The sequence below is a fragment of the Aegilops tauschii genome, chromosome 2 (assembly GCF_002575655.3).
Source record: "Aegilops tauschii subsp. strangulata cultivar AL8/78 chromosome 2, Aet v6.0, whole genome shotgun sequence".
Lineage (NCBI taxonomy): Eukaryota > Viridiplantae > Streptophyta > Magnoliopsida > Poales > Poaceae > Aegilops > Aegilops tauschii.
In genome coordinates, this window is record NC_053036.3 from 464,665,241 (window position 1) to 464,737,329 (window position 72,089).

Sequence of the window (72,089 nt, forward strand, 5' to 3'; positions counted from 1 at the left end):
AATCAATTCGTATGCAATTCCCTTTGTCAATCGGTATGTTACTTGCCCGAGATTCAATCGTCGGTATCCCAATACCTTGTTCAATCTCGTTACCGGCAACTCTCTTTACTCGTATCGCAATGCATGATCCCGTGACTAACGCCTTAGTCACATTGAGCTCATTATGATGATGCATTACCGAGTGGGCCCAGAGATACCTCTCCGTCACACAGAGTGACAAATCCCAGTCTCGATCTGTGCCAACCCAACAGACACTTTCGGAGATACCCGTAATGCACCTTTATAGTCACCCAGTTACGTTGTGACGTTTGGCACACCCAAAGCACTCCTACGGTATCCGGGAGTTGCACGATCTCATGGTCTAAGGAAAAGATACTTGACATTGGAAAAGCTCTAGCAAACGAAACTACACGATCTTTTATGCTATGCTTAGGATTGGGTCTTGTCCATCACATCATTCTCCTAATGATGTGATCCCGTTATCAATGACATCCAATGTCCATAGTCAGGAAACCATGACTATCTGTTGATCAACGAGCTAGTCAACTAGAGGCTTACTAGGGACACGTTGTGGTCTATGTATTCACACATGTATTACGATTTCCGGACAATACAATTATAGCATGAATAATAGACGATTATCATGAACAAAGAAATATAATAATAACCATTTATTATTTCCTCTAGGGCATATTTTCAACAGACAGTTGGCGCCCATCGTGGGGCTATCGCACGATGGTTTCAAGTTCTTAGAGGGCAGCTTCGAATGACTCAAGGGCTACGCTGTGGGCCGGATGACCAAGAGTCGTCGTGGCAAGCTCTACATCGACGATGCAGGCTGGGGCCCCGAGGCCGGCTCAGTCGAGTACGGGTACCGGGTCCCCTTTGGTGGCATACACGTCTTCATTGGCAAGATCGACGAACCGGGCCCTGAGCCGGACATCTACACCGACCTCGTCGAAATGGCTCAGCGTGCGAGATCTGCCCGGGTTAAGCCTGTCATGAAGCGTGCCTTCGTGGGAGTCATCCACGGAGGGGAATCTGAGGATAGATCAAAATCTGGTGGTGAAACCGTCGTTTATTCCGGCGACGAGTCATCAACCGGAGAGACCGAGTCGTTATATCAGTTGCATGATGGCCGGATTGGGGGCTATTCCGATGGAGACAGTATTCCGGACCCCTTTGATCTGCCAAACCAGGCTGCGATCTTCATGGCCGGTACGCAACCAGCGCTCCACTCTTCGATCGCAACAGCGATGATTTCCGGATCAGCAGCAGTGAACAGCGGCCGGGGCAGGAGGCCCTGTGCGGCCGCCGACTCAGGTTCTATCTGATTTATTTGACGCTTTGGCAACGCTGATGGCGGAGGTTAACCCGACGGATCAAGATGCACATAATGTGGAAATCGCGAAGGTGAAGGATCAGATCACCCAGGCCAAAGCCGACTTGGCAGCTGAGGATACCAGGATGGCTGCGGAACGGGCCGCATTGGATGCACAGGCTTACCGGCTTATGCTGGATCAGAGTGCGTCAAATGATGTCCTGAAGAGGAGGTACCAATCTCACCTGCCGCCGGTTTATGAGGCCAGGAACCTCTTTAACACCCCAGGAGTGGGGACCAGTAATCCGCCGATGGTAAACCGGGCGGAGGCACCTGGAGCGGGGGCACCGGTTCAGCCACGTTTGGTGGATCCGCCTCGCCAGAATCACGTTTCGCCACAGCATGTCCCAACACCACCGGGTCATTACTCTAACCCGATGGACAACATTGTCGCTGCCGCTTCACGGCTGGCGGCCCTTCCGATCGAAGGCGAGTCTCCGGTGGCAGTCGAGACGCGACGGGCTAGGGAGCTTCTTCAGACAACTTTGGTTCAGCAGCAGGCTTATTCATATAGTCCGGAGAGGATCCATTCTACTCCCCGCCCAAGCCGGAGCTATAGCAGACGTATGGATGAACCGGCCGTATCAAGCAATGCGCGGAACCGTGATCCGCCCCGTGGCCATAACCCGGCGGGTGGTGGTGGTGATGCTCAGGATGTGGTGGATCGCACTAGAGCTCGTCGAGAAGCCGAGTTAGCAGCACAGCATGAGGCCCACCAACTTACTCCGGTTCGTCCAACCACATCGGTGGAACCAGGGGTTACCTCTAGCTCTTTGGGAGTACCGTGTCTCGTCCCAGCTGCACAACGTGCGCCTGCCCAAGGATTTCAAAGGCCCACGAAAAGTGCCGAATTACACCGCCGATTTATCCCCCGAGTCATGGGTGGAAAGCTATGAGATGGCAATGGAGATGCTGGATGTGGACAATGCGGCGTGCGCTAAATACTTTACCATGATGTTGGAAGGAACGGCTCGAACTTGGTTGAAAAAGTTACCAGCTAACTCCATTGGGTCATGGGCCGAGCTGAGGGCCCGGTTTATCCAGAACTTCAAGGATATGTGCAAGCAGCCCATGTCAATTGTGGACCTAGCTGCCTGTGTCCAGGAGGAAGGAGAATCAACAACCCATTGGGTGCGCCGGGTTTCGGAGATTTTGCATTCATCGGACCGCATTAACGCTGACACAGTAGTTTTAACGTTGGAAGGCAATTGTTGGTTTGCGCCTCTGAAGCTGAAGTTGGGACGACTCAAACGCCACTGCAATGATATGGGGACTCTCATGGTTGCTCTGGTGAAATATGCCGACTCTGATGGTACCAAGGACCCCGAGTCTGACGATGACAAGACAGGGAAGGGAAAGAAGAGCGGACATACCAAGGGGCAGCAACACAACCCGACGGGCCATGGAAACAACGGTAAGCGTAAAGCGGATACTAGCTTGGATTTTGTGGCTAATACCAACGCGCAGGACAAAGGCCAACGGCGTAAGGGTAAACCGCCCCAGCGCGGTGGAGGACCAAGTCCTAATCCGGACCGCCTGTCTTATCTGTTGAACCAGCCTTGCCCAAAGCACGGGGAAAAGGAGAACCCGTCCACGCACCTCTGGAAAGATTGTTACATCATGCAAGAGTTCAAAAACTCGGATGTTTTTCGGTATGATCATGGACCGGGTGGCGGTTCAGCCCCCGGATCTCATGGGCCGGGTTACGGTGGAGGTAGTTCCGGTTCAGGCTTTCACGGCAACCAGAGTGGATAGGGTAATCAAGGCAATCAGGGCAACCAAGGTGGTTATAATAATCAGGGGAATCAGCAACAGCAGCAGCAGCAGTCGGGTTACCAGAGCAACCCGAAGCAGTTGAATAGCGGGCAGTATCATGTCTTCACCACTAGCCTGGACAAGCGCGATCAGAAGCTTCATAAAAGGGCAGTGAATTCCGTTGAACCGGCGGTTCCCCGATACTTACGCTGGTCTGAACAGCCTATTGTGTGGAGTCGAGAGGATCATCCGCCCCGGGTTGATAATCCGGGTCATCTGGCGTTGGTGGTGGCACCTCAGGTGGGAGGTTATAAGTTCACGAAAGTACTCATGGATGGGGGGAGTAGTATCAATATCCTTTATTATGAAACCTTCCGTCGCATGGGGTTAACAGATAAAAATCTTAAACCGTCCAACACGGTCTTTCATGGTGTGGTACCTGGTAAATTGGCATATCCCGTTGGTAAGATAGCTCTGGAGGTTGCTTTTGGCGACGACCATGATTCAAGATCAGAGAAGTTGACCTTTGAGGTGGTGAAAATCAAGAGCCCATATCATGCCCTGTTTGGACGACCGGCTTATGCTAAGTTTATGGCAAGGCCCTGTTATGTCTATCTGCAGCTCAAGATGCCGGGTCATAAGGGGACTATCACAGTGCACGGGAGTCGCAAGATCGCTTTGGAATGTGAAGAGGGCGATGCGGCATACGCTGAGACGGTTTGTGCAACTGAGGAATTGAAGCTCTATAAGGACAATGTTGATCCGGCAGATATGACTTCATTAAAGAAACCAACTACAGAGCATGATCCGGCCCTGAAGTTTAAATCGGCTGATGAGACTAAGCTTGTTGACTTCGTGCCCGGCGATTCGTCCAAGCAGTTTAGCATCAGCGCTAACTTGGATCTGAAATAGGAAAGCGCGCTCATCGAGTTCATCCGTGAGAATCGGGACATCTTTGCATGGAAGCCTTCTGACATGTCAGGTGTACCGAGAGAACTCGCTGAGCACACTCTCAATGTTGATCCCAAGTATAAACCGGTCAAGCAATTTCTTCGCCGGTTCAATGAAGAAAGATGCAAGGTTATTGGTGAAGAAGTAGCCAGGCTCTTGGCGGCTGGATTTATCGTTGAAGTATTTCATCCTGAGTGGCTGGCTAATCCGGTGCTGGTGCTCAAGAAGAACGGCACTTAGCGCATGTGTGTGGACTACACAGATCTCAACAAAGCCTGTCCAGCAGATCCTTTTGCCCTCCCTCGTATTGATCAAATCATTGATGCTACGGCGGGTTGCGAACGTTTGAGCTTTTTGGATGCGTATTCTGGCTACCATCAGATCAAAATGACAGTTAAGGACCAGGAGAAGACAGCCTTCATAACTCCTTTTGGAGCCTTCTGTTATGTGTCTATGCCCTTTGGGCTAAAGAGTGCCCAGGCGACCTATCAGCGGTGTGTGCAGAATTGTCTTCATGATCAGATCGGCCGCAATGTTCATGCATATGTAGATGATATTGTGGTGAAATCAAGGAAGAAGGATACATTGATTGATGACTTGAAGGAGACCTTTGATAACCTGCGGGTTTATAAAATGATGCTTAATCCGGCCAAGTGCATTTTTGGTGTACCGGCAGGCAAGCTCTTGGGCTTTTTGGTGTCTAACAGGGGCATTGAAGCTAATCCGGAAAAGATCAAAGCCATTACTTCTTTGGCCAAACCGAAGTGTATCAATGATGTTCAACGCCTGGCAGACCGGATTGCCGCGTTGAGCCGGTTTATCAGCCGCCTTGGCGAGAAGGCCATCCCTTTGTATCAGATGCTGAAGAAAACGGATAACTTCGTCTGGAGTAACACCGCTAATGAAGCATTTGAGGATTTAAAGTGGCAGCTGGCTAATCCGCCGGTTCTCGCTGGTCCGGTTGACAAAGAGCCATTGTTGCTATATGTGGCAGCTAATGCCCGGGCTGTTAGCGTGGCTATTGTGGTGGAGCGCAAGGAGGCCGGAAAGGAATATCCGGTTCAACGGTCGGTTTACTATATCAGTGAGGTACTTATTGAGTCCAAGCAGAGGTACCCGCATTGGCAGAAGTTGGTGTATGGAGTTTTCATGGCAAGCCGGAAGCTTAAGCAATATTTCCAAGGTCATCCCATCACGGTGGCCAGCTCTGCTCCTTTGGGGGATATAATCCAGAAAAGGGAAGCAACTGGCCGGATTGCTAAGTGGGCCATCGAGCTCGGGCCTCACGGGTTGAAATACATACCCCGAACGGCGATCAAATCTCAGGCACTTGTGGATTTCATCAATGATTGGACAGAACTACAAGCGCCAGAAGAGAAGCTGGATCATACTTATTGGACTATTCATTTCGATGGGTCCAGGCAATTGGAGGGCTCGGGGGTTGGAGTCGTATTAACTTGCCCACGAGGTGATAAGTTTTGTTATGTTCTCCGTTTAATGTTCCCTTGCACTAACAATGCAGCTGAATATGAGGCCTTACTCCATGGTCTTCGGATGGCTAAGGAGATGAACCTAAGCCGAGTTAAGTGCTTCGGTGACTCGGACCTGGTGGCTCAACAAGTGTCCGGCACTTGGGATTCCAAGGACCCACTCATGGCGACATATCATCGTGAGGTGGATATTGTTGCAGGTCACTTCAAAGGTTATCAGGTGGATCATGTGGACCGGCGGAAGAACGAAGCGGCGGACTCTTTAAGCCAGTTGGGTTCCCAACGTAAACCGGTTCCACCTAATGCCTTCCTGGATGGGTTGCATAATCCGTCCGTCAAGCTCCCTGGTGAAGAGGATTTGGCTATTCCTGATCCGGAAGCTCAGTTGGTGGCGGCTCTTCATGTTATTCCGCATTGGACGGTTCCATATTTGGCGTATATGAACCGGGGCGAGTTACCAGAGGATGAAACTTTGGCCAGGTAGATAATCCGGCGGTCCAAGTCCATGACTATTATCAATGGAGAGTTACATCATTGCAGCACGACAGGGGCGTTTCAACGCTGTGTGTCTCCTGAAGAAGGCCGTGAAATTTTGCGTGAGATCCACGAAGGAGATTGTGGTCACCACGCCGGTTCAAAGTCTTTGGTGGCCAAGGTGTTTCGTCAGGGTTTTTATTGGTTAACAGCTCATGCTGATGCCGAGGACTTGGTCAAAAGGTGCGATGGATGTCAAAAATTCTCACGACGTGCTCATGTACCGACTCAAGAATTGAGGATGATTCCAATCACTTGGCCGTTTGCAACTTGGGGGCTGGATATGGTTGGGCCCTTCAAGAGATCCAATGACAAGAAGACCCACCTTTTGGTGGCGGTTGATAAGTTCACGAAGTGGGTGGAGGCAGAGCCAGTCAGTAAGTGTGATGCAGCTACGGCGGTTCAATTCATCAAAAAGGTGATCTTCCGGTTTGGCTTTCCACACAACATTATAACAGACAATGGTACCAATCTGTCAAAGGGTGCCATGAAGGAGTTCTGTCAATGTGAGCACATCCGGCTTGACGTATCATCAGTGGCTCACCCCCAGTCCAATGGTCAAGCGGAGAGGGCCAATCAAGAGATCTTGAGAGGCATCAAACCCCGGCTTATGGTTCCTTTGCAACGGACGCCGGGTTGTTGGGTTGAGGAGTTACCTTCTGTGTTATGGAGCATCAATACCACACCCAACAGATCGACAAGGTACACACCGTTCTTCATGGTTTATGGAGCGGAAGCGGTTCTTCCTAGTGACATCCATCATGACTCACCTCGTGTAGCGGCATATGTTGAAGCTGACAACGAGAAGGCACGGCAGGAAGCTCTTGACTTGTTAGATGAGGAGCGTGACATGGCAGCAGCCCGTCGGCGATTTATCAGCAAGATCTGCGTCGTTATCACAGCCGCCGGGTTAGAACCAGAACCTTTCAAGAAGGCGATTTGGTGCTTCGACTCATCCAGGATCAGACGGATATGCACAAGCTATCCCCCCCCCTTTGGGGTCAGCAAGAATCTGCACAACGGGTCATACTACCTAATCGATGTTCGAGAGCACAAAGACTCATGTAAATCGGAGGAGGAGACCAACCGGCCGTGGAATATTGCTCATCTTCGGCCCTACTATACTTGAGCCATAGGCTATGCTTATGTACATATTATGACAATGTATATATTATGATCAATATAATAAATCGGAACCTCAGCTAAAGCGGGGTATCTGTTGTTTTTCTTACATCATGTGTGGTTACATGGAGCTTCTGTTTATAAAGCGGCGTCCAGTTTACCCCTTGATTCAGCTTCTCAAAGCTTTATATTACATCACTTGGGGGCTTGGTCGTATCCGAACCATAGCTACACCTCTTGATCGGCGCAATGCCACAACATCACTTGGGGGCTTGGTCATATCCGAACCATAGTCACACCTCTTGATCGGCTCAAAGCCAAATCAATCCGGGGCCAAAGAGAGTGTTATAAAACAACAACTCAAACATGGGCACCCACTGAGCACAGCTCAAAATGTTACTTGGGGATTCTTTGCTGTCGAAATGAACAAAGAATCTACACTTGTAATAGGCTATCAAGCCATGGCTAGGAAGCCTGGTGTATACACCTAAAACCCCGGGTTAACCTGCCTATTTAAGTAAGTCACTCCGCCCAGGTAAACCTGGTATGACCCTTCGAACTTTGATAAGTTACTCTAAAATAAAAGACACTGAACTTGTCAAGTTAAAACGATGATTGGTTAAGGATTGAGGACCATCTTAAAAGGCTTTGTGAAATGGTTTAACTCAGTGGCCTGGCAGCCCATGAAAAGCCTCGAATTTGGGGCATGGCAGCCCGTGAAAAGCCTCGACTACAAGGGTTTTTATTCGCTTTTTGCTAAATTTTCTCTCTTTTGACAAGATTTGTGATGTTTTTAAACCGGTGTTCATCAACCTGGTTAGGCTGTCAACTCCAAGTTGTCAGTACATGATCAAATTATAATCCGGAGACTATCAGCCTGGTCTGGTTTCGACTAAAAGTCACCGGTATTGAATAAACCGGTGTTTATCACAACCCGGAACGGTTTTATTGTAAACCGACATCATATAACAGGAGTTACTGATGCTCCGGATTAGGGTTGTTACCCTCATTACAATAGTTGGTCAGCCAACATTATGACCTAAGGTCACAGGTATGAATTATTTTTCATATTTGATCATCTTTTTTCAGCTTCGGTTATACACCTTAGCTATATATCTGGGCATCATGACCCGTCCGGCGGTACACCGCCAGGACACTATCTACTTCTTGTGTGCATGAATAGCTTGAGTAAATCGCTATGAGTTATGAGAATAATATGTCTTCAAGCATGGCGGATCAAACAAATGTCAGGCACACATAAATATGCACGAAGGCATATCAGATCAAGTGTTTTAACTAGCCTATTACAAGGCGTTTCAGTGCCCAAAAGGATAATTGTTGCACAATAAGTATTGCAGCATGTAGAAGACTAAACTGGCCTCCGGATTATGATTCGTCACCAGCTTGGCCTGACGGCTGCGGATCATCTTGCACCGGTTCAACTCCCTCCTCTCTACCCAGTGGCTGGAAGTCAACAGTTGCCCAGTCGATCCCAGTTAGGGCTTGGAATACAGCTTCATCGCTTATAAGCGTGGACGGTTCAATATCAGGGGCATAAGTGTGCTTACAGATTGGTGGGATAAGATTTTGCGCTTCCGGAATTGGTGCAGCAACCCGTCTGTTCTTGTCATCATAACTCGTCTGATAGTATGAGAGATTCGCCTCTTCAGCCAGTTGACAAGCCATTGGACGTACTTCCCGGTTTATGGCTCGGAGATCATCATTGCCGAATTCTGATTCGTCTTCTTTCAAGCTGGGATAGCCTTTGGCCGCTTCCACTGGATCCAAGTCCGGTACCCATGCTTTTGCCCGGGTTAGGGCGGTCAGAGCGCCTGCTCTTGCAGCAGACTTTTTAAGTTCTTCTACCCAGGCGGGAAGCATAGATAACCTTTCTAAGGTTTCCTTGATTAAAGTGGGGGGAGGCTTATTGTGTGAAGCGGTGTAGATGATCCGCTGCGCACCGGTATACAACTGCTCTATCAGAGTATAGGCAGCCTTCAGCTTCTTTTGAACATCAGAGCCCAGATGGCTAATGCGAGTTCCTGCATCATTGTAAACATCAGTAAACCGGCAACACATGGGAAGATATGTTGAAAGCATAAGGAAAAGATGTTTACCGAACACAGCAACAGTCATGGCATGAATCTGCCGCTTTACACCAGTCAGTTCATCTACCACCGGTTTAAGAGCTGCTTCTGCGTCTTCGGCCCTTTTTCGCAAAGCGGATTTTTCTGTCTCCCAATCCCCCCGCTCCTTGTTGAAGCTCTCTTTCAGTTTCTCCATAGCGTCTAAAACGCTAGTCAACTCTTCCTTGGCTTTGGAGGTTTCGGCTTGCTGAGACTTGATGTTCTCTTGCAAATCAGCGGTTTGAGCTTCCTTCTTGCTCAGCTCAGCCTATAAAGAGACAGATATATAATGAGTTGACAGTACATGTTTGAAGTACCAAGCACATAACAAGTTCTGCCCTTGATACTTGGGGGCTAATGCATATTTGCTCCTTATCAGAAATTTCTACAAGTCCCAAGCACAATACAAGTATTAATCTTGGCACTTGGGGGCTAATGTGTGTTTGCTCATAACTGCTGATATGGGAATTCTTCTACAGTCCCGGTTCATCTTTATAAAAATTAAACCGTCACTTGGGGGCTACACCAGTGAAAAAAATGCAGTGTTGCAAATATAAAGATTGTTACTAAGTCCCGGTTTAGATTGATATCATAAACCGTCACTTGGGGGCTACTGGAGTTGATATTTGAAAATGGGCATAAGAGACATAGTTGTATGGTTACCTCATATCGCTCTTTCATCAGATTTACTAAACCGGCTTCATGATCACGACTGGTGTACAGACAATTCAAGAAGCCGGAGTGAATGTCTTGGGCGCTGAGATGAGTGTAGCTGGACAAATCGGTGCTCCATTTGCCTTTGCCCATAGCAGAAAGCTCGTCCTTGGCGCTATGTTTGGACAAAGCGACTGGGTTGCCAGGAGCGGTGTGGCCCACGCCGGTGACTATAACATCATCCTCTTTATCTTCAGCAGCTTTCACGGGAGTTGGCGGATTGTCAGTGTCCTTAGCTGGGCTGGCCGGTTTATCATCGGGTCGGGCCGGGCTGGACGGATTTTCAGCATGGCTTGTGGTGTCAATTTCTACTTGTTCAGTAAACAAGTCCTGGTCTTGAAGCGGCGGATCATTGAGCATGGCATTAGCATCGGTCTCTTCAAGATCTGGAGTCTTTTCCGGTTCAACAGCCACGTTATCATCAGCCGGTTTATTCAACTGAGCCTTCTTGCTGGGTCTGGGCTTGGCGCTGAGAAACATAAAAATGAGGATCAGTACAGTCTATAAAAATAACACATCAGGGATAAAAACAAGTGTATAGCTCACCCAAGAACTGTTTTGAGGGGTGGAAGCTTTGTGGCTGATGACTCTCCAGAAGATGAGTGGGAAGTACCCTGATAATTTGAATCAGATGGGTTAAGAGGCTGGCGGAAACAACCCGCTTTGGGGCATGAAGTGTCAAGGGTATAAGAGACCTCTAATCGGCGTTTCCGAACCGGAGTATTCGGTAAACCGGCGGAGGTAACTACCTGGCCGCTGTGCCAGGTTGTGCGGCGAGCCTCGTGCTGCTGCATCTTCAAAAGAAAGTTGGGGTCCAAGTAAGCAAGGGGGTGAGAAAATTTTACTTTCCAGTTTGCTCGACGGATTTTTGATGTTGGCAGAGGATCTGAATCGAAGGAAAGAATGATTACCTCTACATCATCAGCGTAACTGCCTTCAGCGTCGTCCTGATAATAATCATTGTCAATGAGGTGTACGAAAATGAACCAAGAGAGTCAAGTTCTACCTCTGATTCCGGGTTACCCACATCGTCATCAGCATTTGGCTCGGAGGATGCAGTGGTCCTTTTCTTGGCAGGTTTTCTAACAACCTTGGTCTTTGGGTGAACTGGCTTGGCCGGTTTGTCTTGCGGTTTTACTGGTTTGTCTTGTGGCTTTTTATTCCAGAACGGATCATCACCCTGTCAAAATCACACAAACTCTCAGGAAATATGTTGAAAAGAGGTAACTTACAGTAAGGAAGTTAGATAATTCTTACAAATGGCGGTTTGTTAAAGGTACGGAAAGGACTTAGTCCGGTTTGGCTGCAGACGGCCTCCGGTTCATTCAACATTTTCTTGACAGCCTCAGTAATTTCAGCTTCTGTCAGTTGAATATTAATGTGCCGTTGAGGGTCGGTCAAACTCCCTGTATATTCACACATCAAGCCGGGGCGCCGGCTTAAGGGTAGGATGCTCCAGCCGATCCAGCAACGAGCAAAATCAACACCTGTTAAACCGTTAGCCATAAAGGCTCTAAGCTTCGACAGCTGTGGGGCATAGTTGGCCCTTTCCTTTGTTGTTAACCTTTGAGGAAAAGGATGTGTATTGCTAAGGCGTTCAGGGCGGTAACCCGGCAGGGGGTTTTCATCAGTTGGAGATGTATCCTTGCAATAAAACCAGGCCTGGTTCCATTCTTTGGGGTGACTATGGAGCTTGGGATGAGGGAAAGTGACTTCCTTCCTTTTCTGAACCGCCATTCCGCCCAATTCAGTATTGGGTCCATCTGTGAACTCTGTGCGACGGTTTAAGTGAAAGAAATTCCTAAACAGTTCAACTGTGGGTTCCTCTTGCAGATAAGCTTCACACAAGACTTGGAAGTGGCAGATGTTGGTCACAGAATTTGGACCGATGTCTTGAGGGCGAAGTTGAAAATTAGCCAGTACATCTCGGAAGAATTTTGAACCGGGAGGGCTAAAGCCTCGGCCCAGATGGTCAATAAAAATGACTACCTCTTCGTCCTTGGGTGTAGGAGGATTTTCCGGGCCAGGGGCCCTCCAGTGGATGACATCTTTCTTCGCCAAAGCGCCCGTTATGACGCATCTGTTTAACTGAACTTCCGTGACCCGGGAAGGAACCCAGTTGCATTCATAGACTTGCTTGGCCATTTGTAACGCCCCGAGACCGACGCTCCAGACGCCTTCCATGTTTTTCGTTGTCGTCATGTGTTTTATTTTGCTTATTGCATTTCATCATGGAATCATCCGCATTGCATCGGCATTCGTTACCGTCTTTGTTTTTAAAACTTGCATTCGTTCGTAGTTGCCCCGTTCCCCCCTTGTCTTCGTTGACCGTTCCGAGACCAACCGTGTTTTCGGTTCCCTCTTGTCAGCCGGCGATCCCCTCCCGCGCGTCCGAAAGTTGTCCCGTACCCGACCCGGTTTGTTGTTACCGATGGGTCCGGATAATCCCCTAACATCTATAAAACATCTCCGTTTTCTTATTTGGACTCCCTAGCTATTTATTCGCGACCGTCCGATTACGATCGGAGGGACTAGGTAGCCCCTAGCCTAATCCCACTGCTATATAAACTAGGCAACCCTAGAATCTAGGGAGATGTCCCATCGATCCCTCTCGGCCGCCGCCACTATCTTCCTCGGGATCCAGATCCACCCACTCTCCCTCGATTTCCCCAGCGAGCCAACCACCACACGGCGGCCGCCGGATTCCCCCGCGTCCTCGAGCACCTCATCCCCGCCGTTGCTAGCCGCCGGAACCAGCAGGCAGTCCTCGCCACCCCTGCTCCCTTCCCCTTTCTCTTTCCTTCGGTGAAACTCTCAGCTCTCCCTCTCCATCTCTGTGAACCAGGAACGCAGCACCGAATCCTCCCCATGGCGCCGTCGCACGGGTCTAGGCGTTCCCTGCCTCTCTGCGTCGCCGGAGTCGCCAAGTTCCTGGTGCCGTCGCTGCTCCTTGCGTCAGCCCCGCCATGGACAGCCATGGGAGCTCCTCCAAGCCCCGGATCAGGCCGACCTCACCTTGCCCGCACCTCCCCATCGGTTCCCTCGTCGCCTCCCCATGCCTGAGAGCGCACGCCGGCCATCTTCCCCGCAAGAGTGCCCCGCCTTGGCCTGCCGTGACCCGACTCCTGCCTCCTCTGCTTGACCCTGCGCCGAACGACAAGCCGCAGCCGTCGTCCCAAGGTCCAGGCCAACCCCGCGACCTCTCCTCCTCCTGTTTTCCCCCCCTCTCTCTCTCTCTCTCACGATGGCCCCCTCTCCTTCCCAGGAATGAGCAGGAGCTCGCCCAAGCTCCATGGCGCCGCCGCGTCGTCCTACTTCGTCCGGTGACCTCCGAGCAGCGCCACCCGCCGGATCTGCTCGAGCTCGCCTCGCCCCTGCGCCTCCAGTCCCACACCGCCGCTCCTGCTTCATTTCGGCGAGACTCCGCCCGGATCCGTTCGCCTCCACGCCGTCTGCGTCGCCAAGCCCGGCCGCAGCCGTCGACCCCTGCATCCCCTGCTTCACGAACGAGGAGACCAGCGCTGCACCCTCGTTGACCTGTTCCAGCGCCAGCGTGGACGAGAACCACGTTGCCCGCGTCTTGCCGCACCAAGGTCCGGCCTAACTCTCCACCGACTGGGCCATGAGGCCTGGTGAGCTTCAGATCCAGCGCCTCACCCTGTGCTTTGTTGGGCCAGCTAGATTCGGCCCGTGATGTGTTTTTTCCTTGCCTGTGAATTTAGACATTATCCAGAGACTGCCAGTTTTGCAGAAAAACCCTCTTTGTTCATGCATCAATAATTCACAAACCATGCATCAGAATTAAATAAATTATATATGAAAAGTGCTTAGAATTTCATCTAGTTTCATAATATGCAACTTTCATCCATGTTAAAAATGTTTAACTTGCTGTTTGCATTAATTTTCTTAAATGCCATGTTAAAATGGTTTATTTCATAACTAAATAACCGTAGCTCCATTTTAAATAAACTTTATATGTAAATGGGGTTGGAAAATGAATAGATTAACATGTTGCACTTTATCTTCCTGTTTAACAACAATAAAATATGGTTTTAGGCAGAATAGTACCAAATCTAAAATTTGGACATGAGGATTTTCCGGAATTCTTGTTTGTTGTTCCAGCCTCATTTAAACTTGCCTAGATAGGTAGTTTTTATATGCTTCACCTCTTGCCATGTTAATAAATATTCAATATTGTTGGGTACATAAACTAGAGAGAACTAAATATTTGATGTGGTGTTTCGTCAATATGCAACTCGTTGCATATTGAGCTCCACTTAATTTGTAGTATTGCTTGTGCACTTTGCCATGCCATGCCTCCCTAATCCGGACATTCATCATACTTGATTGTGCATCATGCCATGATTATGCTTGGTTGTTTACCATGTTGTTTGCTTCTTTCCTGTGTTGCTTCTTCTTGATAGTTCCGGTTACGTTGCGATTGTGAGGATCCGTTCGACTACGTTGGTTCGTCTACTTCATGGACCCGTTCTTCTTCCTTGCGGGATCTCAGGCAAGATGACCATACCCTCGAAATCACTTCTATCTTTGCTTGCTAGTTGTTTGCTCTATTGCTACGCCGCGCTACCTACCACTTGCTATATCGTGCCTCCCATATTGCATGTCAAGCCTCTAACCCACCTTTCCTAGCAAACCGTTGTTTGGCTATGTTACCGCTTTTGCTCAGCCCCTCTTATAGCGTTGATAGTTGCAGGTGAAGATGAAGTTTGTTCCATGTTGAACATGGATATGTTGGGATATCACAATATCTCTTATTTTAATTAATGCATCTATATACTTGGTAAAGGGTGGAAGGCTCGGCCTTATGCCTGGTGTTTTGTTCCACTCTTGCCGCCCTAGTTTCCGTCATACCGGTGTTATGTTCCTTGATTTTGCGTTCCTTACGCGGTTGGGGATTTATGGGACCCCCTTGACAGTTCGCTTTGAATAAAACTCCTCCAGCAAGGCCCAACCTTGGTTTTACATTTGCCTAACAACCTATACCTTTCCCTTGGGTTTTCGCGAGCCCGAGGGTCATCTTTATTTTAACTCCCCCCCCCCCCCCCCGGGGCCAGTGCTCCTCCGAGTGCTGGTCTGAACCGAGTAGACTGCGGGGCCACCTTGGGGAAACTTGAGGCTTGGTTTTACTCATAGGATGTCTCATCCGGTGTGAACCTGAGAACGAGATATGTGCAGCTCCTATCAGGATTTGTCGGCACAGTCGGGTGGTCTTGCTGGTCTTGTTTTACCATTGTCGAAAACTCTTGTAACCGGGATTTCGAGCCTGATCGGGTCTTCCTGGGATAAGGAATATCCTTCGTTGACCGTGAGAGCTTGTGATGGGCTAAGTTGGGACACCCCTGCAGGGTATAAACTTTCGACAGCCGTGCCCGCGGTTATGTGGCAGATGGGAATTTGTTAATGTTCGGTTGTAGAGAACTTGACACTTGACTTAATTAAAATGCATCAACCGCGTGTGTAGCCATGATGGTCTCTTTTCGGCGGAGTCCGGGAAGTGAACACGGTTCTTGTGTTATGTTTGAACGTAAGTAGTTTCAGGATCACTTCTTGATCACTTCTAGCTTCTCGACCATTGTGTTGCTTCTCTTCTCGCTCTTATTTGCGTATGTTAGCCACCATACATGCTTAGTGCTTGCTGCAGCTCCACCTCATTACCCCTTTCCTACCCATAAGCTTAAATAGTCTTGATCTCGCGGGTGTGAGATTGCTGTGTCCTCGTGACTCACAGATTCTACCAAAATAGTTGCAGGTGCCGACGATGCTAGTGCAGGTGACACAACCGAACTCAAGTGGTAGTTCGACGAGGACCTTGGCCGTTACTACGTTTTGTTTCCTGATGATCAGCAGTGGAGCCCAGTTGGGACGATCGGGGATCTAGCATTTGGGGTTGTCTTCTTTTATTTTGGTTCCGTAGACATAAACCGGCGTTGATATGTAAACTTGTGTTGTAAGATAGAAAGAGTAGAGACCGGGCCGGACACGTTTATGAGCCGGCCTCGGGATTCTATAAACCGACGGGCGTCAACCCATGTATATAAGGGGACGACCCGGCGGCGGTTTGAGGACAACAGACAATAACTCGAGACTCAGGCAAAGTGTATTCGCTCCCTGGTCATCGAAACCCTAGCAATTCCACAACAACTGGATTAGGCTTTTACCTTCACCGCAAGGGGCCGAACCAGTATAAACTCTCTGCATCCCTTGTCCGCTTTAACCCCTTTAAGCTAACCCGCGCGATGGCTCCACGACTAAGTCCTTTCCTTAGGACATCTGCCGTGACAAAACCGCGACATGTTTAGTTAACTAAGTCAATGACCAGTGGGACCCACACGCCAGTTTGACCCAGTCAACGTCCTGTTGACTGCTGGCGTCATAATGACGTCAGCATGCACTATTCTGGATAATGTTGGATTAAATTAATTAAATAAATTCTAAAAGTGTTTTAATCTTTAAAAATTAATATAAAATAAACCGTAGCTCGGTTGGAAATACTTTCTACATGAAAGTTGCTCAGAACGACGAGACGAATCCGGGTGCGCAGCCCGTTCATCTGCCAGACATCCCTAGCATAGCAAACACGCAACTTTCCCCCTCCGGTTCATCTGTCCGAAAACGCGGAACACCGGGGATACTTTCCCGGATGTTTCCCCCTTCGTCGGTATCACCTCCTACCGCGTTAGGGCATACCTAGCACCGCGTATTGCCTCCTTATGTTTTGTGATGCTTTGTTTGCTCCGTATTTACTGTTTCATCCCCCTCTCCTTCCCCGGTAGACCCCGAGACCGGCGCTGATGCCACCGAGTATGACTACGTCACCGACGACCCTTCTTCCTGTACAACAAAGCAACCAGGCAAGCCCCCCCTGATCACCAGATATCGCCTATTCTTCTCTATACTGCTTGCATTAGAGTAGTGTAGCATGTTACTGCTTTTGGTTAATCCTATTCTGCTGCATAGCCTGTCATTGTTGCTACAGTTGTTACCCTTACCTGCAATCCTAAATGCTTATCATAGGATGCTAGTATTCCTTCAGTGGCCCTACACTCTTGTCCGTCTGCCATGCTATACTACTGGGTCGTGATCACTTCGGGAGGTGATCACGGGCATATGCTATATACTTTATACTGTTACATTACTTATGATACTGTTCGGAGATGGGGGCTGAAGGGGCGGGTGGCTCCATCCCGGTAGAGGTGGGCCTGGGTTCCCGACGGCCCCCGACTGTTACTTTGTGGCGGAGCGACAGAGCAGGTTGAGACCACCTATGAGAGAGGTGGGCCTGGCCCTGGTCGGCGTTCGCAGATACTTCAAATTAACACGCTTAACGAGATCTTGGTATTTGATCTGAGTCTGGCCACTGGCCCATACGCACTAACCAACTACGCGGGAACAGTTATGGGCACTCGGCATCGTGGTATCAGCCGAAGCCTTCGTGACGTCAGCAACTGAGCAGCGCGCGCCGGATTGGACTGGAACGCCTGCTAGGCTAGGTCTACTTCCGGCCGCCCACGCAACATGCAGGTGTGCAATGGGCGATGGGCCCAGACCCCTACGATATAGGATTTAGAACGGCGTGCTGACCTCTCTATTGTGCCTAGGTGGGGCTGTGACGTGTTGATCTTCCGAGGCCGGGCATGACCCAGGAAAGTGTGTCCGGCTAAATGGGATCGAGCGTGTTGGGTTATGTGGTGCACCCCTGCAGGGAAGTTTATCTATTCGAATAGCCGTGATCTTCGGTAACAGGACGACTTGGAGTTGTACCTTGACCTTATGACAACTAGAACCGGATACTTAATAAAACACACCCTTCCAAGTGTCAGATACAACCCGGTGGTCGCTCTCTAACAGGGCGACGAGGAGAGGATCGCCGGGTAGGAGTATGCTATATGATGCTACTTGGTGAACTTACCATCTACTCTCTTCTACATGCTACAAGATGGAGGCTGCCAGAAGCGTAGTCTTCGACAGGACTAGCTATCCCCCTCTTATTCTGGCATTCCGCAGTACAGTCCACCGATATTGGCCCTTTACACAGATACCCATGCATATGTAGTGTAGATCCTTGCTTGTGAGTACTTTGGATGAGTACTCACGGTTGCTTTTCTCCCTCTTTCCATTCTACCTGGTTGTCGCAACCAGATGCTGGAGCCCAGGAGCCAGACGCCACTGTCGACGATGACTCCTACTACACCTGAGGTGCCTACTACTATGTGTAGGCCGCTGACGACGACCAGGAGTAGTTTAGGAGGATCCCAGGCAGGAGGCCTGCGCCTCTTTCGATCTGTATCCTAGTTTGTGCTAGCCATCTTATGGCAACTTGTTTAACTTATGTCTGTACTCAGATATTGTTGCTTCCGCTGACTCGTCTATGATCGAGCACTTGTATTCGAGCCCATGAGGCCCCTGGCTTGTATTATGATGCTTGTATGACTTATTTATGTTTTAGAGTTGTGTTGTGATATCTTCCCGAGAGTCCCTGATCTTGATCGTACACGTTTGCGTGCATGATTAGTGTACGATTGAATCGGGGGCGTCACATCATGTGTGTCTCTCTCAAAAGGTGTGTACAGCAAGGATGGTTGTGCCAAACTAACAAATAAAGACTCAAATAATACAAGACGCTCCAAGCAAAACACATATCATGTGGTGAATAAAATATAGCTCCAAGTAAAGTTGCCGATGGAAGTAGACGAAAGAGGGGATGCCTTCCGGGGCATCCCCAAGCTTTGTCTTTTAGGTGTCCTTAGATTATCTTGGGGTGCCATGGGCATCCCCAAGCTTAGGCTCTTGCCACTCCTTATTCCATAATCCATCAAATCTTTCCCCCAAAACTTGAAAACTTCACAACACAAAACTTAACAGAAAATCTCGTGAGCTCCGTTAGCGAAAGAAAACAAAACACCACTTCAAGGTACTGTAATGAACTCATTCTTTATTTATATTGGTGTTAAACCTACTGTATTCCAACTTCTCTATGGTTTATAAACTATTTTACTAGCCATAGATTCATCAAAATAAGCAAACAACACACGAAAAACGGAATCTGTCAAAAACAGAACAGTATGTAGTAATATGTAACTAACGCAGACTTCTGGAACTCCAAAAATTCAGCCAAAATAGGACGTCCTAGAAAATTTGTTTATTGATCAGCAGCAATTGGAATTAATATTTTATCACGTTGTGGTGATTTTTAACAATTATTTTCATGTACAGAAAGTTTCTGGAATTTTCAGCAAGATCAAATAACTATCATCCAAGAAGATCCTATAGGTTAAACTTGGCACAAACACTAATTAAAACATAAAAACACATCTAACCATAGTCTAGATCAAATATTTATTCCTAAACAGAAGCAAAAAACAAAAAAAAACTAAAATAAAATTGAGTTGCCTCCCCACAAGCGCTATCGTTTAACGCCCCTAGCTAGGCATTGATAATTTTGATGATGCTCACATCAAAGGCAAGAATTAAAGCACAAAGAGAGCATCGTAAAACACGTGACAAACACATCTAAATCTAACATACTTCCTATGCATAGGCATATTATAAGCAAATTTTTTTTGCAAGGCAAGCAAAAACTAGCATATGCAAGGAAGAAGAAAGGAACAATAGCAATCTCAACATAACGAGAGGTAATTTTGTAACGTGAAAATTTCTACAATCATATTTTTCTCTCTCATAATAATTACATGTGGGATCATAAGCAAATTCAACAAACTAACTATCACATAAAATATTTTCAACATGATCCACATGCATGCAAAGTTGACACTCTTCCAAAATAGTGAGATTAACATTAACTAAAGTCATGACCTCTCCAAACCCACTTTTATAAAAAAAACATAAGATTGAATATTCCCCAAATATGTGGGATCTAAAGTTGACACTCTTCCAAACCCACTTTCAATAATATTGCAAACACCATTATCAATCTCATATTCATCATGGGGCTTAAATAAATTTTCAAGATCAAAAGAAGAATCACCCCAATCATGATCATTGCAACAAATAGTAGTCATAGCAAAACTAGCATCCCCAAGCTTAGAGTTTTGCATATTATTAGCACAATTGACATTCATAGAATTTATAATAACATCATTGCAATCATGCTTTTCATCGAAGGGACTATCAAGTATGGGTGCAATAGCAACGATCTCATGTTTAACATAAGGAACTATAGCAAATTCATCTTCATAAATATTGGCATCATGGCCACAAGAATAGCAAGCATCATGTTCATCAAGGGATATTTCAATCAAATCATCATAATCATAATTATCTATAGATTCATGCATATCATTATTTTCTTCCTCCATAGACTCCTGCAAAATATCAGCCTCTTCTTGGACAGCGGAGGAGTCCTCAAAATATGATTTAACATAGGCATTGGAAGTATAATTATCATAACAATATTTAAGTATGGAAAATTTTTCAGATTTGTAAAGAGTAGCATCATACGTTTCAATCAAAGAAGCAATTTCATAAGCACCCTTAAAAGCAACAAATTCTTCAATTTGTTGAACATCATAGTAATTATAAACACCCTTAGCATACGAAGATACGATTCTATTATCACTAAACTCACATTGGTAGGGAAGGTGTTTTTTAGGGTTCTTAGAGCAACAAGTAAAATCATAAATTTCACAAAGATTCCAAGCATAGCAAAGCAAACTATTTATGTGATACCATAAGAGCTTCCCCTTTTCAGACAAACGATGATGCACAAAATGAGCATGCTCATCTAAAGATTTCCCATCAACTAGGCTAGTTGGGCTTTCAGCACGAGCACATAAGGATCGAAGATGATCCAAGTAGAACACTTTAAGTGGATCCATATCAATAGACTTTTAGCAAGCAAAGATGCAAGCAAATAGAAGGCACATGGTAACACAAGCAAACAAGAAGCAAGCGGAAAAGAGGCGAACGGAAAAGAGAGGGTGAATAAAACGGCAAGGGTGAAGTGGGGGAGAGGAAAACGAGAGGCAAATGGCAAATAATGTAATGCGGGAGATAAGGGTTTGTGATGGGTACTTGGTATGTTGACTTTTGCGTAGACTCCCTGGCAACGGCGCCAGAAATGGCTCGTTGTCAGGAGTTCAAATCTTGACTTGACTTTGCGTAAGCCTCCCCGGCAACGGCGCCAGAAATCCTTCTTGCTACCTCTTGAGCAATGCGTTGGTTTTCCCTTGAAGAGGAAAGGGTGATGCAGTAAAGCAGCGTAAGCATTTCCCTCAGTTTTTGAGAACCAAGGTATCAATCCAGTAGGAGGCCACGCACGAGTCCCTCGCACCTACACAAACAAATAAAATCCTCGCAACCAACGCAATAAAGGGGTTGTCAATCCCTTCACGGTCACTTACGAAAGTGAGATCTGATAGATATGATAAGATAATATTTTTGGTATTTTTATGATAAATATGCAAAGTAAAGAAAGCAAAATAAAAACGGTGCTAGAAATAACTTGTTGACGGAAGATTAAATATGATGGAAAATAGACCCGGGGGCCATAGGTTTCACTAGTGGCTTCTCTCGAGAGCATAAGTATTACGGTGGGTAAACAAATTACTGTTGAGCAATTGACAGAATTGAGCATAGTTATGAGAATATCTAGGTATGATCATGTATATAGGCATCACGTCCGCGACAAGTAGACCGACTCCTGGCTGCATCTACTACTATTACTCCACACATCGACCGCTATCCAGCATGCATCTAGAGTATTAAGTTCTAAAGAACAGAGTAACGCTTTAAGTAAGATGACATGATGTAGAGGGATAAACTCATGCAATATGATATAAACCCCATCTTGTTATCCTCGATGGCAACAATACCATACATGCCTTGCTGCCCCTATTGTCACTGGGAAAGGACACCACAAGATTTAACCCAAAGCTAAGCACTTCTCCCATTGCAAGAAAGATCAATCTAGTAGGCCAAACCAAACTGATAATTCGAAGAGACTTGCAAAGATAACCAATCATACATAAAAGAATTCAGAGAAGATTCAAATATTGTTCATAGATAAACTTGATCATAAACCCACAATTCATCGGTCTCAACAAACACACCGCAAAAGAAGATTACATCAAATAGATCTCCACGAGAGAGGGGGAGAACATTGTATTGAGATCCAAAAAGAGAGAAGAAGCCATCTAGCTAATAACTATGGACCCGAAGGTCTGAGGTAAACTACTCACACATCATCGGAGAGGCTATGGTGTTGATGTAGAAGCCCTCCGTGATCAATGCCCCCTTCGGCGGAGCACCGGAAAAGGCCCCAAGATGGGATCTCACGGGTACAGAAGGTTGCGGCGGTGGAATTAGGTTTTTGGCTCCGTATCTGGTAGTTTGGGGGTACGTAGGTATATATAGGAGGAAGAAGTACGTCGGTTGAGCAACATGGGCCCCACGAGGGTGGAGGGCGCGCCCAGAGGGGGTAGGCGCGCCCCCTACCTCGTGCCTTCCTGGTAGCTTTCTTGACGTAGGGTCCAAATCCCCTGGATCACGTTCGTTCCGAAAATCACATTCTCGAAGGTTTCATTCCGTTTGGACTCCGTTTGATATTCTTTTTCTGCGAAACTCTGAAATAGGCAAAAAACATCAATTCTGGGCTGGGCCTCCGGTTAATAGGTTAGTCTCAAAAATAATATAAAAGTGTATAATAAAGCCCATTAATGTCCAAAACAGAATATAATATAGCATGGAACAATAAAAAATGATAGATACGTTGGAGACGTATCACATACCGATGACAAAGGGAACAACGTATGTTGTTATGCGGTTTGACCAATAAAGATCTTCGTAGAATATGTAGGAGCCAATATGAGCATCCAGGTTCCGCTATTGGTTATCGACCGGAGACGTGTCTCGGTCATGTCTACATAGTTCTCGAACCCGTAGGGTCTGCACGCTTAAAGTTAGATGACGATCGGTATTATGAGTTTTGTGTTTTGATGTACCGAAGGTAGTTTGGAGTCCCGGATATGATAACGAACATGACGAGGAGTCTCGAAATGGTCGAGACGTAAAGATCGATATATTGGACGACTATGTTCGGACACCGGAATGGTTTTGGGGAGTTTCGGACATATACCGGAGTACCGGGGGTTATCGGAACCCCCCGGGGAGTTTAATGCGCCAAGATGGGCCTTAGTGGAGAAGAGGAGGGGCGGCTAGGGCTGGCCGCGCGCCCCTCCCCCTCTAGTCCAATTGGACAAGGAGGGGGGCGCCCCCTTTCCTTCCCCCTCTCTCCTTCCTTCCTTTCCCCCTCCTACTCCAACTAGGAAAAGAGGGAGTCCTACTCCCTGGCGCACCCTCCTCCTGGCCGGCCGCCTCCTCCCCCTGGTCCTTTATATACGGGGGCAGGGGGCACCTCTAGACACAAGTTGATCTGTTGATCTATTCCAGCCGTGTGCGGTGCCCCCTCCACCATATTCCACCTCGGTCATATCGTAGCGGTGTTTAGGCGAAGCCCTGCGTCGGTAGCAACATCATCACCACCATCACGCCAGCATGCTGACGGAACTCTCCCGTGAAGCTCTGCTGGATCGGAGTTCGCGGGACGTCATCGAGTTGAACGTGTGCTGAACTCGGAGGTGCCGTACGTTCGGTACTTGGATCGGTCGGATCGTGAAGACGTACGACTACATCAACCGCGTTGTGCTAACGCTTCCGCTTTCGGTCTACGAGGGTACGTGGACGATACTCTTCCCTCTCGTTGCTATGCATCACCATGATCCTGTGTGTGCGTAGGAATTTTTTTGAAATTAATACGTTCCCCAATAACCCCCTCCGCCCCATAATGTAGATGTTTTTGACACTACATTAGTGTCAAAAATATGGGGTGGAGGGTGTATTATTTTAATTTTATTTTTCGAACTAAGCCTAGTTGGAATGGTTAGGTTTTTGTGGTGGAACCATCCCACCGAAGTTCAAGTCCTGTACTTGACATGGGTGCTCGCATATCCAGTATTTATTTTAGCCTCTCAAACGCTATTATTTCAGTGATATGATGTGCCGGTCTATAGTTGAACGGATAACTGACTTAGAGAGGTGAGAGGAGCCACAAGGGCTCCACCAACACCACGAAGATGATAACCACCTGTGATGGACTTTGAGGCGGCCTCCAAACCTTCACAAACTCACAGGGTAAATCACAGACTTGATTCCTCACCGAGAACTCATACCACCTGGGAATCTGCAACATCCAAGAGCAACAACAACAAAGAGGAAAGTTCAGAATTTGCTCAAATCACTAATTACTTTGGTCAAAAGAGATCGGATGAGTGGATCTATGCTTGGTTGAAATCTCTGTCAACACTCTCGGGAATTCATCAAGAAATGTTCAATTTGGTGTGGGGGAATGAAGAAAGCTTCTTCTCAAATTTGGTCAAGTGTATTCGAAAGTGGTCAGCCAAGTTTTTTTATAGTGGAGAGCAAACTAGTCGCTTTCCTACAGAGAACTTGCAGCCAGACAATCCGGTTTTTGTTCTATGAAAAGAATGAGCAGCAGAACCAGAGGCCCGCCAGTAGTGCAGATGTTAGGGGTCGGACATTTTGGCCAGACTTGGGCCGGGAAGGTCCCAAACAGTCCGACGACTGTCCCGCTTCCTTCAGGGGGGGGGGGGCTGGAATACCCAAAGCTTGTCATGGGGCTGGCCTCTACCAATGCATACCCTAGGATTGGTCGCGCTCAAGGGGGTCGACGACCATTTCATACTTGTAGTTGTTAGACGAGCTAGGGGAGGTTAGTTGCATCTTTTTCTATTTTGATTTTCCGATCATTCATGTTCTATATTTCAAAAGTTCATATAATAGTCGATGATGTAATCCTGAGTGAGTTTTCTGATAATTTCTGAAAATTAACTAACCTTTGGATTCTCATAAAGTTCATCCTAATTTTAAAGATGTTTTTTAATAATTTAGACAGTAAAGTTGTGTAAATGTTAATTCTAAATTTATACAAGTTCATCATAATATTTTTGAAAGTTCATTTGTGCTATTTGAAAGCTATATTGTCCTCGGTGCCAAGCTTTCACCAAAACTATTGGATTTTTCCTTTCCCCTATTGTTATTTCCTTTGCATCTGAGGTGAAAGGGAATAGGGCATTGTGGTTATTGCACGTCTCGTGTCTCGATGGCCTTTTAATACCTTTGGAAGTAAACTCTATAGAATCTCGTGGTGGGTACCCGCCATTAGCCGCGCTCCTAGAACAAAACACAGGAAAAACAACAAGGAACACCACACTCATGTGTAGAGCAAACTAGCCCATCAAATGGAACCCTTACTACACCAAGTTTAGATGGTCTGGGTGTGTATTTGTCTCGCTGTTTGTGATTTTCCCAGCTTGGATGACAATTATTTGTAGATCTAGGGGCTCTTTTATTCAAATGATTTTATAGAATTTAATTGGCATTAGAGGCGTTAAGATCAAGACTTGAAGGTGGTGTTGTACATGTGCTCGAGAATGTTAGACTCGTGTTAAGATTTTGAATAAATCTAATTTTGCTTAGGCAATGGTAGTGTCTACAAAGTGGACAAAACACAAGGAAACTAAGAGTCTATAAGGAAAAAAATACTCGTGATGAAGGGAACAAGGACTAATAACATTATGTAGCAATCATAGTTGCAGGTTCATCCGATGAGAAGCTAGGTGTGGTGATATCTTTCAATCAATGCTAATAAGTATGAGAATGAGGACTTGGCGGCCAGCTCATGCAAGTGAGCAACAAGGGAATACCCAAGTCCAAACATGCACATGCCTTCATGTGAAGACGACATATTCGCTAAGGTGATGTTTGATGGAACAACGATGCTACACTTACGGACGGCCAGTGCACGGAAAACATGTATGCGCGGAGGGGGAGCGAGCTGATTGGTGCTCAATTTTTCACTTTGCGTCAACTGCGGCTCACATCGCTCTCATTCTGCCACATCAGTGCGTAGCCAGCTTCATTTTCGCTGATAGAATGAGTGTCTAGTATGTGTATGAGACTACAATTGGACTTGGAATATGCGTAAGGTGGGGTGATGGAGTCGAACGCGGGTGAAATCAAAACTAATAGATGAAAGACACAACGGCTAACCAAAAATAGACTATACAAACTAGTAGGCTAAACATGAGAATAAGGAAGAAGACACTTTCGACGCCCATGGCTGAGGCATGAGGACTTCACAAGCTTTGTATTTGTCGTTGTACCATGTTGATTTAGTGCACAAGGCATCTGTAATCATATATGTAGCTGTAGATGTTGATCGATGAACTTCATTAACAAATATATTTCCTCATGTATATAAAACTTCATTTAAGGCTTCTTTCAATCGCATGATTCCTAAAACACATGAATTGAACATATAAAGCCTGCTAGGCTACCCGCCCACCGGAGGCCTTTGCGTCGCGCGATCGTTTTCAATCGAACGATTTCACAGAGACAGGATTTTTTACGGTGCTGTCAAAGTCCTGGCCGTTGGTCCTTATTGACTCCTTTATTTTGCTTTTTCGTGCCTGACAGGTGGGCCTCAAATGTCCCCAGGCCCAGTGTCTCATGTGTGTCCTGTGTGCGTCCTGGGTAAGAGAAGGAGAGAAGTGAGGGTGCACGGTGAAAACCTAGCCACCAATCCCTCGCATCCCTGAACAACCAATCCGTCCGCTCCCCTCTTCCCCTGCCCTCCTCTGCGACGCCGCCTCCTCCCCTTCCCTCCTCTGCGTCGCCTCCTCCTCCCCTTCTCCCCTGCTCTCCACTGCACCGCCTCCTCCTCCCCTTCACTTTTCTCTCCCGGGGCGGCAACAACCTACAGGCAAAAGGCGACGGCGATGTCGCTCAATTTGATCTGCAGGAGAGAGAGAAGGAAGGAGAGGAGGGAGAAAGGAAGAGGAAAGAGAAAAGGGAGGTGCGGCGACGGATGGGTGAGGGTCACCGGAAGGAGCGCCGCCGGCTCGTCGCCTTTCACACCGAGGTGGAGCAAATATGTCTCTGTACAGCCCTCATGCTCGCAGGTTCCTCCTTCATTCCTGCCTCCCCTCTTTTGATTTTTGATTAGTAAAGCTGTAACTGCTTGTCCCTCACGTTTCCTCCCTTTGGCTCATGGATGAAGCTGTCGGCTGCAGGGGCCTTGCGAGAAGTGGAAGGTAGAGGTCGTACGCCAGCCGGAGCAACAGGAGCAAGGATCTGGCGTCATCTGCCTCCCGGTTGCACAACACCACTGCATCTCCTTCCTGTTGTTGTTGGCGGCATCCGCCTCTCAGTTGCATGCTGCCACTGCATCTCCTTCCTGTTTTATTTTTAGATTTTACATGTTCAGCTATAGGTTGGCTTGATCTCTTGTGTCAGGGAGGTGCGAGGTTAGGCATTTAGGCAATGGCAGCCACAGTTTCAGTGAAGGATGTCCATGCCATGTGCAATGAGGGATAGGCCATCAGCACAACCGTATGCGTGTTTTAGTTTTCCTTATTTTCCTAATTTTAGTTCTCTACGGTCTTCTATTTTTATTTTTATTGTTCTTATTTTGTATAGGTCCTTTGGGTCCTGATGAAAGTCACTGTCGGTGGCAGGGAATTCGTTGCCGGATGCGTCCTATATGTGGTGATGATCTCCTACTTTCTTTTCTTGATTTGTGTTTTGTTCTTCCTTTCTGTCCAACTTAGTAATCGTGCTCTTGCTTTTCCTTTCGTCTCCGTTGTAGATGGGTGTGTTCCCATCCAGTCGTTGGTGGGCTTGATGTGCCCGTCGATTCGACGATCCGCGGGCCGAGCTCAGCTTCTCAGTGGCGGACTGATGTTCTATGGTAGTGGCAGTCATTGTATGTGGTGGTGCGGTTGCTGATGTACAGGAGGCGTCCATGGTGTCAGTTCTCCATCGTCCATGCTTATCTTCTGTATGCTCTAGCAGCCAGGTGACTACATATTACCTTTTCAATTCAGCTAAGGGTGGTTCCCATCATAAGCATTAGCAGACATTCAGTGTGCATCTCATTGTTCTCTGAGGAACTTGAATTCAACTGAGTTCGTGTGCTTCTTAGTTTTTGGTAATAGAGGTATAGGAACAAGAGAAGAGAGACACACCCTTACCGTGATTCATGACACCTAAATACTGCCCGATATACTATTGTTACTATGGCCAACACTTAGATTTTGTTACATATATGGTTCGGGAACACATAGTGATTCTAATTATCGAGTAAAGTCATGTATATAGACTGATTAGTGTGATATGTTTATGATTTTCTTGAGGGCATCTAAGCTGAAAAGAGGTGGGTGTGGTGGTGGCTTAAGCAAAATTTATGCAATTTCACTTTAACTTCAAAACTGTTGTTGGTGAGACTACCATGTCAGAAATTGATGTACTTACAATACGTTCAGTTAGATTAGAAAATGTCATCTCATTTAAAATAATAACATCTCATTTCTTCCCCTTGATTCAGTTTGGAAGTCTACTGTACGTTCAGATTCTGAAGTAGTTACGCGAGAGTATAAGAGGTTTGTAGCCACTGTTGCTGGTAGACTGACTATTTTATATGGGCTGAGGCTGCAACCGAGGGTAGTTCTACTCTATGCTGGGCAGCAGTAACTTAGGTCCTGCACTTTTGTGAAATTGATACACAGACTAAACATACACATTGGATTTTTCTCACAGTTTGTGCTCACACCAAATCAACCTTTTCAAAGCATTATCCCGGTGTTGCTTCTTCCTCTCTGCTAGTTTTTAGATTGCTGTTTTTTCTTGGTGACCTTCCTTGATCTGTGCTAATTTGTGCGAGAGAGTTTTGGAAAACATGCATTCTTCTGCTTTACTAAAACATGGATCTCCATTAGGCATGGGCTGATCTGCCTCCTCTGTTTTATGATTTTTCTCCTCTCGACCCATAGAATGAGGATTGAGATGCATGTTACATAACTATGATTACTTCGTGTGGTGGAAAAGTTAACTAGGATTTTTCTGCTCTGCAATTTAACTCTTGTGTGTTTGGTTAAGCTAGCAAAGGTTGATGTTTTGATTTCTAATGGAATACAAATGTTCTAATCTCTGTAGGTGGCTCAAGAAATAGAAGACGCTCATGTTCATGTACGCTTAGATTTTGCATGGAGCTGAAGAAATGATCTGAACTTTATGTTCTGCTGCTGACAAATGACGAATGCCGAATATATGTATCCAGTTGGTCCCTCATCGGCGGGAGGACGGGCGAGGAGGTCGAGGCCCACTGGGGTTCACGAGGAGGCGCACGGGCGGCAATCACTACAACCATCATGTGCTACTGCAGGCTTTCCTAGCCTCGTCACATGATCAACACGGCGAGCATCGGCAAAGGGCAGTGCCAAACCAAGTACGCGAGGAGCGCCCGGGCCGTCCTTCACCCTCCAACAATGGCGACAACGACTGTGCGTCATGGGACGAACATGGAGCTCACCCTCTCTACGCCGTGCATCACATCTACTTAATTTGGAGGGTTACACCGGGTGTTTATATACTTCGGTCGATGGTTTCCGTGCCTTGAGGAACAATCCTATTATTGTACTATGCGTACTGACTATATATGTATGACGCATAAATCCTCACAAGTTGGAACCCATCACTGCTCATGCTCGACCGTGACTCCACGCGCAAGGTCCGCCTAGCCACGCGTAGGTCACGCCGCCGGCTGTCGAGCCTCCTGTTCCACCCTGCAGTGTGTTCGAACAGCCGAAGCTGAGTATGCGAAGATTCATCCCCGGCCCATCCTTGTTCAACGCATGGAAGCAATGACTGCTGCTGGCTTTGAAGCTGGTTGAGGTGCGTGTCTGATCCGTTGATCCTTTGTGATTGTAGTTCGTTCTTCATAGACCATGCATTTTCCCCTTTCTTCACTGAACCGTTTTCTCCTGGTATTCTCGCTGTCCAACAACAGTGATTCTTTGACCATGCGCTGATGTGCAGGCTATACTTTTTTTTGCAGGTTGCTGCTTGCCGTTGGTTGGAGCCTTGTAGGTAGAGGCCTTGCGGTGGTCCAAGATTCTTACATAGGTTTGTCTTCTACATCGGACCATAGGTTGATTGCCAACAATTTATGCATTGCATCAGAACTGACCCTTGTGTCCGGCGTGCAGTGTTGTGCCTGGTTTCTTCTTGAAGGATTTGCTGCGAAAGCTGGGAATGTTAAGAGGAATCTGCTTTGAGAGGTGTCGTAGTCTGAGAGGTACGCATCAGCGGTTCCTTTTTTTCTACGCGTCCGTATATCTTTGGTTCTATCTTCCTAATGATGCTTGTTTACAGGAAACGATTTCTTCTAGGCCAGTGGTGTTCCTTTGCGCTATAGCCAGTGCGCTATCTCCTAGGTAGTTGTTTTCTTCCACTACCTACATGTACTCCTTAGGGCTCCTTTGATTGGAAGGATTTTCATAGGAATGGAGGAGGATTTGAATCCTTAGGATTTTTTTCTATGTTGGTTGTTTGATTCAGGGATACCTATTTTATCTTTCATTTGCCCTTCTGCTCTCCTATTACCACTATCTTTCCCGAGTGTGTGCCCTTGCTTTATGACATCTTTCACTCAGGGAGCAGTTTACTTCATTGGCTTATTCCTTGCTTCTGAGCTGGTCATTGTTTGTAGCTAGAGTCAGTGGAATAATGAAACCATTTTAGATTTGAATTTACTCTGCATTTAAAGTGATGTTGAACTCTGGGTGATGAGATCGATCGTTGAGCCTGAGGAGGTCTGAATTCATTTTTTTCAATTCTAATTTAGTCCAGCCTTTTAAACAATCATTGTTACTTCACAATAAATTTGATTATTTTTACTTTTTTGTCCTTGTTGTAGTGTTTAGGTCTTTGAAAATTCACTACTATTTGTTTCTGAAGATAAGATTTACACATCTTCGAAGTTGCACTTCCATGGTACTTTGCTTTTGGTTTTAACCATAAGTGCATCAGCATCAGCCAGGAGCTAGGCCTACCTCTCATTTATGTTTTGTCATGTAAATGCCCCTCTTTCACTCTTATTACATTTATCTTGCTGTGAGTCATGAGATTCTTTTCGGGTGATATCAGTCTATATGTTTACCAAATCAATTTTCCAATCTATTTTTCCCTGCCTAGGCTTCAACTTGCCCAATACATTATAGAAAGCAATATTAGATAGGGATAAATGTAAAGGCTTGTGCCGCTGCCTGTGGGTCTAGGTGCCTGCGTGTCTATGTTGCTATGGAGGCTCATCGCTTGCTCTATGTCTAAAACAATCGCATGTGTTACTGTTTCTTCCTCCCTGCCCCTTCTCTTACCAGCCAAGCTCATCAGTCCTTCCCGCCTCGCCCTCCTTTCACTCCCTCGCTTCGCCTCTCGCTCGCTCTGTCTGCAACTCGTCTACGAATATATGTGTCTGGATTTAGTTGATACTCCTATTGTGTTTCAGACGTGGTGTTCTTTCTTGCATAAATTAGCAGATGCTTGCTTCTGTTAATTAGAGCTCTTGCATTAGGAGTACCACGCTGTGCTTGCATGCAATTCTCTTGGTTTAGACAGCAGCAGAGCCCAGTCAACAATTAGTAGAAGTGGTTATGAGATGAGGCAAAGGAGAGCAGAGAGGGCCAGCCGTCGTATATGCAATGCATGGAAGTGGCTAATGATTCCATTCAAGTAACGAATGAATAGTAGTTGCTAATTCTATTATAGTGATTACAAGCATAGTTGACCTATCGTCTGTGTGGTGTGGTTGTTATACACACTCTTTACATTTGTGTTTTCCCCTTCTAGCTTTCATATGCGTGCTTCCAATGTACATACGTCTGAGTTCATCTCCGCCCTAAATGCCTGTGGCTTTCCCTCTTTTGGTGCGGTTTAGAAATAGAGAGTTGAGTGATAGGAAAAAACAGACAGAAGAGTGAAAATTATGTGGCTGCATTGCGGATGAATTTTACAATCTGAAGCTATTGCTTATGGATACCAGTATTACATTGGCATTGGTTTTTAGATCTGCTTGTTCTTACCTCTTTGCCTATATGCTCTATAGGGGAGCTTTTATTCTCTGTTTGAACTGTGATTTCTGAATTTGGTTTCTTACTGAAGAAATAACTAAAGCTTTGCTTTCTTCGAAAAAGAAGCTTTGCTGCTGCACACTATTTTCTTGCCTTTCCTTGAAGATGATTATATTGATTAGTTGCCGGCTTTATCTCTCTACGTTTTTTGCCTCTGTTTCCAGGTTATTTCATATAAAGCCATGAACCTAGCATGAACTCGAAATATAAACCATTGTATATGAAGATGCTATCTGAGTACGTATTTGCATGTTCGTAGATCTACTACATATGCTTTATTATGTATAAATATGCCATGTAAGTATCTACCTTTAGGTCATTATTGCTTGCACATATAATGGTTGCAATATCTGGTTTGATTTTGTTTTTATGTGTGAACAGAACCTATCATGGAGGAGGTTGACATCACAGACAAGTTCATGCTTGAGGTCATTTTCATTAAGCTGCAGCTCGCGCAACCACTATTTTTACTACTGCAAAGTGGACAGAGTTTTGCAGTAACAATCAAGTTCCGTCCCAGCACGCGGCATCAGCAACATGATGCTGAAGCAATGGCATTATCCGGATATTCATCTAATTCCATAGAAGTTGCAACGGATGTTGCAGCGGCTCGAGTTATCAGATACATGGAGGCTGTGTGTGCCAAGGTGCTCAAGGACTATAGTTACAACAAATTGAAACAAACAAAGGAAAGAGAATTGCATCTAATTGGTTTGTTAATAGACAAAGAAAAGTAGATCAAAGAGCAGAATTGGAAGATCAGAGAGCTTAGCAAAGGCTTTGCAGACAATATGTATCAAGTTAAAACACTTTTGCTGGGATTCATCACATAGCTAAAGACGGTGATACTCAACCAGTTCTACAAACGGCAATGGCACCACAAGGCTGCTGTTGATGTGCAGAATGAACTTGCTCATCTGCAGTATGCAGTTGATTGACTAATGACTCTATCCAGCTGATTCGAAACACATTGGTTTATCCCTTTTAAATAGAGTCTACTTCCATAGCCTATGTACCTTTGGAAGATGCTTACCGGCTATAACAACTTTATTTAAATGACCAGCGATACCGCCTGCATCTTACCGTGCTAACTAATTAGCCTGTGAAGTTTTGTGTATAGGTTCACCCAAAGAACATGTTTACTTTTGGCAGTACTCTCTGGTCATCATGTTTACTCTACTAAGCTACCTAAATAGCCTATGAAGCTTTGTGTGTATAGCTTCACCCTAAGAACCCGTTTGCTTTTGGCACTACTCTCTGGTCATATATAAATTTTGAATGCATGATACTATGTTGTATCCATGTGATATATCTATGCCGACTGAGTCTACTCAAGCTTTCTGCTTCTGTGAGATAAGAAATCCATTTATATTGCTCTATATCTGAATATCCACTATTTGTAATACAATCCACATTGCATCATCTTGCCATCTACATCTCCTATTTACTCAGTACTAATAACATTCCTTCTAACTCCTCCTTGCGCCATTGGCGCAACCAGGTCATCTAGTAGAAAAACCAGATGAATGGAGTGGCATGCCAATCTTGAATACACTAGGGGATTAGTACAGCCTTTTGGTTGTGCGCGGGAAGAGCTTAGGATTCTTTGCATGAAGTTTGAGTGGACGAAAGTTTTTCTATATAAACTAAGGAAAATTTTCTATAGAATTGTAATCCGACGAGTCAAACAACCTATGCAGCAGAATGTCCCAAGGATTAGAATCCTCGGAATTTCTTTGAGAAATTACTTGAATCAAAGAGGCCCTTAAGGTGTGGATTAGATCATCACAATTTCGTTTACGATGTTTGACCAGAACAAATCAGTCAAACTTATCTTCAAAAAGAGTCAAACTTACATTTTTGCCATCGTCGTTAAGCCACGTCACCTTTCAGACAGTTAGACAGCTGAGCACGAACTAATCAGTTCAGACACGAGACATGCCCTTACCTGCATACTTACATGTGTATAGTTCGGACCGAACTTGCAAAACCACACGAATTTCAGAAGACAGAACACAAAAAAGAAGCCCGCAAAGAAACTAGACTCTCCCGTCCATCCCATCAAAAAGACCCGACCACATCCCTTTGACCTGCGGCAGCTGCGCCACGAACGCTTGCCATGGCGGGTAGCCCACGCCGCTGCCCCGGACGCGCCCGTCCATCCTCAGCGATAGGTACCTGCGCACAAGCAATTCGATCATCAACAATCCAACAACCCGAACAGCTGAAATGTTCAGACGAATCTGCATTGCTACCCACACAGGGGAATCAGGCGTCACATTCGCCATCTTCTTCTGCTCAGCCAACCATCTGCAAGAAGCAACAGCACCAATCAGCACGATGAGATTCGCCATTGTGTCAATCCTTCGTGTGCGAGCAAGGAGCAAGAGAGTAAATTCTTCGTGGTCTCGTACTTTGCCCACTCGGAGGTGTACACCGGCGTGAGCTGCCAGAGCCTCCTGCTCTTCCTGGCGACCTCCTCGTCCTCCGCCTCCGCCTCCCCCTCCCCGTCGCCCTCCTCGCCGAACTCCAGCGCCGGCGCGTTGCCGTCCGTGGGGAAGGGCAGCACCAGCACGCCCCTCTCCATGAGGTCCCTGAGGAACGGCCTGCTCCGGCGGAACGACTCGGCGACGAACTCGGCGGGGCCGGCGACGATGACGAGCCGCGCGCTGCCCCGCAGCTCGCTCAGCGGCACCACCCGGCCGCCGTCGCCGACGCGGAGCTTGAGCCTCGACAGGTTCTCCTCCCGCGTCAGCCTGGCCACCTGCGCGTCGCTGGCCTTGCGGTCGCGCGAGTAGAGGAACGCGAAGACGGCCACCGCCGCCACGTCGATGCCCAGGCCCTTGAGCGTCTCCGGGACCCCCGCCGCCCTCGCGGGGTTCCCCAGCGCCGGGAGGAGCTGCGTGAGCGCGATGAGGCTACCCAGGCCCGCGCTGGCCATGAAGGCCAGGTAGAAGAACATGCGCACCGACCGGAAGGGGGACAGCACCTCGCTCCTTATCTTGGCCATGGAGCTGCTGCTGCCGCCGCTGAGAGAATCGAACGAGGCCATCAACGACGGGCCCAGAGCCGAGAGCCGCTCGGCCCCCAATTGCAGAGGAAGAAGAAAGACGACGGGGCGGCTACCTTACCTCGTTGCCCGGGGCGCCAGAAGGGGGAGGAGGGGAGGGCTTGTTCGCGGCAGAGTATCGGGCGCCGCGGCGTGCTCTGCTGCTGCAGGATAAGGCGACCGACGGCTTCCGAGAAATCGGCGGCAGAAAGAGGAGCGGGGCGGGCAGGGAGACGGTGGCGGGACAGGAGGGGATCGGCCGCGCGGCCATCGTCATGGAGCTGCAGGTTCGCTCGCTCGCGCTGCCAGCCTGACCGGAGACTGTCGCTGCGACGGAGGGTAGGATTTCCCTTTCTTCTCCTCTGCTGTTTTAACCGCCACTCGATTTGTGGCGGCAATCGCAACAGCAAGGTGGGAAGGGAAGGAGAGGAGAGGCCCACGCTTGGCCTTGTAGGCAAGGCTGCTGCCACTTCGCTCGAGTTTGCCTGGCTTTCTGAATGCCAAGTTGCTCTGTATATTCTCTCGAAAGAACAAGTTGGTGGTTGTGTATTTTGGCAGTACCAGTGTCCATATAAATTCCAAAATGCTTACTGCCATTTGAGCTCCTGAGAGGCAGAAGAAATGTCCCAGATGGTATTGGCAAGACTGCATGCAGCACGGTTATGGTTACACTGTCAACCACTGTCACGAGTCCTAGCACACAGGCTGAACAGATTCCAACAACTTGGTGCTATTTGAGTTCCTCAGATAGAAAGCTTGTCCTAATGGAATTGGCAAGAACAAGGCTTCAACAAAAGATCATGGTTACACTCTGTCAAAACATGGAAGTTAATGCAGTTACCTGTATGCAGATTTCTACTAGCACACAAGCTGAACAAATTCCACGCATTTTATTTGAGTTCCCGAGACGGACCTAATTGTCCAAATGAAATTGAAAAGGACACTCCTATAGAAATACTAGTATGGTTACAATGTCTCAAAGCTGCAAGCTTAACTCAGTAAGCTGCAGGCAACACACGCCGATGTTCGCACTCTGATCTCCGAGTTGCAGAGACTACGCCGTATTGTAAGAAAACTTGAGCTTCTTCAACTGCTCCTCCAGCAACGGGTGGCACTTCTCGAACGACAGTGTCCTCAGGGAGACTGGCAAGCCCGTACGTGGCAACGACCGAATCTTCGGACAGTTGAATATACGCATGAACTGGAGAGTGGACAAAGTGTACAAATCTTCAGGGAGTGCAACAAGGTTCCCACAGTCCTGAAACAACAGCTCTTGCACCGACGGGAAACACCAACACAGCTTCTTGTTGCGAGGACCATGAACAACCACGGAGTCAGTGGACTGGTAGAGTACAAGGGTCTTAAGAGCAGGCGCTGCGCTTCTCATCATCAGGCTAAGGAGAGAGGTGCTACTGATGGTCAGGCACTCGAGCTTTTGCAACCCCTGGCCTTCACCGACGTCGAGAAACATCGAGGGGTCAAGGTCTGTCAACCTAGGACAGTTCACAATGTGCAGGTTGATGAGTGATGAAAGGTGGTGCAATCCACCCAAGGATTGCAGGCTGCTGCAGTTATCGACATACATCCCTCGGAGTGATCGCATCTGTGAAACTATTTCTGCTGGAAGGGACAGTAAGTTAGGACAGTTGTATATAATCAAGCTTTCGAGTGAAGGCAGGCTGTGCAAGCAGGATGGAAGCGATGCATCGACATGGCCGCATGATCTCATAAGCAACTCCTCCATTGACGGCGGCAGGGTCAGTTTCCTTGTGGGTGGAAGCTCTGGACAATTTTGAATTTCCAATACGCGAAGAGAAGCAAAGCCCTGAAATCTTTCCACAGGGAGCAATGCTAGTTTTGAGCAGTTCATAACAGTTATTTCGGTGATTCCCTGCAAACTCTGTGCCTGTAGACACTCATCGAGACTCCTCAGGTTTTTGCATCGTATGATGTGCAACCTCCTGAGGGAAGAAGGGAGGCTGGTGATTTCAGTTAGGAAATGGCAGTTGGAGAGACTGAGCTCACACAAACAGCAAAGAGTTCCAGCCTGCAACCAAGATGGTGTTTGGATGCCACTGTAGTGCTTCAATTTCAAGCTCTCAAGGTTGGGATGAGGCTCAAGTGATTCAACAATAATGCTTTCTTCTGAACATTTAGCATCGCTAAATTCTGGATTACCAACTTCACTTGAAGACCATTCAAGAATCAACCGTTGTAGGTGTGCTTTTGCGTTCATCTTGGCTTTCAAGGCATCATCCTTCAGAACATTCTCAAGATTCCTAAGATGTAAAGTTTCAGTCAGCTGTGTCATGTCCTTCAGTTCGGCGATTCTGTGCCCTTGTCCTTCCGGAATTTCAAATACTAAAGAGTTCTCGAGTGATGTCAAATTGCTTATATTTCTCATCACCAAAGAAATCGGTTCATTCGTGTAACATTTCCTCAGATTGGCTAATCTAGTCAAGCCCTTGGGATGGCTCTTCAGAGGGACGTTCAACACATTCAGAATTTGCAGATTGCTTAGTTGGCAAATGGAGTCAGGCAACCATTGGATCTTTGTGTAAGAGATATCAATATACCGGAGAAGTTTTAGATTGCCAATATTCCTAGGGAGCTCTTTGATCGCACACTCCCGTAGCACCAGCACGCGGATATTACTCAGTTTATCAAACAAAATACCAAGTGAGCAACTCAAATCTTGCCCAGACATACCGAAAATCAAAAGCGACCGCAGCTTTGTGTATCTTCCTAATTCAAGAAACTTGCTCAGTTCAAGATATTTTGTGCACACTGACAGATGGCGAATGGTTGAAGGGATTTTCGGAAGGCATCTTGCATCAGTCAGACAAAAACATTCATCTATAGAGAGTGACTGTGCGAGATCAGACATCAGGTCATGCATGACGAAACATGAGTCACTGAATATGTGTTGCTGAAAAAAGGACCTGCTGAGCAATTCTTTCAAGCATATGCTCCCAAAGTCGCCTTGAGGTGAGATGAAGCCTTCTGCAATCCACATGTCAATCAGAGTCTCCTTCCCGAAGATATGCCCCTTCGGAAATATCGCGCAGAATGTGAAGCATTGCTTGAGGTGTGCCGGGAGGTACTGGTAACTCAGTCGAAGAGCCGGGAGAATCCCTCCGGCACCTTGCTCAAGCTCCCATAGTCCACTTGCCATGACTATGCTCCAATGCTTTGTGCTCATGTCAGAGCTCAGTGCCCCGCCGACAGTCTTGGCAGCAAGAGGGGAGCCCTTGAGCCTGTGGGCAATCTTCTTGCCAATGGCCACCAATTCAGGATGGCCGGCAGGGTCCTCATCGCCGAATGCATACTGCTTGAACAGTTCCCAATAAGCCTCCTCCGGTAACCCATTCAGACAGAACAGTTCAGCCGCTCCGGCGGCATCCGCAACCTTGCAAGAGCGACCGGTCACCAAGATGGCACTTCCAGGATGCCCAAACTTCAGTGGTGCCACGAGTGTCTGAAACTCCAGACTGTCCTCACACCAGGCATTGTCAAGGACAAGAAGGAACCTCCTGGACCTGACCAAATCCCTGAGAACCACCTGAAGTGAGTCCAAATTGCCAAGGCCGGTTTGCGCCGCCGCGCCTTTGGTCGCCGACTCTATGATCACCTTGGTCACCAGCGTCACGTCCGGCGATTCCGGCAGGCAAACCCACATCCGCAGGTCGAAGTGGTCCAGCACCCTCTGGTCGTTGTACACAACCTGCGCCAGAGTGGTCTTCCCCACGCCGCCCATGCCAAGGATCGCCAACACGGCCACGCCGTCACGGCTCTTCCGTCGTTTCGCGCCGCCGCCGCCGCCGGAATCGTGGGCACGGACTGGATTCAGAAGCAGACGGACCACATCCTCGCGCTCCCGGTCTCTGCCGAGAACCAGAGGCCTCCCGGCGAACGAGCTCGTCTCCCGGAACGCGCGCCGCGGCGTCGCCTTGCCGGCCGCGTCCAGCACGGCGACAGCCCGCTCCAGGTCGGTGGACGCGTACTCGAGCCGAGACCTGACGCCTCGGGCTCTATCCGCCGCGCCGGTGACCAACCCGCGCAGGAAACCGCGCACGGATGGGAAGAGGCTCTGGCTCGCCTGCTTGTCGTCCGTGGCGAGCTCGTCCGCGAGGTCCTCGGCGTCGCCGGCGGCGTCCTTGAGCCGGGCGAGGAGATCGGCGACGCCGGGGTTGGCGAACCGCCACTGCTCCGCTCGCTCGACGAGCGCGTGCACGCGGGACAGCACGGAGCGCAGCCTGCCCACTTCGTCGCCGAGGCCTGCGTGGGCGCCCCACGCGCCGGCGGTGGCCGACAAGCCGGTGGTCAGGAGCCAATCCATGGAGGTAGATGGACCGAGGTAAAAAGAGGTGGAAATGGGTGAAGATTTTTTTTCTAGACAAGGTAGTTAGTCACTAAACCAAAATGAGATTGGGTGTGGCTTAACCAAGTACGAGTACAAGTCAAGACATAACGAAAAAGAAAAACCAACGCCCCGCTTGGATGATCGTTTCCGCTCCGTATGTGGCTGGTTTAAAATACACGCCTTGATAAGATCGACAGGGGAGAATACAGAGTCCCCTTTCCCCTTTCCCCTCCCTCCCGAGCCGCTTGCGCGGGCGGCTCCGAAGGCGCCAACCCTAGCCCCGCGAGCGCCCCCACTCCTCGTTCTCCTCGGGCCGCCGCCGCCGCTGGCGGCGGCGGCGGTGGCGGTGGCGGCGCCTGGCCATCAAAGGCGGCGGGCGAAGTCTGCGAGCCCCAACGGGCCTCCCACGCGCGGGGGAGCGGCGTCATGCGGGCGGCGCGGTGGGTTCTCTCCGGCGAGGTGGCGGGTGACGAGGCGCGCGTGGTGTGGTGGTGCACGACCGCGAGTGGAGATGCTGGAGCGCGGCGGCTCGCCTGCGTGCGCTTGCTGGTGGCTGTCAATGGAGGCGGCGCGTCCGGTCATGGAGGCGACGGATCTCGGCCTGGAGGGCTGCGCAAGCAGTGGTCGGGGGATGTTGCGGTGGACGGGGCGCTCGTCTTGCCCTTGCCGACGCCGGAGTGGTGCTGCAGGTGTTGCCACGGGAGGGGAGGAGACGGCGCGGTTTGGATCTGGGCTGGTGTGCCCAGGCCAGCAAGCAGCAGGGAGCTCCGTGCGGTCCGTGGACGAAGCGTGGCTGTCCACCAGAGTGGCGTGACCAGCCATTGCTTGCGGCGCCGGCTGCTCCTGGCCGTGGTGGAGCTGGATGGTGGTCTGGAGTTGTTCTTCCCCGGCCGTGCGGGAGTTGGAAGATGGTGTGAGTGCCCTCGGCCGTGCAGGGCTTCGGTGTTCTGCGATGTTACGTGCATGATGGCGAGGTGCTGCGGCGGCGGCGGTGTGATCCATTACAGCCAACTGGCCTCAATTCATCGTGATGGGTGGAGGTGGGCGATGTTACAGATGAAAATCATGCCCGTCTTCGGTCGGTGTTGGCGACGACGGCGCCTGCGGGTGTCGTTTCCCTCCTTGGAGGCGTCGCTACGGTGTGTCGGCATCTCCCCCTTCTCGTTTGGATTGTTGTCTCTGTTGGGGATCGTTGCAGAATTTTAAAATTTTCTACGCATCACCAAGATCCATCTACGGAGTTTACTAGCAACGAGAAGGAAGGAGTGCATCTACATACCCTTGTAGATCGCGAGCGGAAGCGTTCAAGTGAACGGGGTTGATGGAGTCGTACTCGTCGTGATCCAAATCACCGATGACCGAGCGCTGAACGGACGGCACCTCCGCGTTCAACACACGTACGGAGCAGCGACGTCTCCTCCTTCTTGATCCAGCAAAGGGGAAGGAGAGGTTGATGGAGATCCAGCAGCACGACGGCGTGGTGGTGGAAGTAGCGGTGATCCCGGCAGGGCTTCGCCAAGCGCAAGCGGGAGGGAGAGGTGTCACGGGAGGGAGAGGGAGGCGCCAGGGGCTGTGGTGCGGCTGCCCTCCCTCCCCCCACTATTTATAGGGGCCCTGGGGGGGCGCCGGCCCCCTGGAGATCCCATCTGAGAGGGGGGGAGGGGCGGCCAAGGGGTGGCTTGCCCCCCAAGCCAAGTGGGGCGCCCCCACCCCCAGGGTTTCCAACCCTAGGCGCAGGGGAGGCCCATGGGGGGCGCACCAGCCCACCAGTGGCTGGTTCCCCTCCCCACTTCAGCCCATGGGGCCCTCCGGGATAGGTGGCTCCACCCGGTGGTCCCGGTACAATACCGATAACCCCCGAAACTTTCCCGGTGGCCGAAACTGGACTTTCTATATATAATTCTTCACCTCCGGACCATTCCGGAACTCCTCGTGATGTCCGGGATCTCATCCGGGACTCCGAACAAATTTCGGTTTCCGCATACTAATATCTCTACAACCCTAGCGTCACCGAACCTTAAGTGTGTAGACCCTACGGGTTCGGGAGACATGCAGACATGACCGAGACGCCTCTCCGGTCAATAACCAACAGCGGGATCTGGATACCCATGTTGGCTCCCACATGTTCCACGATGATCTCATCGAATGAACCACGATGTCGAGGATTCAATCAATCCCGTATACAATTCCCTTTGTCAATCGGTACGTTACTTGCCCGAGATTCGATCGTCGGTATCCCAATACATCGTTCAATCTCGTTACCGGCAAGTCACTTTACTCGTACCGTAATGCATGATCCCGTGACCAGACACTTGGTCACATTGAGCTCATTATGATGATGCATTACCGAGTGGGCCCAGAGATACCTCTCCGTCATACGGAGTGACAAATCCCAGTCTCGATCCATGCCAACCCAACAGACACTTTCGAAGATACCCGTAGTGCACCTTTATAGTCACCCAGTTACGTTGTGACGTTTGGTACACCCAAAGCACTTCTACGGTATCCGGGAGTTGCACGATCTCATGGTCTAAGGAAATGATACTTGACATTGGAAAAGCTCTAGCAAACGAACTACACGATCTTTTGTGCTATGCTTAGGATTGGGTCTTGTCCATCACATCATTCTCCTAATGATTTGATCCCGTTATCAATGACATCCAATGTCCATAGTCAGGAAACCATGACTATCTGTTGATCAACGAGCTAGTCAACTAGAGGCTCACTAGAGACATGTTGTGGTCTATGTATTCACACATGTATTACGATTTCCGGATAACACAATTATAGCATGAACAATAGACAATTATCATGAACAAGGAAATATAATAATAACCATTTTATTATTGCCTCTAGGACATATTTCCAACAGTCTCCCACTTGCACTAGAGTCAATAATCTAGTTACATTGTGATGAATCGAACACCCATAGAGTTCTGGTGTTGATCATGTTTTGCTCTAGGGAGAGGTTTAGTCAACGGATCTGCTACATTCAGGTCCGTATGTACTTTACAAATATCTATGTATCCATTTTGAACACTTTCACGAATGGAGTTGAAGCGACGCTTGATATGCCTGGTCTTCCTGTGAAACCTGGGCTCCTTGGCAAGGGCAATAGCTCCAGTGTTGTCACAGAAGAGAGTCATCGGGCCCGACGCATTGGGAATCACCCCTAGGTCGGTAATGAACTCCTTCATCCAGATTGCTTCTTGCGCTACCTCTGAGGCCGCCATGTACTCCGCTTCACATGTAGATCCCGCCACGACGCTTTGCTTGCAACTGCACCAGCTTACTGCCCCTCCATTCAAAATGTACACGTATCCGGTTTGTGACTTCGAGTCATCCAGATCTGTGTCGAAGCTAGCGTCGACGTAACCCTTTACGACGAGCTCTTCGTCACCTCCATAAACGAGAAACATATCCTTAGTCCTCTTCAGGTACTTCAGGATATTCTTGACCGCTGTCTAGTGTTCCATGCCGGGATTACTTTGGTACCTTCCTACCAAACTTACGGCAAGGTTTACATCAGGTCTGGTACACAGCATGGCATACATAATAGACCCTATGGCTGAGGCATAGGGGATGACACTCATCTTTTCTCTATCTTCTGCCGTGGTCGGGCATTGAGCCGTGCTCAATTGCACACCTTGCAATACAGGCAAGAACCCCTTCTTGGACTGATCCATATTGAACTTCTTCAATATCTTTTCAAGGTACGTACTCTGTGAAAGACCAATGAGGCGTCTTGATCTATCTCTATAGATCTTGATGCCTAATATATAAGCAGCTTCTCCAAGGTCCTTCATTGAAAAACATTTATTCAAGTAGGCCTTTATACTTTCCAAGAATTCTATATCATTTCCCATCAATAGTATGTCATCCACATATAATAAGAGAAATGCTACAGAGCTCCCACTCACTTTCTTGTAAACACAGGCTTCTCCATAAGTCTGTGTAAATCCAAACGCTTTGATCATCTCATCAAATCGAATGTTCCAACTCCGAGATGCTTGCACCAGCCCATAGATGGAGCGCTGGAGCTTGCATACCTTGTTAGCATTCTTAGGATCGACAAAACCTTCCGGCTGCATCATATACAATTCTTCCTTAAGAAAGCCGTTAAGGAATGCCGTTTTGACGTCCATTTGCCATATCTCATAATCATAGAATGCGGCAATTGCTAACATGATTCGGACGGACTTCAGCTTCGCTACGGGTGAGAAAGTCTCATCGTAGTCAACCCCTTGAACTTGTCGATAACCCTTAGCGACAAGTCGAGCCTTATAGACGATCACATTACCATCCGCGTCTGTCTTCTTCTTAAAGATCCATTTATTTTCTATGGCTCGCCGATCATCGGGCAAGTCAGTCAAAGTCCATACTTCGTTTTTATACATGGATCCTATCTCGGACTTCATGGCTTCTAGCCATTTGTCGGAATCCGGGCCCGCCATCGCTTCTTCATAGTTCGAAGGTTCACCGTTGTCCAACAACATGATTTCCAGGACAGGGTTGCCGTACCACTCTGGTGCGGAACGTGTCCTTGTGGACCTACGAAGTTCAGCAGTAACTTGATCCGAAGCTTCATGATCATCATCATTAACTTCCTTCCCAGTCGGTGTAGGCACCATAGGAACATCTTCCCGCGCTGCGCTACTTTCCGGTTCGGAAGGGGTGACTATCACCTCATCAAGTTCCACTTTCCTCCCACTCACTTCTTTCGAGAGAAACTCTTTCTCCAGAAAGGACCCGTTCTTGGCAACAAAGATTTTGCCTTCGGATCTGAGGTAGAAGGTATACCCAATGGTTTCCTTAGGGTATCCTATGAAGACACATTTTTCCGACTTGGGTTCGAGCTTTTCAGGTTGAAGTTTCTTGACATAAGCATCACATCCCCAAACTTTTAGAAACGACAGCTTAGGTTTCTTCCCAAACCATAATTCATACGGTGTCGTCTCAACGGATTTCGACGGAGCCCTATTTAAAGTGAATGCGGCAGTCTCTGAAGCATAGCCCCAAAATGAGAGCGTTAGATCGGTAAGAGACATCATAGATCACACCATATCGAATAGAGTGCGATTACGACGTTCGGACACACCATTTCGCTAAGGTGTTCCAGGCGGCGTGAGTTGTGAAACGATTCCACATTTCCTTAAGTGCGTAGCAAATTCGTGACTTAAATATTCTCCCCCACGATCTGATCGTAAGAACTTTATTTTCCTGTCACGTTGATTCTCAATCTCACTCTGAAATTCATTGAACTTTTCAAAGGTTTCAGACTTGTGTTTCATTAGGTAGACATACCCATATCTACTTAAGTCATCAGTGAGAGTGAGAACATAACGATAGCCACCGCGAGCCTCAGCACTCATTGGACCGCACACATCAGTATGTATGATTTCCAATAAGTTGGTTGCTCGCTCCATTGTTCCGGAGAACGGAGTCTTGGTCATTTTGCCCATGAGGCATGGTTCGCATGTGTCAAATGATTCATAATCGAGAGACTCTAAAAGTCCATCAGCATGGCGCTTCTTCATGCGCTTGACACCAATGTGACCAAGGCGGCAGTGCCACAAGTATGTGGGACTATCGTTATCAACTTTATATCTTTTGGTATTCACACTATGAATGTGTGTAACATCACGTTCGAGATTCATTAAGAATAAACCATTAACGAGCGGGGCATGACCATAAAACATATCTCTCATATAAATAGAACAACCATTATTCTCGGATTTAAATGAGTAGCCATCTCGAATTAAACGAGATCCTGATACAATGTTCATGCTCAAAGCTGGCACTAAATAACAATTATTGAGGTTTAAAACTAATCCCGTAGGTAAATGTAGAGGCAGCGTGCCGACGGCGATCACATCGACCTTGGAACCATTCCCGACGCGCATCGTCACCTCGTCCTTCGCCAGTCTCCGCTTATTCCGCAGCTCCTGTTTTGAGTTACAAATATGAGCAACCGCACCGGTATCAAATACCCAGGAGCTACTACGAGTACTGGTAAGGTACACATCAATTACATGTATATCACATATACCTTTGGTGTTGCCGGCCTTCTTGTCCGCTAAGTATTTGGGGCAGTTCCGCTTCTAGTGACCACTTCCCTTGCAATAAAAGCACTCAGTCTCAGGCTTGGGTCCATTCTTTGACTTCTTCCCGGCAACTAGCTTACCGGGCGCAGCAACTCCCTTGCCGTCCTTCTTGAAGTTCTTCTTACCCTTGCCTTTCTTGAACTTAGTGGTTTTATTCACCATCAACACTTGATGTTCCTTTTTGATCTCCACCTCCGCTGATTTCAGCATTGAATATACCTCAGGAATGGTCTTTTCCATCCCCTGCATATTGAAGTTCATCACAAAGCTCTTGTAGCTTGGTGGAAGCGACTGAAGGATTCTGTCAATGACCGCGTCATCCGGGAGATTAACTCCCAGCCGAGACAAGCGGTTGTGTAACCCAGACATTCTGAGTATGTGCTCACTGACAGAACTATTTTCCTCCATTTTACAACTGAAGAACTTGTCGGAGACTTCATATCTCTCGACCCGGGCATGAGCTTGGAAAACCATTTTCAGCTCTTCGAACATCTCATATGCTCCATGTTTCTCAAAACGCTTTTGGAGCCCCGGTTCTAAGCTGTAAAGCATGCCGCACTGAACGAGGGAGTAATCATCAGCACGTGATTGCCAAGCGTTCATAACGTCTTGGTTCTCTGGGATGGGTGCTCACCTAGCGGTGCTTCTAGGACATAATCTTTCTTGGCAGCTATGAGGATGATCCTCAGGTTCCAGACCCAGTCCGTATAGTTGCTGCCATCATCTTTCAGCTTGGTTTTCTCTAGGAACGCGTTGAAGTTGAGGGCAACGTGGGCCATTTGGTCTACAAGACATATGGTAAAGATTTTAGACTAAGTTCATGATAATTAAGTTCATCTAATCAAATTATTCAATGAACTCCCACTCAGATAGACATCCCTCTAGTCATCTAAGTGAAACATGATCCGAGTTAACTAGGCCGTGTCCGATCATCACGTGAGACGGACTAGTCAAGATCGGTGAACATCTTCATGTTGATCGTATCTTCTATACGACTCATGCTCGACCTTTCGGTCTTCCGTGTTCTGAGGCCATGTCTGTACAAGCTAGGCTCGTTAAGTCAACCTAAGTGTATTGCGTCTGTTCCGAGGCCATGTCTGTACATGCTAGGCTCGTCAACACCCGTTGTATGCGAACGTTAGAATCTATCACACCCGATCATCACGTGGTGCTTCGAAACAACGAACCTTCGCAACGGTGCACAGTTAGGGGGAACACATCTCTTGAAATTTTAGTGAGGGATCATCTTATTTATGCTACCATCGTTCTAAGCAAATAAGATGTAAACATGACAAACATCACATGCAAATCATAAAGTGACATGATATGGCCAATATCATCTTGCGCCTTTTGATCTCCATCTTCGAGGCGCGGCATGATCACCTTCGTCACCGGCATGACACCATGATCTCCATCATTGTGTCTTCATGAAGTTGTCACGCCAACGATTACTTCTACTTCTATGGCTAACGCGTTTAGCAATAAAGTAAAGTAATTTACATGGCGTTATTCAATGACACACAGGTCATACAAAAAATAAAGACAACTCCTATGGCTCCTGCCGGTTGTCATACTCATCGACATGCAAGTCGTGATTCCTATTACAAGAACATGATCAATCTCATACATCACATATATCATTCATCACATCTTCTGGCCATATCACATCACAAGGCACATGCTGCAAAAACAAGTTAGACGTCCTCTAATTGTTGTTGCAAGTTTTTACGTGGCTTCTATAGGTTTCTAGCAAGAACGTTTCTTACCTACGTAAAACCACAACGTGATATGCCAATTTCTATTTACCCTTCATAAGGACCCTTTTCATCGAATCCGTTCCGACTAAAGTGGGAGAGACAGACACCCGCTAGCCACCTTATGCAACTAGTGCATGTCAGTCGGTGGAACCTGTCTCACGTAAGCGTACGTGTAAGGTCGGTCCGGGCCGCTTCATCCCACAATACCGCCGAAACAAGATAAGACTAGTAGTGGCAAGAAAAATTGACAACATCTACGTCCACAACTGCTTTGTGTTCTACTCGTGCATAGTAACTACGCATAGGCCTGGCTCATGATGCCACTGTTGGAGATCGTTGCAGAATTTTAAAATTTTCTACGCATCACCAAGATCCATCTATGGAGTTTACTAGCAACGAGAAGGAAGGAGTGCATCTACATACCCTTGTAGATCGCGAGCGGAAGCGTTCAAGTGAACGGGGTTGATGGAGTCGTACTCGTCGTGATCCAAATCACCGATGACCGAGCGCCGAACGGACGGCACCTCCGCGTTCAACACACGTACGGAGTAGTGATGTCTCCTCCTTCTTGATCCAGCAAGGGGGAAGGAGAGGTTGATGGAGATCCAGCAGCACGACGGCGTGGTGGTGGAAGTAGCGGTGATCCCGGCAGGGCTTCGCCAAGCGCAAGCGGGAGGGAGAGGTGTCACGGGAGGGAGGCGCCAGGGGCTGTGGTGCGGCTGCCCTCCCTCCCCCCCACTATTTATAGGGGCCCTGGGGGGGCGCCGGCCCGCTGGAGATCCCATCTGAGGGGGGGGGGGGGGCGGCCAAGGGGGTGGCTTGCCCCCCAAGCCAAGTGGGGCGCCCCCACCCCCAGGGTTTCCAACCCTAGGCGCAGGGGAGGCCCATGGGGGGCGCACCAGCCCACCAGTGGCTGGTTCCCCTCCCCACTTCAGCCCATGGGGCCCTCCGGGATAGGTGGCTCCACCCGGTGGACCCCCGGGACCCTTCCGGTGGTCCCGGTACAATACCGATAACCCCCGAAACTTTCCCGGTGGCCGAAACTGGACTTCCTATATATAATTCTTCACCTCCGGACCATTCCTGAACTCCTCGTGACGTCCGGGATCTCATACGGGACTCCGAACAACTTTTGGGTTTCCGCATACTAATATCTCTACAACCCTAGCGTCACCGAACCTTAAGTGTAGACCCTACGGGTTCGGGAGACATGCATACATGACCGAGACGCCTCTCCGGCCAATAACCAATAGCGGGATCTGGATACCCATGTTGGCTCCCACATGTTCCACGATGATCTCATCGGATGAACCACGATGTTGAGGATTCAATCAATCCCGTATACAATTCCCTTTGTCAATCGGTACGTTACTTGCCCGAGATTCGATCGTCGGTATCCCAATACATCGTTCAATCTCGTTACCGGCAAGTCACTTTACTCGTACCGTAATGCATGATCCCGTGACCAGACACTTGGTCACATTGAGCTCATTATGATGATGCATTACCGAGTGGGCACAGAGATACCTCTCCGTCATACGGAGTGACAAATCCCAGTCTCGATCCGTGCCAACCCAACAGACACTTTCGGAGATACCCGTAGTGCACCTTTATAGTCACCCAGTTACGTTGTGACGTTTGGTACACCCAAAGCACTCCTACGGTATCCGGGAGTTGCATGATCTCATGGTCTAAGGAAATGATACTTGACATTGGAAAAGCTCTAGCAAACGAACTACACGATCTTTTGTGCTATGCTTAGGATTGGGTCTTGTCCATCACATCATTCTCCTAATGATGTGATCCCATTATCAATGACATCCAATGTCCATAGTCAGGAAACCATGACTATCTGTTGATCAACGAGCTAGTCAACTAGAGGCTCACTAGGGACATGTTGTGGTCTATGTATTCACACATGTATTACGATCTCCGGATAACACAATTATAGCATGAACAATAGACAATTATCATGAACAAGGAAATATAATAATAACCATTTTATTATTGCCTCTAGGGCATATTTCCAACAGTCTTCGGGCGAAAGCCTAGGTTTTGGACCGGCGATGGCGGCGTTTCGGCGTCGTTCCTCTGTTGGGAGCATCGCGCGTGGAGACTTGGCCTGAAGGCTTTGTGATGCGGTTCTCCAGTGCGGGCCGCTGGTTCGAGTTGAGGTTCTTGGGTGCAATGTACATCAATGCTGATGAGTCCAAGACGGTGCTTTCTCGGGACCAACCGAGTCCCGCCACCCACTCGCCATCTCCTTTTCGACATTCAAGGGTGGATGGTGCGTCGACAAGGGATGTCCGGTTGAAGTTGTCACTGAAGGAAATATGCCCTAGAGGCAATAATAAAGTATTATTTATTTCCTTGTATCATGATAAATGTTTATTATTCATGCTATTGTATTAACCTGAAACATAATACATGTGTGAATACATAGACAAACAGAGTGTCACTAGTATGCCTCTACTTGACTAGCTCGTTAATCAAAGATGGTTATGTTTCCTAGCCATAGACATGAGTTGTCATTTGATTAACGGGATCACTTCATTAGGAGAATGACGTGATTGACTTGACCCATTCCGTTAGCTTAGCACTCGATCGTTTAGTATGTTGCTATTGCTTTCTTCATGACTTATACATGTTCCTATGACTATGAGATTATGCAACTCCCGTTTACCGGAGGAACACTTTGTGTGCTACCAAACGTCACAACGTAACTGGGTGATTATAAAGGTGCTCTACAGGTGTCTCCAAAGGTACTTGTTGGGTTGGCATATTTCGAGATTAGGATTTGTCACTCCGATTGTCGGAGAGGTATCTCTGGGCCCACTCAGTAATACACATCACTATAAGCCTTGCAAGCATTGTGACTAATGAGTTAGTTGCGGGATGATGTATTACGGAACGAGTAAAGAGACTTGCCGGTAACGAGATTGAACTAGGTATCGAGATACCGACGATCGAATCTCGGGCAAGTAATATACCGATGACAAAGGGAACAACGTATGTTGTTATGCGCTCTGACCGATAAAGATCTTCGTAGAATATGTGGGAACCAATATGAGCATCCAGGTTCCGCTATTGGTTATTGACCGGAGAGGTGTCTCGGTCATGTCCACATAGTTCTCGAACCCGTAGGGTCCGCACGCTTAAAGTTACGATGACAGTTATATTATGAGTTTATATGTTTTGATGTACCGAAGGTTGTTCGGAGTCCCGGATGTGATCACAGACATGACGAGGAGTCTCGAAATGGTCGAGACATAAAGATTGATATATTGGAAGTCTATGTTTGGACATCGGAAGTGTTCCGGGTGAAATCGGGATTTTTCCGGAGTACCGGGAGGTTACCGGAACCCCTCGGTAACTTAATGGGCCTTAGTGGGCCTAGGTGGAAGAGAGGAGAGGAGGCCAGGGCAGGGCCGCGCCCCCCCTTCCCCGCAGTCCGAATAGGACAAGGAGAGGGGGGCGGCGCCCCCCCTTCCTTCCTCGCCTCCTCCTCTTCCCCCTTCCACTCCTAGTCCAACATGGAAAAGGGGGGAGTCCTACTCCTGGTAGGAGTAGGACTCCTCCTGGTGCGCCTCTACCTCCTAGGCCGGCGGCCTCCCCCTTGCTCCTTTATATACGGGGGTAGGGGGGCACCTCTAGACACACAATTGATCAACGATCTTTTAGCCGTGTGCGGTGCCCCCCTCCACCATATTACACCTCGATAATATCGTAGCGGAGCTTAGGCGAAGCCCTGCGTCGGTAGAACATCATCATCGTCACCACGCCGTCGTGCTGACGAAACTCTCCCTCAACACTCGGCTGGATCGGAGTTCGAGGGACGTCATCAAGCTGAATGTGTGCTGAACTCGAAGGTGCCGTGCGTTCGGTACTTGATCGGTCGGATCGTGAAGACGTACGACTACATCAACCGCGTTGTGTTAACGCTTCCGCTTTCGGTCTACGAGGGTACGTGGACAACACTCTCCCCTCTCGTTGCTATGCATCAGCATGATCTTGCGTGTGCGTAGGAATTTTTTTGAAATTACTACGTTCCCCAACAGTGGCATCCGAGCCTGGTTTTATGCGTTGATGCTATGCACGAGTAGAACACAAGTGAGTTGTGGGCGATATAAGTTATACTGCTTACCAGCATGTCATACTTTGGTTCAGCGGTATTGTGAGATGAAGCGGCCCGGACCGACATTACGCGTACGCTTACGCGAGACTGGTTTCACCGTTGCGAGCACTCGTTGCTTAAAGGTGACTGGCGGGTGTCTGTCTCTCTCACTTTAGTTGAACCGAGTGTGGCTATGCCCGGTCCTTGCGAAGGTTAAAACAACACCAACTTGATAAACTATCGTTGTGGTTTTGATGCGTAGGTAAGAACGGTTCTTGCTAAAGCCCGTAGCAGCCACGTAAAACTTGCAACAACAAAGTAGAGGACGTCTAACTTGTTTTTGTAGGGCATGTTGTGATGTGATATGGTCAAGACATGATGCTATATTTTATTGTATGAGATGATCATGTTTTGTAACCGAGTTATCGGCAACTGGCAGGAGCCATATGGTTGTCGCTTTATTGTATGCAATGCAATCGCCATGTAATTGTTTTACTTTATCACTAAGCGGTAGCAATAGTCGTAAAAGCAATAGTTGGCGAGACGGCAACGATACTACGATGGAGATCAAGGTGTCGCGCCGGTGACGATGGTGATCATGACAGTGCTTCGGAGATGGAGATCACAAGCACAAGATGATGATGGCCATATCATATCACTTATATTGATTGCATGTGATCTTTATCTTTTATGCATCTTATCTTGCTTTGATTGACGGTAGCATTATAAGATGATCCCTCACTAAATTATCAAAGTATAAGTGTTCTCCCTGAGTATGCACCGTTGCGGAAGTTCTTCGTGCTGAGACACCACGTGATGATCGGGTGTGATAGGCTCTACGTTCAAATACAACGGGTGCAAAATAGTTGCACACGCGGAATACTCAGGTTAAGCTTGACGAGCCTAGCATATGCAGATATAGCCTCGGAACACGGAGACCGAAAGGTCGAGCGTGAATCATATAGTAGATATGATCAACATAGTGATGTTCACCATTGAAACTACTCCATCTCACGTGATGATCGGACATGGTTTAGTTGATTTGGATCACGTAATCACTTAGATGATTAGAGGGATGTCTATCTAAGTGGGAGTTCTTAAGCAATATGATTAATTGAACTTGAATTTATCATGAACTTAGTACCTAATAGTATCTTGCTTGTCTATGTTAATTGTAGATAAATGGCCCGTGCTGTTGTTCCGTTGAATTTTAATGCGTTCCTTGAGAAAGCAAAGTTGAAAGATGATGGTAGCAATTACACGGACTGGGTCCATAACTTGAGGATTATCCTCATTGCTGCACAGAAAAATTACGTCCTGGAAGCACCGCTGGGTGCCAGGCCTCCTGCAAGAGCAACACCAGAAGTTATGAACGTCTGGCAGAGCAAAATTGATGACTACTCAATAGTTCAGTGTGCCATGCTTTACGGCTTAGACCGGGTCTTCAATGACGTTTTGAATGTCATGGAGCATATGAGATGTTCCAGGAGTTGAAGTTAATATTTCAAGCAAATGCCCGGATTGAGAGATATGAAGTCTCCAATAAGTTCTACAGCTGCAAGATGGAAGAGAATAGTTCTGTCAGTGAGCATATACTCAAAATGTCTAGGTATAATAATCACTTGATTCAACTGGGAGTTAATCTTCCGGATGATAGCGTCATTGACAGAATTCTTCAATCACTGCCACCAAGCTACAAGAGCTTTGTGATGAACTATAACATGCAAGGGATGAATAAGACAATTCCCGAGCTCTTCGCAATGCTAAAGGCAGCGGAGGTAGAAATAAAAAAGGAGCATCAAGTGTTGATGGTCAATAAGACCACTAGTTTCAAGAAAAAGGGCAAAGGGAAGAAGAAGGGGAACTTCAAGAAGAATAGCAAGCAAGTTGCTGTTCAGGAGAAGAAACCCAAGTCTGGACCTAAGCCTGAAACTGAGTGCTTCTACTGCAAGCAGACTGGTCACTGGAAGCGGAACTGCCCCAAGTATTTGGCGGATAAGAAGGATGGCAAGGTTAACAAAGGTATATGTGATATACATGTTATTGATGTGTACCTTACTAATGCTCGCAGTAGCACCTGGGTATTTGATACTGGTTCTGTTGCTAATATTTGCAACTCGAAACAGGGGCTACGGATTAAGCGAAGATTGGCTAAGGACGAGGTGACGATGCGCGTGGGAAATGGTTCCAAAGTCGATGCGATCGCCGTCGGCACGCTACCTCTACATCTACCTTCGGGATTAGTTTTAGACCTAAGTAATTGTTATTTGGTGCCAGCGTTGAGCATGAACATTATATCTGGATCTTGTTTGATGCGAGACGGTTATTCATTTAAATCAGAGAATAATGGTTGTCCTATTTATATGAATAATATCTTTTATGGTCATGCACCCTTGAAGAGTGGTCTATTTTTAATGAATCTCGATAGTAGTGACACACATATTCATAATGTCGAAGCCAAAAGATGCAGAGTTGATAATGACAGTGCAACTTATTTGTGGCACTGCCGTTTAGGTCATATCGGTGTAAAGCGCATGAAGAAACTCCATACTGATGGACTTTTGGAATCACTTGATTATGAATCACTTGGTACTTGCGAACCGTGCCTCATGGGCAAGATGACTAAAACACAGTTCTCCGGAACTATGGAGAGAGCAACAGATTTATTGGAAATCATACATACAGATGTATGTGGTCCGATGAATATTGAGGCTCCTGGCGGATATCGTTATTTTCTCACCTTCACAGATGATTTGAGCAGATATGGGTATATCTACTTAATGAAACATAAGTCTGAAACATTTGAAAAGTTCAAAGAATTTCAGAATGAAGTTGAAAATCATCGTAACAAGAAAATAAAATTTCTACGATCTGATCGTGGAGGAGAATATTTGAGTTACGAGTTTGGCCTACATTTGAAACAATGCGGAATAGTTTCGCAACTCACGCCACCCGGAACACCACAGCATAATGGTGTGTCCGAACGTCGTAATCGTACTTTACTAGATATGGTGCGATCTATGATGTCTCTTACTAATTTACCGCTATCGTTTTGGGGTTATGCTTTAGAGACGGCTGCATTCACTCTAAATAGGACACCATCGAAATCCGTTGAGACGATGCCTTATGAACTATGGTTTGGCAAGAAACCAAAGTTGTCGTATCTTAAAGTTTGGGGTTGCGATGCTTATGTGAAGAAACTTCAACCTGATAAGCTCGAACCTAAATCGGAGAAATGTGTCTTCATAGGATACCCAAAGGAGACTGTTGGTACACCTTCTATCACAAATCCGAAGGCAAGACATTCGTTGCTAAGAATGGATCCTTTCTAGAGAAGGAGTTTCTCTCGAAAGAAGTGAGTGGGAGGAAAGTAGAACTTGATGAGGTAATTGTACCTGCTCCCTTATTGGAAAGTAGATCATCACAAAAACCAGTTTCTGCGACACCTACACCAATTACTGGGGAAGTTAATGATAATGATCATGAAACTTCAGATCAAGTTATTACTGAACCTCGTAGGTCAACCAGATTAAGATCCGCACCAGAGTGGTACGGTAATCTTGTTCTGGAGGTTATGTTACTAGACCATGACGAAACTACGAACTATGAAGAAGCGATGGTGAGCCCAGATTCCGCAAAATGGCTTGAGGCCATGAAATCCGAGATGGGATCCATGTATGAGAACAAAGTATGGACTTTGGTTGACTTGCCCGATGATCGGCAAGCCATTGAAAACAAATGGATCTTCAAGAAGAAGACTGACGCTGACGGTAATGTTACTGCCTATAAAGCTCGACTTGTTGCGAAAGGTTTTCGACAAGTTCAAGGGATTGACTACGATGAGACCTTCTCACCCGTAGCGATGCTTAAGTCTGTCCGAATCATGTTAGCAATTCCCGCATTTTATGATTATGAAATTTGGCAAATGGATGTCAAAACTGCATTCCTGAATGGATTTCTGGAAGAAGAGTTGTATATGATGCAACCGGAAGGTTTTGTCGATCCAAAGGGAGCTAACAAAGTGTGCAAGCTCCAGCGATCCATTTATGGACTGGTGCAAGCCTCTCGGAGTTGGAATAAACGCTTTGATAGTGTGATCAAAGCATTTGGTTTTATACAGACTTTTGGAGAAGCCTGTATTTACAAGAAAGTGAGTGGGAGCTCAGTAGCATTTCTGATATTATATGTGGATGACATATTGCTGATTGGAAATGATATATAATTTCTGGATAGCATAAAGGGATACTTGAATAAGAGTTTTTCAATGAAATACCTCGGTGAAGCTGCATATATATTAGGCATTAAGATCTATAGAGATAGATCAAGACGCTTAATTGGACTTTCACAAAGCACATACCTTGATAAAGTTTTGAAGAAGTTCAAAATGGATCAAGCAAAGAAAGGGTTCTTGCCTGTACTACAAGGTGTGAGATTGAGTAAGACTCAATGCCCGACCACTGCGGAAGATAGAGAGAAGATGAATGATGTTCCCTATGCTTCAGCCATAGGCTCTATCACGTATGCAGTGCTGTGTACCAGACCTGATGTGTGCCTTGCTATAAGTTTAGCAGGGAGGTACCAAAGTAATCCAGGAGTGGATCACTGGACAGCGGTCAAGAACATCTTGAAATACCTGAAAAGGACTAAGGATATGTTTCTCGTTTATGGAGGTGACAAAGAGCTCATCGTAAATGGTTACGTTGATGAAAGCTTTGACACTGATCCGGACGATTCTAAATCGCAAACCGGATACGTATTTACATTGAACGGTGGAGCTGTCAGTTGGTGCAGTTCTAAGCAAAGTGTCGTGGCGGGATGTACGTGTGAAGCGGAGTACATAGCTGCTTCGGAAGCAGCAAATGAAGGAGTCTGGATGAAGGAGTTCATATCCGATCTAGGTGCCATACCTAGTGCATCGGGACCAATGAAAATCTTTTGTGACAATACTGGTGCAATTGCCTTAGCAAAGGAATCCAGATTTCACAAGAGAACCAAGCACATCAAAAGACGCTTCAATTCCATCCGGGATTTAGTCCAGGTGGGAGACATAGAAATTTGCAAGATACATACGGATCTGAATGTTGCAGACCCGTTGACTAAGCCTCTTCCACGAGCAAAACATGATCAACACCAAGACTCCATGGGTGTAAGAATCATTACTGTGTAATCTAGATTATTGACTCTAGTGCAAGTGGGAGACTGAAGGAAATATGCCCTAGAGGCAATAATAAAGTATTATTTATTTCCTTATATCATGATAAATGTTTATTATTCATGCTAGAATTGTTGGGGAACGTAGTAATTTCAAAAAAATTCCTACGCACACGCAAGATCATGGTGATGCATAGCAACGAGAGGGGAGAGTGTTGTCCACGTACCCTCGTAGACCGACAGCGGAAGCGTTATCACAACGCGGTTGATGTAGTCGTACGTCTTCACGATCCGACCGATCAAGTACCGAACGCACGGCACCTCCGAGTTCTACACACGTTCAGCTCGATGACGTCCCTCGAACTCCGATCCAGCCGAGTGTTGAGGGAGAGTTTCGTCAGCACGACGGCGTGGTGACGATGATGATGTTCTACCGACGCAGGGCTTCGCCTAAGCTCCGCAATGATATTATCGAGGTGTAATTTGGTGGAGGGGGGCACCGCACACGGCTAAAAGATCTCAAGGATCAATTGTTGTGTCTCTGGGGTGCCCCCTGCCCCCCGTATATAAAGGAGCAAGGGAGGAGGAGGCCGGCCCTAGGAGGGGGCGCACCAAGTGTGGAGTCCTACTAGGACTCCCTAGTCCTAGTAGGATTCCACCTCCCATATGGAATAGGAAAAGAGGAAGGGAAAAAGAGAAGGAAGGAAGGGGGCGCCCCCCTTCCCTAGTCCAATTCGGACCAGACCAAGGGGAGGGGTGCGGCCACCCTTGAGGCCCTTTTTCTTCTTTCCCGTATGGCCCAATAAGGCCCAATACGTATTCCCGTAACTCTCCGGTACTCCGAAAAATACCCGAATCACTCGGAACCTTTCCGAAGTCCGAATATAGTCGTCCAATATATCGATCTTTACGTCTCGACCATTTCGAGACTCCTCGTCATGTCCCCGATCTCATCCGGGACTCCGAACTCCTTCGGTACATCGACATACATAAACTCATAATAAAACTGTCATCGTAACTTTAAGCGTGCGGACCCTACGGGTTCGAGAACTATGTAGACATGACCGAGACACGTCTCCGGTCAATAACCAATAGCGGGACCTGGATGCCCATATTGGCTCCCACATATTCTACGAAAATCTTTATCGGTCAGACCACATAACAACATACGTTGTTCCCTTTGTCATCAGTATGTTACTTGCCCGAGATTCGATCGTTGGTATCTCGATACCTAGTTCAATCTCGTTACCGGCAAGTCTATTTACTCATTCCGTAACACATCATCCCACAACTAACTTATTAGTCACAATGCTTGCAAGGCTTATAGTGATGTGCATTACCGAGTGGGCCCAGAGATACCTCTCCGACAATCGGAGTGACAAATCCTAATCTCGAAATACGCCAACCCAACAAGTACCTTTGGAGACACCTGTAGAGCACCTTTATAATCACCCATTTACGTTGTGACGTTTGGTAGCACACAAAGTGTTCCTCCGGTAAACGGGAGTTGCATAATCTCATAGTCAGAGGAACATGTATAAGTCATGAAGAAAGCAATAGCAACATACTAAACGATCGGGTGCTAAGCTAACGGAATGGGTCAAGTCAATCACGTCATTCTCCTAATGAGGTGATCTCGTTAATCAAATGACAACTTATGTCTATGGCTAGGAAACATAACCATCTTTGATTAACGAGCTAGTCAAGTAGAGGCATACTAGTGACACTCTGTTTGTCTATGTATTCACACATGTATTATGTTTCCGGTTAATACAATTCTAGCATGAATAATAAACATTTATCATGATATAAGGAAATAAATAATAACTTTATTATTGCCTCTAGGGCATATTTCCTTCAAGAATTGTATTAACCGGAAACATAATACATGTGTGAATACATAGACAAACAGAGTGTCACTAGTATGCCTCTACTTGACTAGCTCGTTAATCAAAGATGGTTATGTTTCCTAGCCATAGACATGAGTTGTCATTTGATTAACGGGATCACTTCATTATGAGAATGACGTGATTGACTTGACCCATTCCGTTAGCTTAGCACTCGATCGTTTAGTATGTTGCTATTGCTTTCTTCATGACTTATACATGTTCCTATGACTATGAGATTATGCAACTCCCGTTTACCGGAGGAACACTTTGTGTGCTACCAAACGTCACAACGTAACTGGGTGATTATAAAGGTGCTCTACAGGTGTCTCCAAAGGTACTTGTTGGGTTGGCGTATTTCGAGATTAGGATTTGTCACTCCGATTGTCGGAGAGGTATCTCTAGGCCCACTCAGTAATACACATCACTATAAGCCTTGCAAGCATTGTGACTAATGAGTTAGTTGCGGGATGATGTATTACGGAACGAGTAAAGAGACTTGCCGGTAACGAGATTGAACTAGGTATCGAGATACCGACGATCGAATCTCGGGCAAGTAACATACCGATGACAAAGGGAACAACGTATGTTGTTATGCGGTCTGACCGATAAAGATCTTCGTAGAATATGTGGGAACCAATATGAACATCCAGGTTCCGCTATTGGTTATTGACCAGAGAGGTGTCTCGGTCATGTCTACATAGTTCTCGAACCCGTAGGGTCCGCACTCTTAAAGTTACGATGACAGTTATATTACGAGTTTATATGTTTTGATGTACCGAAGGTTGTTCGGAGTCCCGGATGTGATCACGGACATGACGAGGAGTCTCAAAATGGTTGAGACATAAAGATTGATATATTGGAAGTCTATGTTTGGACATCGGAAGTGTTCCGGGTGAAATCGGGATTTTTCCGGAGTACCGGGAGGTTACCGGAACCCCCCGGTAACTTAATTGGTTTTAGTGGGCCTAGGTGGAAGAGAGGAGAGGAGGCCAGGGCAGGGCCGCGCCCCCGTTCCCCCCCAGTCCGAATAGGACAAGGAGAGGGGGGCGGCGCCCCCCCTTCCTTCCTCCCCTCCACCTCTTCCCCCTTCCACTCCTAGTCCAACATGGAAAAGGGGGGAGTCCTACTCCCGGTAGGAGTAGGACTCCTCCTGGCGCGCCTCTACCTCCTAGGCCGGCGGCCTCCCCCTTGCTCCTTTATATACGGGGGCAGGGGGGCACCTCTAGACACACAATTGATCAACGATCTTTTAGCCGTGTGCGGTGCCCCCCTCCACCATATTACACCCCGATAATATCGTAGCAGAGCTTAGGTGAAGCCCTGCGTCGGTAGAACATCATCATCGTCACCACGCCGTCGTGCTGACGAAACTGTCCCCAACACTCGGCTGGATTAGAGTTCGAGGGACGTCATCGAGCTGAACGTGTGCTGAACTCGGAGGTGCCGTGCGTTCGGTACTTGATCGGTCGGATCGTGAAGACGTACGACTACATCAACCGCGTTGTGTTAACGCTTCCGCTTTCGGTCTACGAGGGTACGTGGACAACACTCTCCCCTCTCGTTGCTATGCATCACCATGATCTTGCATGTGCGTAGGAATTTTTTTGAAATTACTACGTTCGCCAACAGTCACCTCTTCGAGGTGATCGGTGTTGGTCGAGACGCGGCTTTGATGCTCTGCTTAGGGCAGGCTCCTTTGCATTGTGTTTGTAATGTGTGCGGAGGCTTTTCTTTGGATTAGCTCGGGTGTGTTGTGTGTTCTACAACCGTTGTTCGCAGCGAGTTGTAGCTTCTTGTAATTGTCTTCTGCCTTCTATGAAACTATGGTACGTCTTTGGCGTACTCTTGAAAAAAAAATAAGATCGACAGGGTGCTAGTCTCGTGGACTGGGACATGGAGTACACGGACAGCTTGTTGCAAGCCCTGTCCACGGGAGTTTCGGATCAGACACCCTTACACCTCACTACTTATGCACCGTTCCATCACAAAAAAACGCTTTTGTTTCGAGTTGTATTGGACTAAGTTGGATGGATTCCAGGATGTCATCAGTGATGCTTGGCGCTGTGATGATAACATTACCGATCCATATAAAAGACTTGTTGCCTTATTTCGCAATGCGGGTGCTGCGCTCCAAGCTTGGGGCAAAAGAAAACTAGATACATTAAGCTTCAAATGGCTGTAGCGACGTGGGTGATCTACAGACTGGACAAAGCGCAGGACGTCAGACATCTTTCGGACATGGAATTCTGGCTTCGATGCACCCTCAAGCTAACACTTCTAGGCCTGGCATCCCTGGAGAGGACTATTGATAGGCAAAGATCTCGCTTCTGATGGCTCAAGGAAGGTGACGCGAACAAGAAGTTTTTTCAGGCGGTGGCGAATGGCAGAAGGGCAAAGAACTTCATTCCTTACATAAAGCATGGGGAAGAGATAGTCACAGAAGAAAGCAGGATGGAGGAGATCTTCTCGGACTCTTTCCAAGATCTGATCGGCACATCACACACTAGGAATCATTCACTTGACCTGGACTTCCTGGGACTCACAGCGGTCCACATTACAGAGGAAGAGGTGTGGTCTGTTATCAAGGAATTGCACCCAGACCGTGCACCGGGCCCGGATGGGTTCATTGGGAAGTTCTATCAATGCGCGTGGCCCATCATTAAGAATGACATTATGGCAGCACTCCTGAAACTGTTCATTGGAGATGGAAGAGGCTTTGCCAAGCTTAATCGGGCACTCATTGTGCTTATCCCTAAGAAGCCAGATGCTGAATGCGTAAGTGACTACCGCCTGATCAGCTTGCCCCATAGCATGTCAAAGCTTTTCGCCAAGATGATGGCTAACAGAATGAGACCGCACATGAAGCAACTGGTAGCTTTCAATCAATCGGTTTTTATCAAGGAACGAAGCTTGCACGGCAACTTTCTCCTGGTACGACGGGTAGCCAGAAAGATCTCTGAAAGGAAGTGCAAAGGTGTTTTCCTCAAGCTTGATATCTCTCGCGCTTTCGACTCGCTTTTTTGAACGTTCTTGGTCGAAGTTCTTAGAGCAAAAGGGTTCGGGACTAGATGGATCACCTGGTTATCCATCTTGCTGCAAACGGCAACCACGCATATCTTGGTCAATGGCGTCCCAGGAAGAAGGATCATGCATGCCCAAGGCCTACGTCAAGGCGATCTGATCTCGCCGCTGTTATTTGTCATTGCCATGGATGCTTTGACGGCCCTTATCAGGAAAGCCCTCGAGGCTGGGGTACTAAGTGACTTCCGAGGCATCACGACAGATTAGCGAATATCCATTTATGCTGATGATGTTGCTTTCTTCATACACCCCATGAGACTAGATTTGTGCTTTGTCAGAGAGGCCTTGAGAGCTTTTGGAGAAGCTTCTGGACTGCGAGTAAACTACCAAAAATCTTCAGCAACGATGATCAGAGGAGTGCAAGACGACAAGGATAGAGTTGCAGAGATGTTGCAATGCCCCATAGCTGAGTTTCCTTGTCGCTACCTTGGCCTCCAGCTTGCCATCCGTCAGTTGTCTAGGGGGATTGGCAGCCCCTCATCGACATGGTATGGAAGTTCATCCCTGCTTGGCAAAGGGGCTTCATTCAGAGATCTGGGCATCTTGTGCTCGTCAAATCCGTGGTCTCGGCTAGACCAGTCCATCAGCTTCTCGCCAGACTGGGTGTTCGACGAAATCAACGCTTGGATGCGTTCCTTCTTTTGGGCGGGCAAAGAGAAGACGAATGGAGGGTAATGCCTAGTGGCATGGAATACCATATGTAGGCCAACCTATTACGGTGGACTAGGCATCAAGAACGTTAAACTGCAAGCTTTAGCCTTGAGAGTTTGATGGGAATGGCTACAGAGAACGGATCGGGACAGGCCATGGCAAGGTCTGGCTCTAACGGCGGACGACGTGGCACGAACAATCTTCAAAAGTTTTGTTGCCATCGCAGTGGGGAAATGCAACACAGTCTTGTTCTAGAGGGATCGTTGGATCCACGGCTTCTCGGTCACAGATATTGCGCCCAATGTGGCTGACATGGTTGACACGCACGTTGTTAACCACAGAACGGTGGAGCATGCTATGGAGGAGGAGCGATGGCTACACGACGTTCATGGAGACCTCTCCTTCATGGCTTTGATTCAGATCATGCATCTAAGGCATGCGATCGCAACTGTGCAACGTGATCCCCTAGTTGGTGATACTTTCACTTGGCCATGCGCTAGGGAGGGAGGAGCGTACACTGCCAAGTCCACCTATGCGAGGCTTTGTTGTGGCCTAACCCGTGCACCAGCCGCTGCCTGCATATGGAGAAGCTATGCGCCGCTTAAGCAGAAAATATTTGCATGGCTCGCCACTCAACACATGTTATGGACCTCAGATCGTAGGGCGCGTCATGGTCTGCAAGATGAGCCCTCGGCTTACTTCACCTGCTTGCAACACCAAGACAACGCTGAGCACATCGTGATCAAGTGCGTTGATGGTAGCTGGAACTACGTCGGTATTTCCCCGGAGAGGGAGGGATGATGTAGCACAGCGACAGTAGAGTATTTCCCTCAGTTATGAAACCAAGGTATCGAACCAGTAGGAGAACCAAGCAACACAACGTAAACAGCACCTGCACACAAATAACAACACCTCGCAACCCGACGTGTTAAAGGGGTTGTCAATCCCTTCCGGGTAACGGCGCCAGAAATTGGCAAGCGGACGTGAGGTAAATTGTAGTAGATTGAAATAATAGATCACAAATAAAATAAAATGCAGCAAGGTATTTTTGTATTTTTGGTTTAATAGATCTGAATAAAAATGCAAAGGGAAAGTAGATCGCAAGCAAATATATGAGAAAGAAGACCCGGGGGCCGTAGGTTTCACTAGTGGCTTCTCTCGAGAAAAATAGCAAACGGTGGGTAAACAAATTACTGTTGGGCAATTGATAGAACTTCAAATAATTATGACGATATCCAGGCAATGATCATTACATAGGCATCACGTCCAAGATTAGTAGACCGACTCCTGCCTGCATCTACTACTATTACTCCACACATCGACCGCTATCCAGCATGCATCTAGTGTATTAAGTTCATGGAAAAACGGAGTAATGCAATAAGAACGATGACATGATGTAGACAAGATCGGTTTATCTATATGGCGGTAGATATAGATCCCATATTTTTATCCTTAGTAGCAACGATACATACGTGTCGTTTCCCCTTCTGTCACTGGGATCGAGCACCGTAAGATCGAACCCACTACTGGGCACCTCTTCCCATTGCAAGATAAATAGATCAAGTTGGCCAAACAAAACCCAAATATCGGAGAAGAAATACGAGGCTAAAGAGATCATGCATATAAGAGATCAAAGAAACTCAAATAACTTTCATGGATATAAAAAGATATGACTGATCATAAACTCAAAGTTCATCAGATCCCAACAAACACACCGCAAAAGAGTTACATCATATGGATCTCCAAGAGACCATTGTATTGAGAATCCAGCGAGAGAGAGAGAGAGAGAGAGGAAGCCATCTAGCTACTAACTACGGACCCGAAGGTCTACAAGGAACTACTCACGCATCATCGGAGAGGCACCAATGGAAGTGGTGAACCCCTCCGTGATGGTGTCTAGATTGGATTTGGTGGTTCTGGACTTTGCGGCGGCTGGATGAATATTTCGACGCATGTTCAAGGGTTTCTGGAATATTGTGGTATTTATAGAGCAAAGAGGCGGTCCGGGGGCACCCGAGGTGGGCACAACCCACCAGGGCGTGCCTGGGCCTCCTAGCCTGCCCTAGTGGGTTGTTCCCCCCTCGGGCCACCCCCAGGTGCAACCAGGGCCCATTGCCTTCCTTCTGGCCCATAAAAAATCATCGTGGAGTTTCGTGGCATTTGGACTTCATTTGATATTGATTTCCTGCGATGTAAAAAACATGGAAAAAACAGAACTGGCACTTGGCACTATGTCAATAGGTTAGTACCAAAAAAGATACAAAATGACTACAAAATGATTATAAAACATCCAAGATTGATAATAAAACATCATGGAACAATAAAAAATTATAGATACGTTGGAGACGTATCAGCATCCCCAAGCTTAACTCCTACTCGTCCTCGAGTAGGTAAGTGATAAAAACAGAATTTTTGATGTGGAGTGTTTTCATCAAGTCATATCATATTCTTTTCTTTATAGCATGGACATTTGGACTTTTATGTGATTCAAAGCAATAGTCTAGTTTCCACATAATAATTTAGATACTCAAGCATATCAACAAGCAACTGTTGGGGAACGTAGTAATTTCAAAAAATTTCCTACGCACACGCAAGATCATGGTGATGCATAGCAACGAGAGGGGAGAGTGTCATCTACGTACCCTCGTAGATCGTAAGCGGAAGCATTATGACAACGCGGTTGATGTAGTCGTACGTCTTCACGATCGACCGATCCTCAGCACCGAACGTACGGCACCTCCGCGTTCAGCACACGTTCAGCTTGGTGACGTCCCGCGAACTCACGATCCAGTAGAGCTTCCGGGAAGAGCTTCGCCAGCACGATAGCGTGGTGACGGTGATGATGATGCTACCGACGCAGGGCTTCACCTAAGCACCGCTACGATATGACCGAGGTGGATTATGGTGGAGGGGGGCACTGCACACAGCTAAGAGATCAATGATCAATTGTTGTGTCTTGGGGTGCCCCCCTGCCCCCCGTATATAAAGGAGCTAGGGGGGAGGCGGCCGGCCAGGAGGAGGGCGCGCCAAGGGGGGAGTCCTACTCCCACCGGGAGTAGGACTCCTCCTTTCCTAGTAGGAGTAGGAGAAGGGGGAAGGAGGAGAGAGAGGGGAAGGAAAGGGGGGGCGCCGCCCCCCTCCTTGTCCAATTCGAACTAGAGGGGAAGGGGGCGCGCGGCCTGCCCTGGCCGCCCCTCCTCTTCTCCACCAAGGCCCAATAGGCCCATTATACTCCCCGGGGGGTTCCGGTAATACCCCGGTACTCCGGTATATGTCCAAAACCTCCCGAAACACTTCCGGTGTCCGAACATAGTCGTCCAATATATCGATCTTTACGTCTCGACCATTTCGAGACTCCTCGTCATGTACGTGATCATATTCGGGACTCCGAACTACCTTCAGTACATCAAAACACAAAAACTCATAATACCGATCGTCACAGAACTTTAAGCGTGTGGACCCTACGGGTTTGAGAACTATGTAGACATGACCGAGACATGTCTCCGGTCAATAACCAATAGCGGAACCTGGATGCTCATATTAGTTCCTACATATTCTACGTGCTTAAAATTTCCTCTCTATGTGCTTAAAGTTTTGAAGTTACTGAAAAATATTATGAGAGAGGAATATATGCTTGTAGGATTTGCAATAATATCAAGTTTCCTCTCTATGTGCTTAAAGTTTTGAAGTTATACTTGTTTTGCCTTCCTATGCTAGTTGATTCTTGTTCCTATAAATTATGTGCTCACAAAATCCCTAGGCATAGGAAGTGGGTTAGATTTAAATGTGCTAGTCATATTCTTCATGATGCTCTTTTCATGTTTCAATTCTTTTCTTTTATGTGAGCATCATTGAAATCATCATGCCTAGCTAAAAGGCACTAAAGAAAAGCGCTTGTTAGGAGACAACCCAATATTTACCCTTACTGTTTTTGTGTGTTTACATGATTAAGCTACTGTATTAATCATGTTTTATAGCTTTTGTTTCAATAAAGTGCCAAGTAAGACCTTTGGGAAGACTTGGGTGAAAGTTAATGTGATCTTGCTGTAAAAAACAGAAACTTTGCACTCACGAGATTAGTTGCCATTTTTTACAGAAGAGTGATTTTGAGTTTATTCTTTTTTCAGAAGATTAATAGACAAATTCCTCACGTCCACCAATTTATTTCATAATTTTTGGAGTAGGATAAGTATGGTTGCTGTTCAGATCATTACAGATTGTTCTGTTTCTGACAGATTCTGTTTTCATTGCATAGTTCGCTTGTTTTCTAGTTTCTATGGCTTATATTTCTCAATATAAATTGTAGAAATGATATGGTACAGTATACATTGTGTGGGAACAATTATGAACCTTGTCTTAGACAGTACCAAAGTGAATGGTTTACTCTTTATCATACTAACCTATCTCACGAAGTTTTGTTAAGTTTTGTGTGATTGAAGTTTTCAAGCTTTGGGTGAGATACCGATATGAGGAGAATAAGGAGTGGAAAGACCCTAAGCTTGGGGATGCCCAAGGCACACCAAGGTAATATTCAAGGAAGACTCAAGCGCCTAAGCTTGGGGATGCCCCGGAAGGCATCCCCTCTTTCTGTTGGGGATCGTAGCATAAATTAAAATTTTCTACGCATCACCAAGATCAATCTATGGAGTTTACTAGCAATGAGAGGGGAGGAGTGCATCTACATACCCTTGTAGATCGCGAGCAGAAGCGTTCAAGAGAACGGGGTTGATGGAGTCGTACCCGTCGTGATCCAAATCACCGATGATCCAAGCGCCGAACGGACGGCACCTCCACGTTCAACACACGTACGGAGCGGTGACGTCTCCCACGCCTTGATCCAGCAAGGAGGAGGGAGAGGTTGAGGAAGAAGGCTCCAACACCACGACGGCGTGGTGGTGGTGGAGTGACAGTTCTCCGGCAGGGCTTCGCCAAGCACACGCGGAGGAGGAGAGGTGTTGGGGAGGGGAGGGGCTGCGCCTTGGATGTGGTGCTGCAGCCCTCCCCTCACCCCTCTATTTATAGGGAGAAGGGGGAAGGGGGCCGGACCCTCTAGATGGGATCTAGAGGGGGGGGGGGGCAAGGGGGAGGTGGCTTGCCCCCCAAGCAAGTGGGGGGGGGGGGGCGCCCCCCTTTAGGGTTTCCCCCAAACCCTAGGCGCATGGGCCCTAGGGGGGTTGGCGCCCAGCCCACTAAGGGCTGGTTCCCTTCCACCTACAGCCCATAAGGCCCTCCGGGGCAGGTGGACCCTCCCGGTTGACCCCCGGAACCCCTCCGGTGGTCCCGGTACAATACCGGTATACCCCCGAATATTTCCGGTGACCGTATGGTGACTTCCCATATATAAATCTTTACCTCTGGACCATTCCGGAACTCCTCGTGACGTCAGGGATCTCATCCGGGACTCCGAACAACTTTTGGTAATCAGATACAAACCTTCCTTATAATCCTAGCGTCATCGAACCTTAAGTGTGTAGGCCCTACGGGTTCGGGAATCATGCAGACATGACCGAGACACCTCTCTAGCCAATAATCAACAGCGGGATCTGGATACCCATGTTGGCTCCCACATGTTCCACGATGATCTCATCGGATGAACCACGATGTCGAGGATTCAAGCAATCCCGTATACAATTCCCTTTGTCAATCGGTACGTTACTTGCCCGAGATTCGATCGTCGGTATCCCAATACCTCGTTCAATCTCGTTACTGGCAAGTCACTTTACTCATTCCGTAATGCATGATCCCGTGACTAACTACTTAGTCACATTGAGCTCATTATGATGATGCAATACCGAGTGGGCCCAGAGATACCTCTCCGTCATACGGAGTGACAAATCCCAATCTCGATCCGAGCCAACCCAACAGACACTTTCGGAGATACCTGTAGTGCACCTTTATAGCCACCCAGTTACGTTGTGACGTTTGGTACACCCAAAGCATTCCTATGGTATCCGGGAGTTGCACGATCTCATGGTCTAAGGAAATGATACTTGACATTAGAAAAGCTTCAGCAAACGAACTACACGATCTAGTGCTATGCTTAGGATTGGGTCTTGTCCATCACATCATTCTCCTAATGATGTGATCCCGTTATCAATGACATCCAATGTCCATGGTCAGGAAACCGTAACCATCTATTGATCAACGAGCTAGTCAACTAGAGGCTCACTAGGGACATGTTATGGTCTGTGTGTTCACACATGTACTACGATTTCCGGATAACACAATTATAGCATGAACAATAGACAATTATCATGAACAAGGAAATATAATAATAAATTGCCTCTAGGGCATATTTCCAACACTTTCGTCTTCAAAACTATTGGTATACCTTACTCGGAGCTATGTTTTTATTCGTCACATGATATGTGTTTTGATTGGAGCGTGTTTTCAATTTTACTTTCTGTTTGAATAAAATCATTGGATCTGAATTATTGAATGAAAAAGAATCCTCCCATGGCTAGTTAATTATTTGACTACTTAGTGTTCTTCACTTATATCTTTTGGAGTAGTTTTTCATTTACTCATGTGATTCATGTATAAACTATGAGTAAATGGTTGAATGAATTGAATGTCATAAATCTGAATTTATATATGTTTCATATTCTTATAACATGGGGAGTAATGACTTCACACATAATAAGTATATGTAGTAAACTCATTGAAAGTTAGCAAACGTAGAATTGGTCACTTGAACAATTCATGAAAGAATATTGAAGGAAGAGAGATTTCACATATAAATATACTATCTTGGACATCTTTTATAATTGTGAGCACTCATTAAAATATGACATGATAAAAGGTTGATGTTGGACAAGGAAGACAACTTAATGGGTTATGTTTTCTTATATCCGAAATAAAATATATTGTCATGGATCATCCAACATGCTGAGCTTGCCTTTCCCTCTCATGCTAGCCAAATTCTTTGCACCAAGTATAGATACTACTTGTGCTTCCAAACATCCCTTAAAACGAGTTTTTCCATGAGAGTCCACCATACCTACCTATGGATTGAGTAAGATCCTTCAAGTAAGTTGTCATCGGTACATGCAATAAAAATTTCTTTCTAAATATGTATGATCTATTAGTGTGGAGAAAATAAGCTTTATACGATCTTGTGATATGGAAGCAATAAAAGTGACGGACTGCATAATAAAGGTCCCTATCACAAGTGGCAATATAAAGTGACGTTCTTTTGCATTAAGATTTTGTGCATCCAACCTTAAAATCGCATGACAACCTCTGCTTCCCTCTGCGAAGGGCCTACCTTTTACTTTTATCTTCTACCTTATGCAAGAGTCATGGTGATCTTCACCTTTCCTTTTTACATTTTATCCTTTGGAAAGCACATTGTGTTGGAAAGATCCTGATATATATATCCAATTGGATGTAAGTCATCATGAATTATTATTGTTGACATTACCCTTGAGGTAAAAGGTTGGGAGGCGAAACTATAAGCCCCTATCTTTCTCTGTGTCCGACTAAAACCTTGAACCCATAAATATCACGTGAGTGTTAGCAATTGTGAAAGATTAAGTGATAGTTGAGTATGTGGAGTTTGCTAAATCAAAGCTCTGACATAGACCCTTCCCAAAAATAAGATGAATTGCAATTGTTTGATGACTAAGAGCACTGTTTGTTAGTTTTCAAGAAAGTTTATGATCTATACTTTAATGTGAATAGCTTGTTACTTGATCATGAAAAGTTTTATGAGATGAGCTACTGTTATGACATATAATGATGCTAGAAAAGGTGATTAAAGTTATCATTGATCAAACTTGTGCACCTGCTAGCATTCACACTTCATAAATTATTCTTTTATCATTTACCCACTCGAGGACGAGCATGAATTAAGCTTGGGGATGCTGATACGTCTCCAACGTATCTAAAATTTATGAAGTATTCATGCTATTATATTATCAACCTTGGATGTTCTATATGCTATTTTATATGGTTTTTGGGACTAACATATTAACCTAGAGCCCAGTGCCAGTTTCTGTTTTCTCCTTGTTTTAGAGTATCACAGAAAAGGAAAACCAAACGGAGTCCAATTGACCTGAAACTTGACGGAGCTTATTTTTGGACCAGAAGAAGGCTACGGAGTCAAAGAGTTGGGCCAGAAGAGTCCCGGGCTGCCCACGAGGGTGGGGGGCGCGCCTGTGACGCCCGGATAATTAAGCTACAGTAATCCCACGTTAACGATGCCACGTCACCCCGTTTACTGTTGATAAACTCTCGATAGTTCAGAACGATTCAAATTCAAATTTAAGATATAGGCAAACAGTAAATGTTTTCAAACATAAAAACTAAAATGTTCTTATTGTGGCAAATAATTCATAGGATATATTGGTGGAGAGACCAAACTTTGATAAAATGTTTTAGGGCTCTAAAGTAATTAAAACAGTAGCAAAAACAATTAATTTAATGCCTTTTATAAAGTTATAATAATATAACTAATTTAATAATATGCCAAAATAATTGTGGCAGTGGACTAATTAGTAATACTAATTTAGGTGCTCATTTGGCATTTTATAAAACTAAAATAAAATGAAGTTGAGATGGAAATAGTAAAGAAAAAAAACAACAAAACAAAAGTGTAAAAGCACAGGCCACTGTGCACTGGGCCAAGTGCACAGTGCCTGGCCCGAGCCTCGGCCCACTCCAGCTGGTCTGGCCCAACCCCTCCCCGGGTCGTCTTCCCCCCTGTTCCCCCGACCGGGGTCGCAACAGGGGCGAGCCCCGCCGGACCGCCTCGACGACGACTACCCGGAGAGGATAAGGCCGACCCCTCCCCTCGACGCCTCGGCCTCCTCCCCACCTACCTCCACCAACTCCCCTCTCCATCTCGGCCGCTCTCTCTCTCTCTGCCCCACCCCCTCGCCCGAGCAAGATCGCCGCCGAAGCCTCGCCGTAGGCATGGCCCCGACCACCGTTCGTCGAGCCGCCGAGTCCCCGAGCTCCCTCTACGTCGTCCTCGTCGACCCCGCACTTCAGGATGAGCTGGGGTGCCCTGCAGCGGCCGGGTCAAGCTTTTCCCCAACCTCGGTCGCCGCCGCCCGCCGCAATTCATCCCGCCTCCCCTCTGCGCTCCCGTTCACTCGAGGGCCTCCGTGTGCCGCGCCGTAAGCCTCCGCCCCTCGTCCTTCCTCTGGTTCCTCCTCATACACCGTAGATGGCTCGCGGTGCCGCCGTCGCCATTGCCGCGTGCGGCCTCGTCCGCGAGCTCGTTGCGCTCACCCCGTCCATCTCCGAGCCAAGCCGTGGCCTCCGTCGAGTTGCCGGAGGTCCGTAGAGCCCGCTAGCGTCGTTTGTTAGCTAGAACGCAGCCCGTAGCGTGGTTTTCGGAGATGCCCGTAGTCCGGCGCCGCCCGCGGTCATCGTTGAGCTCCACTTCGGCCACCCCCGCTCCCGGGATCGCTCTAGATCGACGCGGGACGATCTACTCATTCGAACGCCACCGAAAACGCGCGGAATGGTGCGCCGTGCTGGAAATCCAAGCAACTCCGGCGAACCTCCGCCGCTGGAATGGTCGCCGGCGTGATTCCGGCGACGTCACCGACGTGGCACCCGCGTGGCACCGCCTGGGCCACTGACTGGTGGACCCAGGGCCCCCCTTGACTTGTTGACCGCGGTCAACGTGCTGACTGGGTGGCCCTCAGCCACTGACATGCGGGCCCCCCCTCTGTTAATTAGTCTAACAATTTTTTTTATAAATAAAATTAATTTGTTAGATTAAACACACACTGACATATGGGGCCCACCCCTCTAATTAGACTGTTAGTTTAGTTTAAATTACTGTTAGACTAACAGAGGCTGACATGTGGGTCCCACT

At 47.3% G+C, this 72,089-nt stretch overlaps 2 protein-coding genes and 1 long non-coding RNA gene across 9 annotated transcripts; 1 reads left to right on the forward strand and 2 right to left on the reverse strand.

Moving 5' to 3' along the window:
• The first annotated feature begins 26,476 nt into the window (after positions 1 to 26,476).
• On the forward strand, positions 26,477 to 33,413 carry LOC109735758 (uncharacterized). Of its 6 annotated transcripts, none has more exons than XR_012203065.1 (11): positions 26,487 to 27,091; positions 27,203 to 27,521; positions 27,609 to 27,677; positions 27,778 to 27,987; positions 29,124 to 29,156; positions 29,248 to 29,861; positions 30,025 to 30,092; positions 30,176 to 30,264; positions 30,342 to 30,403; positions 32,263 to 32,395; positions 32,480 to 33,413. It is a non-coding gene; the product is annotated as an uncharacterized lncRNA (long non-coding RNA). The 6 variants fall into 6 exon arrangements; XR_012203064.1 differs by having other exon boundaries at positions 32,263 to 32,335; XR_012203063.1 differs by lacking the exon at positions 32,263 to 32,395 and having other exon boundaries at positions 26,477 to 27,091; positions 27,190 to 27,521; positions 30,006 to 30,092.
• Positions 32,477 to 35,641, reverse strand: LOC109735760 (protein LOW PSII ACCUMULATION 1, chloroplastic). Of its 2 annotated transcripts, none has more exons than XM_020294957.4 (4): positions 35,225 to 35,641; positions 34,513 to 35,127; positions 34,358 to 34,408; positions 32,477 to 34,276 (listed from the first exon to the last, which is right to left on the reverse strand). In XM_020294957.4, exons 1-4 carry the CDS (start codon positions 35,422 to 35,424, stop codon positions 34,138 to 34,140), a joined length of 1,005 nt encoding a protein of 334 aa, XP_020150546.1. In that variant the 5' UTR covers positions 35,425 to 35,641; the 3' UTR covers positions 32,477 to 34,137. The 2 variants fall into 2 exon arrangements, with proteins under 2 accessions (XP_020150546.1, XP_020150547.1); XM_020294958.3 differs by having other exon boundaries at positions 35,230 to 35,634.
• Positions 35,642 to 35,933: 292 nt separating this feature from the next.
• Positions 35,934 to 39,621, reverse strand: LOC109735759 (disease resistance protein RGA2). The gene has a single exon (XM_020294956.4). It carries the CDS (start codon positions 39,484 to 39,486, stop codon positions 36,202 to 36,204), a length of 3,285 nt encoding a protein of 1,094 aa, XP_020150545.1. The 5' UTR covers positions 39,487 to 39,621; the 3' UTR covers positions 35,934 to 36,201.
• Between the last annotated feature and the right edge of the window lie 32,468 nt (positions 39,622 to 72,089).

What these genes read in the sequence shown, in the direction of transcription:
- LOC109735760 (XM_020294957.4), bottom strand. Translation starts at nt 35,424, where the DNA reads ATGACGATGGCCGCGCGGCCGATCCCCTCCTGTCCCGCCACCGTCTCC. An exon ending in TACACCTCCGAGTGGGCAAA is followed by an intron (nt 34,409 to 34,512) that starts GTACGAGACCAC and finishes TGCTTCTTGCAG; the next exon opens with ATGGTTGGCTGAGCAGAAGA. An exon ending in GTGACGCCTGATTCCCCTGT is followed by an intron (nt 34,277 to 34,357) that starts GTGGGTAGCAAT and finishes GCTTGTGCGCAG; the next exon opens with GTACCTATCGCTGAGGATGG.
- LOC109735759 (XM_020294956.4), bottom strand. Translation starts at nt 39,486, where the DNA reads ATGGATTGGCTCCTGACCACCGGCTTGTCGGCCACCGCCGGCGCGTGG.